Below are 72,089 nucleotides of genomic sequence, written 5' to 3' on the forward strand. Positions count from 1 at the left end.
ACTAAAACTTATCATTAAGTACTTCATCCTATGCATCCTATGCAGCCTCCCAAGCTTCTTCTGTACTCTGCTCCCTGAAATTCTTATGTAACATTTTAAGTTTCTGCTATTCCTCATACAAAACCTTATATTTATTCAACTCTTTTTAAACCAAAACATACAACTTATTCTACTTTTTTAACATTCTCCTTTTGTTTATAGTACTGTTTTGTCTGTCAACAATATACATGTATGTAGCTTACATATTTTAACTACCAAAACTCTCTATTGCTATTTTTATTGAAATGTACCTGTATTGCTATTTTTATTGCATTGTATATCTTTGGAGCTTTCCTCCCCAGGCCTCCACTGAAAAAGGGCAATAGTTCAGCCGGACACTCCCAGTCAACAAATGTAAAATAAAATAAAGTATTTTTATATGTGTAACAAAAACTTTTTTAAACAAAGTTTAAGTGTGATTATTTACCTCACCCGTGGATGAAGGTGGAGTTCTCAGGTGCCTGACATGAAAAATACTGACATCATCACATCTTAAAGTGGATTTTGCTGTTCTGGACCTGCATCCTTTAGACTGGGACATCATTTTGTGTAGCAACATTCTGTATTTCTCTGACAAATAACTGACTATAGGGAGTTTAAACTGCTAGCTGTTACAGTAAAAACAGATTTACAAACATTTGTCTGGGATGACAAGTAAGGACAAACAAGAACTCTGCCTCTTAAGAAATATGCCAAAATACAAACTCCTTCATTTACTAGTTGTTGATACATTATTGCCATTGTACCATTTCCTTCCGATTTTACAACAACCTACATGACACAAACAGATGCCTTGTTTTGGCATACAGAAGAAAAGGCTTCTTTTTTCACTGATTTGGTTTGTTTATAATTCAGTCTACACTGGTATGGACATCTGGGGTGTTGATTATGTAAACTGAATATGAGATCTTTCTTGTTCCCTACCCCTACTGTCTCTCTCTCTCTAATTTCCATAGGGTGAGACATCTTACATCATTTCATTTATGCGTACCTAGCAGCCTTTAGAGGCCAAGCTGACAGATTTGTAAGTATTTGTTTTACTTAAAGGTGTGGTTAAAACATGGAAAAAATTAATAAGGCAGTTGCCTTAGGAATTTGTTTTAGTATCACAGATACAGAGATATACTATGAAAAATTATGTAATATATCCTATTCCAGTCATTAGAGGAACTAGAGCCTGTCCTGGCACTCAGGACATAGACACACACACACACACACACACACACACACACACACACACACACACACACACACACACACACACACACACACACACACACACACACACACACACACACACACACGGGCACTTGCACTCATAAATGCTCACACATTGCATTCACACCAACAAACAATTTACAGAACTTCTACTTCCCATTTAAAATAATGACAATATGTTGCATCTTCTTGCTATACTGAAACCGTTCTTACCAATGCTAGCTTATTGATAACAGGTTCCTACCACTCCATAAGACTGTTATGTATAATACAAAATCATGTAACCAGATAGTATTGTTATTGGTAGCTCCAACCCCTATACCTTTGATTGGCTGCTTCTGCTCCTCCTATACCTTTGATTGAATGTTTTTGCTCTCTTATACCATTGATTGGATGTTTCTGCTCCTGATATACCTTTGATTGGAAGTTTCTGGTCCCACATCCACCTGCCTGTGCTCTTCAATTCAAGGCATGTACCCTCACACCTTTGAACTTTCAATAGGCTACAGACAAGCCTGCTCATCACAAAAAAGGGGTGATACATTCATTCCCTTTTCTCTGAGATGTTGTGACCCTAGAAGGAGTATATGTAGAAGCTGGTGGTACAGAGGCAAGGCCCCCACATATGAGGCTGATTGGGGACAGAGCCCTTCTGTTACCTAGAAAAGTATCCATGTTCTCTTGTGCCACATGTGCTGATCTGTATCACAACAATCTGTTGGATGGCAGTGAACGTATGCAGTTTACATGAGCTCAGACATGGAATTATGAGGAGATTATTATTCAATTACAGTATGTTATTAGTACAACAATCAAAATAAAATAGGTCACAAGGGTGGAATTAGTATATATCATATACTTATAACTTCAGATTGTATTCATTTTCCATCTATCCTTCTACAGTTACCAAATCAAATGTTGGGTAGACGACGGCTCGCATAAATCAAGTAGGAGGGTCAAGTTACTGAATAAGATTAGAACATGTTTATATATTATAGCTAAAACAAGATTGTACTTGTAGTTAAATACCAGTAATATCAAAAATCCATGAATTTTCAGTCTGTGAGTAAGATTTCTTTCTTTTCTGGTTCATTTATTATTTGCTTATATTGCTGTGTGTGTCTCTTTCTTTCTCAGGTAACATCCATCTTCCTGCATAGCATCTTAGGTCATTACTAGGCCAATGGCCACTACAGGCCTTACAAGCCTAGTCGTGCACCCAAAACCATTTGGTTTCTGAGTATCATAGACATCGGGGGGTGCATGTTAGTAGGGAGGTATTTAAGGATTTGTAGGGGTGTTAGTTAGAATAATAGTTTTGTTATTGACAGCCTGTATCCATAAGGGGACATGAGTGCCAGACCAGAGGTAAATTTATGATTTTCTGTCCAACTGTCAATGTTTAATTTGAATAGGGTCAGGGATAAAGTCTGTTTTACATGGACAGAGAGCATATTCCATTGTACAGGGATCCTTTAGGCACTTATCTGTTCTCCATGGTCTGTTTATCTCACAAGCCAAGACCAGATCTCTGGATCTAGTGTTTCTAATGATGTTTGTTTTGCATATATGCTGTTTAATTTGCACATTTGCAACTCATTCATCTGGGCTGTGTCTGAGGAAGTCCTGTAAGCCAGGCAAAAATCCCCTATCAGCAGCCTGTTGGAGGCTGAATACAAAGACACAGCCTTTAGGCTATCACTGCAGGACAGGGTATTTACGCCCTGAATTTTCTTGGTGATAAACCTTATAGGTTCATAGGTTGGTACTAGGCTATCAGCCCTAGGGCCTATACAAGCCTAGCCATAACAATTCCCTGGCTATTTCTTCCCACATTATTTACTTTCCTGGACCCCTTCATGAGCATTTCAACTGTTGCAAGTGTCTGATAGGTCTGATTGGACTGAGTAGAGTGGTACTATAACTTCCTTGGACCCGGATGCTATACTCTTACCTGTACGTTGGGTAACATCAAATGATTTTCTTATTATCTTAGCTATGTGTTGATCAAAGGCCAGTTTGCTGTCTACGTATGTTCCCAGTTCCCTTACTACTAGTTTGACTCTTACAGGGTCTTTTATCAGTGGCTTAATTAACTTCACAATCTTACAAAAAAATCCATCTATAAAGACAAAATAAACTTCTATAACAACCCGACATCCACTCATTAACCAACCCAAAAAAGTTCTGGCATACCATCAACCATATTCTTCACCCAGGCAGCACCTCTTCCCCTCAACCTTACTCTAATAGCTCCCCCCTAGAAACTGCTAACAACTTTAACTTCTATTTCACTGACACCATTAACAAATTAACTAGCCAAACTAACTCCTACTGAAACACCAACCTCCCCTCCAACCCTCCTGCACCCACCAACCCCTCTTGTGCCTTCTCCCTCAAAACCGTTTCTACCAACTACATCAAAACCTTGCTACTAAAGCTTAAACCTTGCTCCACCTCCAGGGATGGTCTACCCTCTAGCTTTCTCTAAGAATCAGTCAGCTCACTTGCCCGCTCCATCTCCATCTTCATCAACCGTTCCATTACTGAATCTAAAGTACCTGCAATCTGGAAAAAGGTTCTACACTTTACCCATCCACAAGGGAGGTAACTCCTCTGAAATTGCCAACCTCAGGCCAATTGATATCCTATCCCTTCTTTCCAAAATGCAGGGGAAATGCATACACAGTCAACTTCTTCACTTCCTCCTACAAAAGACTCTACTTACCCCTACTCAACATGGCTTCCACCCTAAACGTAGCACCTCCACTGCTCTCATTTCTTTTGTTAACACCATATCCCAGGCTAGAGACCAAAACAAACTGGTTTCATGCCTAGTTCTTGATCTCTCTAAAGCTTTTGACACTGTGTCCCATCCCCTACTTTTAAACAAACTCTCTGAACTTAACCTATCCACCTCCACTATTTCCTGGTTCTCTAGTTACCTCAGCAACCGACTTCAGCCTGTCAAATGGTCTTCTGCAAGCTCTCCTGCTTTTCCTGTAAAAATGGGTGTTCTTGAAGGATCTATCCATGGCCCATTACTGTTTAATATCTTTACAAACTTATTATCTACATCCTGCCCACCGTCATCATTCATCCAGTAGGCAGATGACTCTACAGTTATCACCATAGCAGATACCTTTAATGCCTTAAATACTAGGACACAGAACTCATTCTTAGCTATTAAAAACTGTCTCACCAACAACTAGCTAATACTCAACCCAAAAAAGACCGAACTCCAGCTTTTTATACTCAAATCTATGAATCACCTTAAATCCTCCTTTTCAATCTCATCTAACGATAACATACCTATCACTATGGAAGCACATACCAAGGTACTAGGAGTTATCACTGATGACTATCATAAATTCAACCAGCATGTCCTTAACAACATTAAGAAAACCCACCAAAAGCTTGGGGTCCTTCACAGGAATAAACAATTCCTATCTAATAATGCTACAATTACCCTATCCCATGCCTACCTTCTCCCCAGCCTACTTTATGTCTCACATATGCTCAAGAACATTCAAACCACTCTTCAACAAAACTAGACTCTACCTATAACAAAGTTGCCAAATTTGCCGCAGACCACTCCTACCAGTCACATCGCTGTCTAGCTCTGAAAAAGCTAAACTGGCTAGAGCTTCCTCACCAACTACTTCTGTCCCAGCTTCAAACAGTATACTCCATCTTGTATCTGCCCTACTTCTGTCCCAGCATTTCTAATCTGATCTCCCCTTACACACCACTAAGCACCCTCCGTAGCTCTGAACAAATCTTTCTTTCCATCTACAAGCCCAAAACCAAAATAGGACAGAACCTATACAGTTAGTCAAATCATGGAATACACTTTCACTTGATATCCATAACATTAATCACTGACATCAATTGAAATATCGCCACTAAAACCTGAACAATACATGGACCTGTGAGTGTAACCACTCACCTTGAAAGACCTACCACTACTATCCTCTTCTCACCCTCACCTCTAGCCCTCTTCTCTTTCTCCAATCCCTACTTCTTCAACGACACATTACCTTAGGCTTATCTAAATCAGGTTTAATACTACCCCTAAACAACAGCTACTTATCTAATCAGTGATTGATCTTGAGAACTATTGATGTAACCTATGTACTTACCACCTAAGATGGATGTATGGACTGAAAGATGCTGTTGTTAGAAAGTAGTTACTCACTTTGAGTCAATTGTTACCCATTATTATCTTTTTTACATTTCTTGTATTGACATTTGTAGTTAGTGTTATTATTATACACGTCATTCTTAACTGTGGAGCTTTTCTCCCTGGGCCTCCACTGAAAAAGGGCTCTTGCTCAGTCGGACTAACCAGGTCAACAAATGTCAAATAAATAAAATAAATTAATTAATTAACTAGGATTGACAGTTTCCCAAAAGGCATTAGAATGGATATTTTGGTGTTGAGTTTTAGGCCATGTCTTTGGCACCAGTCATTTGTCAGTGTTAAACCCTCTTACAAGATGTTGGTGTCTTGTGTCAAATCTATAATAGCTCCTAATTTACAGTCATTTCTGAACATGGCAAGCTAGAGGCCTTGATCTTTAGTCTTGATTTCTGAGAAGATGCAAAACAGGAGCAGGCCCATGCATTTCCCTGGGGGTACTCTGCTGGTTTCTGGTCTCATGGTGCAGGTGGTCTCACCAATCCTGACTTCCTTGGTCCTGTCTGTGAGCCAGCTGGCAATCCAGTGAGTTCTGTAGGAATCTATGCCTAACTCAGAGAACTTATCAACAATGCCTAACTGGGGTATTGTACTGAATTCCTTGGCTAGGTCAATATACAAAACAGTAGTTTTACCCTTGTCCATTGACTTGGTGACCCTCTCAAAGAAGTCTACCATGTTAAGTAGTCATAACCTTCCCTTAAAAAAGCCAAATTGGCTTGGGACCAGTGTTTGTAGATTGTAAATGTCCGTGTTTATCATTTCTATGATAATTCATTCCACGGCTTTGCATATTAGGCTTGTTAGACTGATGGGTCTGTAGTTCTTTGGGCTAATTGATAGTACACCCTTGTGGAGGGGAGTGACTGTTGCAGTCTTCCATTCACTATAAATGTAGCCTATTTCAAGGCTTTAGTTGAAGAGTGCCACAAGTGGTTCTGATAGATTGTGTTTTACACTGTGCAGGAGGCAACCGGGGATGTTGTCACTCACGACACATGGAGGCAGTGTTCTTGGCTTTAGCAAGTGCTGTCAGCACCTGGTCTTTGGTAATAGTTGGGGGAAGTATGCTGGAGGCTATTTCACCTGGTGGAGCTAGGAAGAATGTGGGGGGTAAAGTCTAAGCTGAATTTATCAGCCATTTCATTTACTATGTCACCCTGATTGGTGGTACTATTCACCATCAGTTCAGCACAACTTTTGTGTGTTACCTTTAAGGTAACAGACATATCTAAAGAAGGCCTTATAATTGTGATTAGCATGCAAAGTTATCCTGACATTATAGTTGGCCTTGTTGGAGTTAATTAGACCTCTTAGTTTCTTGTTTAGTTGTACAGGAGAGCACTTGTTTTTAAGGGAATTGAACTTCCTGATTTTAGCCATGTTTTCTTCTTTTATTATATACCCTATTTAGGTGAGTATAATACCAGGTAGGTTTGTTTTTAGTGTTTGTTTTAGGTTCACGTCTGGAAGGTACAGCAACCTCTGTGCAGCCATTCACATATTTGTATAGGGACCTTGTGAATAATTCTGCGAAGGTAGCTGTTGTCTCAGGGTTAGGTGCAGCCTTGAATTTTGACAAACTGCCACTTAATAGGATGTAGTGTAGTTCGACTTACAATAGTTCCTAAACTCATTTAGCTGTTTTTTTCAGGCTTAATTTTTACTTCAAAGGAGATAACTTTGTGATCTGACCTCACTGGTGAGGACGTAACATGGGGGTGATGAAATGCTCTCCCATGTTGGTGAATACCAAATTCAGTATGATCCATCCACTGGTTGGAGCATGCACTATCTGTTCCTGGGTGTTTGTGTTAATAAAATCCAAGAAGCATTGTATATGTGAGGTTGAGGCAGTGTAGGTTTCCCAGTCTATAGAGGTGTAGGTACAGTCATCCATGAATATGGTACTTGGATGAATGGTAAGCCCCTCAAGTAGGTTTAGGTAAGAGAGCTGAGACTCTGGGGGCATAACTTTACCTATGGTGACTTCCACAGAGCTCCATGGTATCATCTTGTGAACCCAACCTGGATGCATGGCTTACCATACATATACCTGTCCATACCAAATAACCTGCAAAAATGCTCTTCGAGGTGTGGGTGTGTGTACCAATAAAAGCACAATCCAAAAAAACACACTGAACTAAGTCATGCAGGATAAGTAGTTTATTACACCAGTTAAAGCACTCTCCTCCTCCTCACAGGAAGACTTCATCAAAAACATTCCAACATACAAAAATGCCCTGAATATACATCAGACTGACTTAAATCATTCTACATAAAAATCTTTATTAAAATCATAATAAAGATTTGTGTAAAAAAAAATACATGTATATATATATATATATATATATATATATATATATATATATATATGTATGTATGTATGGATCTATGTCAGTTGATTGATTTCTGAAAACTCAAACATTAAAAAACAAACAAAAAAAAAATCTGCACACACAAAAATCTATCTTTTTTATCTTTTTGCAGGGGGACAAGCCCCTCTGCATTCCCCATGTGTGTGTGTGTGGGGGGGCTGTGCCCACCATACCCACCACAAATTATATATACCAACTCTAAGATCACACTACGTTGAAGAAAACAGTAAATTTCCAGATTATCACTGTACCACAATCTCCATTCAAAAGCTTCAAGTTTTTGGGAATTCGATCATATCATCTCGCCGATATGAATTTTGAGTTTCTGAAAACTCGATCAACTAATTTTATATATATATATATATATATATATATATATATATATATATATATATATATATATATATATATATACATATGTTTAGAAATGATAATTTTAAAAACCATTAAACGTCAAATAATATTAATCCTCGGGAAAAAGAGTCAAAGTCTATCAGCTCTTTATTATAGTACACTATTGGATGACACCCTTATTTAAACTGAGTAACTGGGTGACATTTAAACACAATTACCACAACAATTCTGCTATTCTAATGTTGCTTTTCATGGTCCATCTCTAATATTGGGTTTTACCTTTTCCAATACAAAAAAAATAAAATATTTTTGAAATTAGGACACACTGTTGAGTGCCTAAACAAAACATTTTTGTAACTTTTTAATGCAATAAAAAAGGTATTGAATACTTTTGCTAAGATGTCTCTTAGTTTTTGCCTACGTAAAAGCTTCATGTGAGAAGCAACTAGTTAAACAGATGATACTAGATGTTTTGCTATCAAATTTACAGGGATATGGAATGTTTTATCAAAGGAACACACTAGTATGTAGAGACCATTGTGAATAAATGAACACCATCTACAACATTTGCATTTAAACATGTGCCCTTTATTAATGCTCAATACATCACTTCCAATTTTTTCCAACTGGTTTTTAATATTATTGCTTTTACTGTACAGCACTATAGTTGTATCCCCTAATATCTTGCAGTGTACCAGTACTTATTAATAATAGATCTAATTTGCTATCAGTTGGAAAGGGTGTGATCAAAGAAATAGTTTTATCTAGGGGTATTATGACCTTGAGATCTTACTCTTACCTCTATTACCAGGTATTGGAAAAAACTTTTTAGTATGGCTTCCAGGTAAAACTTCTTCAAAAATAAAATCTGCCATGTCCACTGGATATTATTATGCATATGAAATTTCTATTCATTTATTACTTTCCTCCAAATATATTTTATTCTCAGATGTTAAATGAGATAATCTGATGAATTAAGCCTTTACAATACCACATTTTTGTTTGTATGCATGCCAACTGTCGAAATGTAAATAACTATTGCAGAAGGGCTTCTAGTACACAGTGGAAGTGTAACACATAGTGCCACTTATTAGCCTGATGTATGCTGTAGAGAGGTGAAGCTCTGCTTGCAACACAGGTGATCTGAGAATGCTTAGTAATACAAGAGCTGGAGGAACCAGCAAGGGAGGGTAGAAGTTAGTGGAGAATATTGGCTCACCCCCCCCCCCGAGGAGGGATATATGACTGCTGGATATTGTAGGGAACACAGACCAATCAGAGGTTTGGTATCAAGGTGGTTGTAGTGAAAAAAAGACCAGTGATATGCTTACTCATCAAGTGTGGTGATGAACTGCAATATGAAACTGGCACATTTACATGTGCAGCAGCCTGTACATTTCAGCAAGACTGATATTGTGGAAAAAGGATGTTAAGTTACTGTAGGGACTCTGTTTTACCAGGGCTGAAGTCATAACCACACTCTGTGGCTGCCTCAGTTGTGGCTCTTATACTCGTGTCCCCCCTCTAGCCTTAGGTCAGCTACAGAAGTAATGTATTATTCTTATGCATCCAAAAGTTAGAATACTCTCTCCCACAAGACCTAAGCTAAATCATAAATCCAAAATACTTGAAAGCAAACCTTAAGACCCATGTCTTAAATTCTAAACTCTAGTCCTGCCACTTTTCTCCTGGCCAAATGTTGCTACAAGTCTATCCATTTGTCTTCCATCTCTAGTACCCGTTTTGTCTTCTTGCATGATCTAAGATTCTGGACTTTCATCAGAAGACCTAATAACTTATCATTGCTACAGGAAAACTAAAATGTAACTTTGTGGAATATAATGATTTCCAGAATCTATCTCGTGTTTTTTATTCTTTATATACTAATTTTTGCATTGTGTATGTAATAGTCAACATTTGCTGTTTTGCCTTGCATTGTATTGTATTTTATTGTACTGTATGACATTTTCTAATGTTTATTAACTGTGGAGTTTTTCTCTCCAGGCCTCCACTGAAAAGAAACATGTCATGGCCCATTCAGACTTTCACAGTAAACAAAGGTTAATAAATAATAACCAAATATGGGTATGCACTGGTAGGCTAATATCCAATGAACTCTGGGGGTCCCCCCCTGAGGTGATGAGAATGAAAGGATGATGTGGTAATAGATGAAGTCTGATTAACATTAGACACAGGGACAAAAAGCATGAAGGAAAAATAATGCAGAGTGTCCTAGGCAGATACAAAGTTCCAAGATGGCTGACAAGAAGTAAGCCCAGTTCTCTAATTTTTTAATAAAGAACTGGCTAAAATGCTTAATATTTTAACTTATTCAACTTCTTCTTGTTTGGTAAAGACAATTTACAATTATTTTTTACAATAGCTAAAAGCAAACATGATTCCTCTACAAATAAGAAAGAAAATCCTCTGAAAAACCCAGAGGGCTGTGTCTGAGAATCCAGAAAAGGATGCTTCAAAGAAAAATAGTAAGGAAGTTGTTTCCTGTAGAACTGTTACAGATAATCTGCAGAATACTGTTAACTAATTTTCTGATATTCCTATTGCCTAGCCAGTAAATATTAATAAATACACAAAGAAAATGTTGACTATAAACTTTAGTTTTAAGAAATTCCTTTTTTTTATTTGTCAGAAATCAAAAGAACACCTTATTCTGCTGGCTCAGTTGTTGTTGTCTTTTGACTTTTCACAGTTAGGGGTCGCCACAGCGAACTCCGGTCCACTAATGATTGGCAGTAGATTTTCACGAATGCCGAGGTGCCAGCTCGACATTCAACCTTCAACGAAGGCATGCCCATTTATGCATATCTTTCGAATGCCCACCCAACCGCGGGGACAACATGCATACTCCACACAGAAGGCACTCCCCGCACTCCAGCCAAGAATCGAACGGGAGAACCTCTTGCTGTGAGGCAACAACGCTACTGCTGCACCACTGCGGATGTAATGAGTGAAAATTATCTCTGAATTTCAGCTCAAAAGCATCAGTACTATTGTTGGCTCAAAACTTGTTTCTATTCTGCAATTCAAGACTTAAACACTAAAGCTACAGGGACACAGTTATTCTGATGTATGTTGCTAAATCTAAAATTAAAAGGATGTAGGTGGTATGGTACAAAGATTTACCACTGAAGGCTCTTGATATAAGGATTTATCACTGAGACAGTCTGGTGCTGTAGAATAAACAATAGCTAGCCACTCTGTTTTCTGTTCTATCTTCATCTGACCTTACTATCTCATCTTTATTGAACTGCATCAGTTTTAGGATAGAGATGATATTTAATTTTGTTAGTGGGATTAATGGATTCTGTTACTGGATTAGTTATTTATATTCAGCCAGGATCGTCCGTCTGAACTCAGACTGAACAGATAGTCTCTAGGAAGATACATATAACATTTAGTTATAAACAGTATATGTTTTCCCATGTGCTGTCCTGCCAGACAGAAGAATATATGATGCCTCTTTGGCTAAGGAGGGTATTTGGTTGTTTTAGTTTGGTAACACTGAACTTCTGAAGTGATGCATCAGTGAAGTATAAAGTTGTTTTTGTTTAAATAGAGTTTAGGTATAGTGCATCCACTTGTTTAAGTGTGCTGTCTAGAGCTCTGTATGTTGTTCAGACTGCTGAGATTGTTTTTAGAAATATTATTCCATCCTTTATTGTACCATTGCCGTGCTGTTACATCAGCATTGCACTGTGCACTGGGGCAGCTTATGGAATGTAATACCTTTTTCAGTTTACTTTTCAAGGTAAATCAAATGCTGCTGAACATTAGGCTTTTTGCTATTTTTAAATAACTGAAGTGCCCCCCTCTTGGTCTAAATGATTTACCCCTGGGTTACTTACATTTTAATGCGGTTATGCCTCGGGAGGCAGTTCAACCCATTTTCCTTATTGCAGTGATTGTAAGGCTTTTAAGTGGAGTTGTTTGCTTAGCAATTATTATTTTCTTTATTATGTTTGGCTTATTATGACATAGCTATGTGTGTGTGTGTGTGTGTGTGTGTGTGTGTGTGTGTGTGTGTGTGTGTGTGTGTGTGTGTGTGACCAAGAGAGAGGAGATGCAATCACATCTCTCATTTGCCTATTAGTTTTTTAGTGTGTTTTCTTTTCTCACTTTTTTAATCTTTCCTCATTTGGCATCTTACTGTTAACCAGTCTTAAGGTCATTCTTGGTTTTATTCTGTCCCCTTTTTTCTATAACAATGGCATCAGCATTAGGTACTGTGATACTGTAGCCATGTGCTGGAGCTATCTTCATTGCACTTCCTTTTTTGGGCACCGTCAACAGTAGTTGGCATGTCACCCAAGCTGAAGCTCCAGTTACAATTGGCTCTATTTATTTATCAGGTAGCTCTTTTATGACATTAATATGAATTGCTTTTGTCAGAGTACAATGGGATATACAAAGTTGGGTGGAAGGTTTGTGCTTGGGTTACTCCATGCCCGACACATTATTATAAAATATTCTACTTGCTAAATGTTTCTTAAATTTTATTTCACTGTTAATACAAAATTTTTCTTCAACTGGTACCTCTTAGCCATAAAAAATTTTAAAATGTTACGGTGACACCATACTCAGTAGGGGCTACTTCCATTTGTTCCTGCCATCAATAGATGTATTTTCCTGGGAGTCCTTCCTCATGAAAATGTAATATTTTCAAGATCCTGGCACAAACGTTATTATAGGTTGTCCCTGTTCAATTTTTCTTTTTAAGTTTCAGTATTATTTTTAAGTATACTACAAAAATCTTAATTAAATATGATGTTATAGAGTCATAGAATTAAAGCAATCAAAGAAAATGCAAGGCAGCTGGGCCATGTCGTCATATGCACCATGCTAATAACTGTCTCAGACTTTACCTCATTTAAAGAGAGATAAGGCAGACATGCTGTGAGTGAAATCCAATACCATAGAATGAAAGGTTTAAGCCATCCTTAACAAAGCAAGTAGGGCTGTGCAGATACTCATCCCAAGCTGACACATACTGGATTACCTGTTGAAATCAATCAGTCATCTTTTCTTTATAAAAAAAAAATTCCCAATAAGGGTAAAACTAATAACAAGTAAAAAATAAAAAAACAAAACCCGAACACAAACAGAAGACTCCACTTTAATGTCACAATAAGAAACGAACAACACGCCCCATCAACTAACCGCTTTCACCAACAACAAATGGCTTCATCGGAGTTGTATGGGAAATAAAGCACTAGTTTAAATAACATGACTTCATTAAATCTAACCAATCATGGGACTTGACATCATCCTTCACTAAATAAATCACAGGACTAAACTCGAGACCACAATAATACAAAAAACATATACACATTTTTAAATGTTGAATTACTAAATATTAACACTGAAATACTGTTATTCTGCATATAATATGTTCTAAAAACTTTGTATAAAAATTAACCATGGTATATAAAAACATGTGTTAATGACTAAACCATCGTAGCAATAAACATTTTTATAAAGCTATTGTGCTATATTTTAATATTGGTAAAACTGCTATATTGTCGTTCAAACCCAGGGGGATGTGGCATTTAGTCTAAATTTCCATTTGATGTCCATAATTTCAACCTTTAATTTATCATCACCACCTCTTTCATTTGGCAACACCCTATCAATCACAAAAAAAAATAAATTTATTGAAATTAGCACATAATGTACTGTGAGTGTATAAAGCATTAGGTGTATTTTTAGATTTTGTTGCCCTCACATGTTCAGCTATTCTGTCCTTCAATCGATGTGTGGTTTTACCCACATAGAAACTTTGGCAGCTGGTACATGTGGCAACATATACTAACATATTAGTGTTGCAACTGCACCTACCTGGGCAAGATAAAATATGATCATAACCAACGATAGAAACATAGGGTCCATCATTAATAAATCTGCAATATTTGCATGCTCCACACTTATACATGATGGACACCTGTTTATTTAATTTAGGGCCTTCAAGTATGTTTTTAATTTTTCTACTCCTACTAAAAACAATCCTTGGCCTAGATCCTAGAATAGCCTTACTTGCTTCATTAAGACCCATCTGCCATGCACTATTAATGGCTGTCATTAATGATGGAACCAAATGGTTGTACCTCAAGACCATTGCACCCACGTTGTCTGAATCACTCGCTGTGTGTGTTTTTAATACTTTGGAACATAATATAGGCTGGAACAACATGCGTATCTTGCTTATTACCTCATTTCTGACTTTCAATAGTAATTTTCAAAGGTAACCCCTTCCTAAAAACATCCCAACCAACTTGTATAACTCTTATTTGAAAATGTTATCATTACTCACAAGTCTGGACAGTCTAACCATCTGTCCCTTGATAACCCCCTTCTTTTGATGAGAAGGATGACAACTACCAAAATGTAACACAGAATTAGAAAAAGTTTTTTTTCCTGTAGATATTACTGTGTAACTCACTACCTTCCTTGGACAAGTGGATGTCAAGGAAATCTATTTCACTGGGATGCCAAGAGCTGGTAAATTTCAGAAATGAGGTATTATTTTTCAAATATTTCACAGAATTCATTGCTTCTTGTTCATTTCCACAGGATCAAAATATCATCCAAAAATCTATTGTATATAGAATGTTGGACATAAAATAGATGGAAAAAATAAACATCTCTTCCCAATAAAGAAGCACTAAATTGGCAAACATGGGAGCACACTTAGCTCCCATTGCCACTGCCAAAACCTGATGATACATTTCCCCTTCAAAACTAAGAAAAGTTTTCTGAAGTATAAGTTCCACAAGGTCAACCAAAATGTTTATACTGGATTTATCAACTCCACTATTCCTTAACAAACTCTCACGAAAAAAAAAACAACCCCTCATTATGGGGTATGATAGAAAATAATTTGATCACATCAATAGTGAGGAAAGAAAAAGTACCAGAAGTCCTAACAGCTCTAAGGCTCTCTAAACAGTGCCATGAATCCCTGAGAATGTGTTCTACCTCTCCTACAACCTTTTTAGTTCATTTCTGAAATTTACCAGCTCTTGGTAGGGATGCTTTTAGAAAGGGGTTACCCTTTAAACTGGATCTATATTACAACATCGAACTCACAGGAGTTCAAACATTGTAATATCGAACCCAAAAAACTGAAGTATGAAAACAGCGAAGCTACGGCATACCAATTTTTTTTCCCAGGGAAAAAAATCAGTGGGCCATTTTTGGGGTTTTGCTATTTCCTCCACTGTGGTGCGATCTCGGAATTGGTATATTTAAGTGGGGGGTGTGGTGGGGCAAAGCCCCCCACCTTATTTTAAGTTTAAAGTGCAAGTGTTTTCTTTTTTTTGTAACGGAGCGGCAATTTTTTTTTCTCTTGGAAAAAAAATCACTGTTCTGTGTTTTCTTAATTATAGGGTTTCGAATTTCACAGTTTGATATTACAACGTTGGAACTCCTGTGAGTTCGATGTTATAATATAGACCCCTTTAAAATTACTATTGAAAGTCAGAAATGAGGTAATGAGCAAGATACGCATGTTGTTCCAGCCTATATCATGTTCCAAAGTATTAAAAACACACACAACGAGTGATTCAGACAACGTGGGTGCAATGGTCTTGAGGTACAACCATTTGACTTCATCATTAATGACAACCATTAATAGTGCATGGCAGATGGGTCTTAATGAAGCAAGTAAGGCTATTCTAGGACCTAGGCCAAAGATTATTTTTCGTAGAGTTAGAAACATTAAAAACATACTTGAAGGCCCTAAATTAAATAAACAAGTGTTCATCATGTATGTGTGGAGCATGCAAATATTGCAGATTTGTTAATGATGGACCCTATGTTTGTATCGTTGGTTATGATCGTATTTTATCTTGCCCAGGTAGGTGCAGTTGCAACACTACTATGTTAGTATATGTTGCCACATGCACCAGCTGCCAAAGTTTCTACGTGGGTAAAACCACATGTAGATTTAAAGGACAGAATAGCTGAACATGTGAGGGCAATAAAATCTAAAAATATACATAATGCTTTATACACTCATAGTACATTATGTGCTAATTTCTAATTTCAATAAATTTATCTTTTTTGTGATTGATCGGGTGTTGCCAAATGAAAGGGGTGGTGATAAATTAAAGGTTGAAAATATGGACATAAAATGGCAATTTAGACTAAATGCCACAACACCCCTGGGGTTGAACGACAATATAGCAGTTTTACCAATATTAAAATATAGAGCAATGGCTTTATAAGAATGTGTATCATTATAATGGTTTGGTCGTTAACAAATGTTTTTATATACCATGGTTTTGGTTAATTTTTTATACAAAGTGTTTAGAACATATATGCAAAATAATAGTATTTCAGTGTTAATATTTAGTAACTCAACATTTAAATATGTGTATATGTTTTTTATATTATTGTGGTATCGAGTTTAGTCGTGTGATTTATTTAGTGAAGGATGATGTCAAGTCCCATGATTGGTTAGATTTAATGAAGTCATGTTATTTAAACTAGTGCTTTTTATTTCCCATACAACTCTGATGAAGCCATTTGTTGTTGGTGAAAGCGCTTAGTTGATGGGACGTGTTGTTCATTTCTTATTGTGACATTAAAGTGGAGTCTTCTGTCTGTGTTCAGGTTTTGTTTTTTATTTTTTACATCTTTTTTTTATACCTCAGCATCATTTTGGAGAATGATGAATCCCACTCAATACCAGGGTCATTCCTGAATTTCTGAAATTCATGGAGACACCAATAATGTCTCTCTGCACTTCTCTCAGGGTTTTGTGTGCCATGTTGTTTACACCTACATGCACTACCATCGTGTCATAGCCATACTCATTCAGCTTCATAGTTTTGAAGGTTCTTGCAATGTCAGAGATCTTGACACCTGAAAGACAACTCATCATCACTCTAGTTTTGTCCCGTCTTGTGAGAGTAGAGTCTATGTGCCTAGCTATGGAATTACCTATTGCCAGTTCACTTTTAGTAGTGGAGAACTTATGTGTACTAAGTTGGGGGGACATTTTTTTCTGCTAATCCTTAGTTATGGATGTGTTAGCATGCGTTGTGCTGTTTGATTTTCACTGAGTCCTTGTCTTGTTTGATTTAGCAGCTTATTCCGTGACTTTTTTACAGCCTCTGCAAACAATAATATTCTGTGTATGTATGTGGAGTGCTGTAATGATGTGTGGTGCTCAAAGATTGTGTTCATATGTGAGAGTGATACTTCCATCTTTGCTAACACTTATCTCTCACAGATAGTTTGTGACACAGTAAGTAATAGTTCATTATCTGTGAGCATCAGGCAATTGCTAAATTGACTGAGTAGACCAAGTTGCATCAGGTTGTCAGATGAGGGAAAACAAGCTGTCCAGGTGTTTAGAAATATGGGATATAAGACTTATATGAACAGTATTTGATTTGCCTGAATGATTTCTTATGAGAGTAGTACAATAAATATTAATTAGTGAAATAAGAATTTTGCAATTCAATAAATAAATATTGAGCTCTAAGGTAGAAACATCTAATGTAATTTAACTTGGTTCTGAAGCAAGGGATAATGCCTTAGCATAGTCTGCTATTGGGTACGGCTCAGTCTAGCCTTGCTAAAAGTCCAACTTTAATTAAAGGCTGTGTCTTTTGAGTACAGGTTTGCACTGTGCTGCGCAAAGTCCAGCTCAGTTTAGCTGAGCTAAGAAATTAAAGAAACCAATGAAAGTAACAGCTTTTACCTTCAAATTTATGTAAAAACAGCAAAAAAATGCAAAACAATGACAGATCCCACTCAAAACTGATTTAATTAGCTAGATAGGGGACAGACCCCAAAAATAAAATAAGACAATAATGGATAACTGCTCATGCCATATAAAATAACAGTGAAAATGAAACTATAACCTGCTAAAGCTCTACCCAATAATGCTTATCTTTCCCACTTTCATTAGGTTCGATGATCATAAACTCTAGATGACTCACATACCTGACCAAAACTGCCTAAAAAGTTACTATGATCACACTGAATGATGCCGCAAGTCTTAACCCACTTAAGAGCACACAAACCACTTGAAAAAACAACCTAAGCTGTAAAACCAATTCAATTAATGACTGTGACTTCAAATTCAGTGAGAGAAAAAAAAGTAAAAATGCAGAAAAATAATAAACCCGCACAAAACTGGTTTAAAATGCTAAGCACAACATAGAACCCAATTGAACAAGCAGTGCAAACAATACAATACCTTCAATTAATAGCTGTAACTTCAGACTCAGAGAAGACAGAAAAATACAGAAAAATGGCAGTGATTACTCATAACTGATTTAAATGGTTAGATGACTGTTCTTTCTTGCTTCCTTGATACAAAATTGGGTCAAAATGCTTCACTTGGTTTTATCTTTTACTTCAGCTTCAAAAAGTCTTAGAATAATATAATGGCTAACTGCTCATGCAATATAAATTAACAAGGAAAATTAACACAGTAAACAGCCAACGCTGTAGCCAATAGTGTTTACCTTTCCAGAACTGTGACAAGCACCTCAAAACATTCTGTTAACTGTTCTACATTTTTGCCTGACTATAACAAGTCTAAACATTTAGACAAACACATCATGAAATTAATATTCTTAACACAAGAATTTATTTCATTCTTACAGAATATATTTCCCTAACATAGATACGTCTAAAGTGTCCTGCTTTAGCACTGGCCTTTTACTGTTTTTCTTGACTACAGGATTAAACATGTTTAAGTGCTGTGAAGAGCCGCCAATGATTTGACTGATGAGACAATCAGAAACAAATAACCTTACAACCTGTATTTAATTTTCTACATCTTGGACATTCCACTTTCACTTTTAATTAATAGACATGCTTGTACATCACAAAACTATCTGGTTTTACTTCATTGTTGGCCCAGATGCAACTATTCAAATCTTTGAAAAAAATGTTATAACGCTGGCCCCTGATATTTGACTTGAACTGAGCAGTGTGTCAGTATAATAAAGCACTTACTTCAGAAAAATAAAAAAATATCAAGAATATTGGCTATGCCAGATAAATGCAGGTTAGCGGCCTCATCTGGCTATAAATGTAGAATAACTGTATCATCTGGATATAAAACTTGTGTTCTCAAACAGACGTAACCTAATGAAAATTCAAATTTCTTCTCAATACTGAAATTTATTTCTAAAAATAGACAGAAAAAGAGACAGGCAGACATGCTAATGTGCAGATACATAGATCAAGTGATGGATACATAATGCCACGCTGAATTGATAAATCTTATATTTTGGGATATACTTTCATACAGCAATTGGAATTTACATTAGTAGAGCTAGAAAACCACAACTGCCTCTTCCTTGCTTAGTTCCATCCATGTTGCACCTTCCTGCATGATTTATATTTGTTGTACTGTGACATAAGCAAAAACGTTTTGTTTATGTATAATTTGTTGGCTTTCTTTAGCATATCTTCAAGCTGACCATCTACGTTATTGCTCCAGTAGCTTCTGACTTTAATTGCCCTAGAACCATCCACTTCAGGACTGACAGCAATGTAGAAGAAAGTTAATTCATTGTCATTACATCCTTTCATAGAAACATCTGTCTTTTCAACTGATGTTGAGTTTTGAAATGTGGGTTAATTTGTTAATGGCCGACATGTTCAAGCTCAAATGACTGAGTTCAGAAGACATATAGGGTGAACCCTTTGAAGGCATTTTTTGTATTGAGCAAAGATTCTTAATCCTGCCTTATATGGGGCTGCGACGCTGCACTCCACCCCTGAACTAATTCGAATAGCTCTGACACCGCTAAACCTTGGAGAAAGCAGAACCATCCAAACACGCTGCAGGGTGTCAGATGCTGCCAAATGAAATGACACTCTGAGATGTGTGGGCCAATCAGTTCTATAGTCTAAAACAGGTAGATAGTGATGAATCAAGGAAATGTCACTAACGCAATTGTCATGTGCAGAGTTTATAGACTGGCGTTGTTCTCATTAACCTTTTCCATTGTGTAAACTGGAATGCAGACGTTGTGCAAGCCATCTGCATAATTTAAATATGCAGCTAAGTGAATTTGTCTTTAGCTGACAATTTTAAGCTACAAATGGCAGAAGCTGAAATGAAATGTAAAATGTTAAGCATATTTTTAGCACTCAGTTTCCTGTTCATGCTATGTACCATTCATTACCTACAGTCATGAGGGCCCAGAAGAGATATAGGATGTAGAAGCATGCTTCAGTGAGTCATGTTTCCAGAGAAAACATTTTCTATGAATTCATAAAGAAATAAAGTAAAAAATAAAAAAAAAGAATGACCTGTATAAACTGGCGAGAAGCCACCTAACTCACCATGTAGGTTTCAAATGCAACCCCATACCTAATACAGCCTATGCTGAGGTCTCAGATAAAGATAGGCTAACATGTTCTTCTGTGGTACCACAACTTGTTGAGCTAACTATTTACCAAGGATATTATATGACTGCATGATGTTATGACTGGTTACTCTGAGGAGATCACTCAGAAAAAAAAGAGACAGCACAAAACACAGGTCAGTGGTTTCATTTTTTGTTAGATTTGCAAAAGTATTTTCTCAGACAGAATGTGTTTAACCCATGAAATTTTCTTCTAGAGTAGGTGGAGAAGGAAAAATCCACAGAGACATTCAAGAAACGTTTAGATAGGTAGATCATGGAGCAGGGAGAAATGGAGAAAAAAGTTAGTTACTAAAGGGATTCAAAGGCAGACCAAGTATGATGATTGTCTCTATCTGTCATACAATAAATAAGATAAAATGAGAGTAAAATGAAATAATCTACAGAGGACAATGCTGTAAAATTTCAGAAGCCCAGGTAAAAGATGGGTCTGTTGCAAACAGTACTTGAACACCAATAGTGCAGGTATAGCAGAAATATGGATAACACAGAACAGGATCTTGGATTTTCTGATGCCTATATCCAGAGTACACAAAAGGGACAAGGAGATATAAGGAGGCAGTTCTAATAAGAATAAATATTTAGGACAGGATGGAATACAGTGATAGAGACTAATGATAAAGAAAATTAAGACTGATGTTAGATTTACTGCAGGAGGGAGGAGCATGGGTCTATTTCCCTGCAGTGGGTGGTTGTGGTATATGGACCATGAAAGGCAAGAAAGCAATCAATGACATGCTCTGGGCAGGATGAAAAGATGAACAAGACACAGCAAAAGCACAGTTATGAAAGATTTTAATGTTCTAGCAGTGAGATGGATGGTGCCTACAAATATGACCTAGTTGTTTGATAGTAGCCAGTTCAACATAACTAGTTCAGTGAGGTCTGGTCAACTAAACAGGTGATTCACAGTCAGGAATATAACTTTTCTTAAGGTATGGTGATGGTGAAGTTTGGCATATTAGAAGAAGAAACTGCTAGCAGGAATCTGACACTGCTTAAGATGTATGGGGTGGCAAAGCCCCACACAAAAAACATTTTGGCAAATTGTACCAACATAACTTGATGATATGAACTTTGATGAACTGGGCTGTGATTAAGCAGGCCATGTTCAGAGGGGACTACTAGATATCCTAATGGAAGCAGAACTTGGGGAAGACACTAACTGCCCAAATCACTTCTGCTGCTCTGCCTGGCTTGTTACTTCTACCTTTCAGAGTGGGGTTTCTTACTCCAGAATATATTGGCATATAAATGGGATTATGGTATTTCAATTCATCTGATCATTTTGTTCCTCCATTTGATTGTGCATATCCCTTTCCATTTCAGGAAGTTGGTTTATTATTACAGTACTTAAGTTAGGATAAATTCCAGAATGACTGGTTCTTTCTTGCTCCACTCTATCTTTTTGATCACTCAGCTTATATTTTCTTGTTTATAGTGATTTTCACCTAACCTTTCTGACTCGTATCATTCTTTTGTTATCATGGATTGTACTGTGAGGCAAACTACACTTTGGAAAACCTTGTCAACGTCCATTGTGGATGTTTCCTGTAGTATATTTGCTCTACCGTACATGTGCATCCATATGTTTTTCTGCATCATGCTAGGTCTGTCTTCTAAAATATTTCAGTATCAAGTAAGTAGCAGTGGTAATCTCTCTCTTTTCCCAACATATTTTTTATTTTAGAGTGTGAGTGTAGTTAATCTGGGCACAAATAATGGGCAATGAGTTCACTTCATAGTTGCAAGCAACTTTTCTTGTTTATAACAAAATCAAGATGGGGAAAATGAATTAAAATAAAAATAACACAATGGGTAAGATGAAGATATTGAACCATAAAATAAGCACCTGGGTGATATTTATCTCCAAATTTTATTTCATCAAGTTAGTTTAGCCTTTCATCAAATTAAATTGACTTCTTCAGAACAACAAACCACAATTTTCTTCCATTTAAATAAGTTGTTCGAGAAAATGGTTGGTGAAACCTTAACAAATAAAAAGAATTCAACAATTAATACATAAATATTCATCAGTTTGTTCATGAATTTTAAATCAATGCAAACCACCAACATGACAATCTAAATACTTATATTGCTTAAAAATTATTTGTTAAAACTCTAAAATCTGTGAGGACTATACTTGTTCAACTCTTTCTTTCAAAACTGGCATGATACTTAAATGGTCATTTAAACCTGGCAAAAAATGTGCAGGTAACCTTAGCTGCCATATAAATTCCTTTTCACATAGGATGTTTTGCCAGTCTCCCCCTCTAGGATCTATATCAACCGTATCAAGAATAGCAAACTTGTATCCAGAAAACCCTGAACAATTTATACTATGCCCGTACAAAACATTTGTTTCTTTTTTGTTTTTAACATTGTACAGGTGTTCATAAGTCCTAGTCTTAAACAATCTTTCAGTTTTCCCAACATAGAATGAAGTACAGGTATTACATTTTGCAAGATAAACAAGTTTGCTGGAAAAACAATTACCTTTCTTAAAAAATAGAGTTTTGGCATTTCTGTTAGATAAAGTAATAGATTCTATTTCCAAAATATATTGGCAATATGGACATCTCCCACAAGGTCTAGTTCCACCCTTCCCATCCACAATAAATGTTCTAGTTCCTTCCTTTCTAAAATTGTTTTCAAATTTAAACCAATCTTAGTAGAAAAGGTGGGCTGGTCACTCAAAATTTCAAATACTTCATGACTGGTCTTAAAAATACTCCAGTTTTTGTTAAGAATATTTTAACCCCTTTGTATAGGGGACTATACTGAATCACACAAGCTTGTTGAAAATCAAGATTGCCATCATAGTCTCCATCAGCCACTGTGCCAGAAGGGGTTAAACCCCTACCCAAAAGGGGTAAATACTTTTTACCCCACTCGTTTAGAACCTCCTGGAGTACATGATCGACAACCTCCCCTGGATAACTTCTATCCAAAAACATCTTTTTCAACATATCAAATTCCTGAATAACATCATCTCTCTGAGAGGTCATCCTGGTAATTCTAATAGCCTGACTTTTTATAATCCTATCTTCTGAAATGTAGGGTGATAACTATTATAGTGTAAATAATTATTACGAAAAGTTTTCCTCCGATAAATTTTGGATATAAAGCCACTATTGCCTTTTATAATTTTAGTGTCCAAATAAAGATGAAGATATTACATTGTTAATCTAGTAGGTAGTTTGTTGTGTACATTACAAAATGATAAATAAAGATGATTAAATAAGCAGGCAATAATGCCTACCAGGATAGCTGTTGGAGGAAAACAGACCAAATAGGGGTATTGTGAGTCCCAAACCTGCAGTGCCCATTTTATAGGGAATTATTGCGCTGTTTTTAAATGAAATAATATACAGTATATTGCTTTTGATTTATAAGTATTGTGGACTCTTAAACAGAGCCAGGGCACAAACTTTATCAAAAGCAGTGCAAGTTTTTTTATACTGATAACTGGAATTCAAAATTACAGAATTTTGGAAAACAATAAGATTTAAAGAGTGTTTCATAGCAACATTGCATTGAGTACCATCTTTCATACCAATGCTGTGCTCAGGACAATCAAACTGTATCTGTCCTTAAGAAAAAAGATACTTATGATCTTCCAAGTTATCTTCTTAATAGTTGGAGAAATCCAACTTCACAGTGAGTATTGGGGCTGAAGTCCTCTTTTTATACACCATGTAATTTAGGTTTAGAGACAAGTGCCACCCCTGGATTCAGCAAGCCCTGCATGGTGTGCAGGAACAGTGCAGGAGCTCTGGAGGCAATATGGTTGCCATGTGATCCAGGAATAAACTGCAGGGGCGTGTACGAGCACTCCTGCACTATTCCTGCACGACACAGCTCCTGTATGCAAATTACCCCATTTGCAGGTGAAAACAATGCAAATGAGGTGAATTTGTGATCCAGGACGCTGTCAGTCGGCCATGCAGGACTAGTGTATTCCGCAGAAATGTATTCGGTTAGTAACCGAGTACATTTCTGCAAACTACAAAACGGAGCCAAGACAGCTACAAATAAAGTGTGTATATTATGGGAAACCATGCCAATGGCCAAATATATGACCATTGGCATGGAAAACAGTTTAAAAAAAAAAAACATATTTTTTTAGCCGATTTTGGCTGTTTAAGCGTAGGGCAGCGGCGTGCAAACGGGATCAGGCCGAAAATATAAAAAATAACCTGAAATAAGCATTCTAACCAAAATCACTATTTTGTCATTATACTCAGTGGCAGGCAGAAGACAACATGGCTAGTGAATAGTGGTTGCTAAGGGGGGAGGCTCAGTGTGGGAGCTGTAACTATGCATTAGCAGGCAATCCTATGCAAATGAGGGCAATGATACTGAATCCCAGATTTCCCCTCAGTGCTAGTCAGCACCCAACATTCAAGCCTAAGAGTTAGTTGACATTATGGGGGGGGGGTGTCAGGCATGCTGTAAGCAGATTGGAGCCCTGTGGCTCGGTTTTCCCCTTAGCTTAGCAGAGCTAAGCAAGGGTGTGTGTCTGAGGCTGCCTAGCACTCTTTACATTGCCTAAGCGCGTGTGTGCTACACGCACTGAGTTTTAAAGGAAAAAAAGTAAACCAGGAAATAGCAGCTCTGTGAACATTTGAGCACTGTGTTTGTGTGGCACTCCCCTGGGCTTAAACAGGAAGGCAATGGGAAGAGAAAACAGCAGTAGGAAGGTGATCAAGGAAAAATAGCATAGCTGGCAGGTGAAATGTATCAGAATCAGCCAATTACACAGGCAGCAGCCCAGCCCAGCCCAGAACACTACTATAAACTATGCAAATACCTTTCCCTCTGGTTTTTCCCACATACTCTACACCACCGGTGTATACAAGTGGGGAAGTGTTAAACAAAAACAACAAAATGATAGGGGCTGCAGCAGCTATCATACATCAACATGTGGAAGAGGCTGAGGGTGGTGAGGATGAGAATGCTGTCGACCAACCCACAGTGAGGAGACGTAGAAGAGTGTACAGACCCAGGGTAACCTACCAAGGGCTACATGAGCTGGAGATAGTAGAGTGCTATAGGGTGGACAGGGTTCTTCTACAGTAAATTGTTGAGCTGTGCCGGCTACACCTGACACACAGAACTAACACAGGGGAACCCATCCCAGTGGATACCAAGGTATGTGTAGGTCTAAAAATACTAGCTACAGGTACCTTCCAAAGACCAACTGGGATATTATGGGGGTCTCATGGGCATCAGCATCCAGGGTACTTCACTAGTTCCTGGATGCCATATCAGCACATGCTGGTGAGCACGTATATTTCCCCAACACCCATGAGGCGTTGGCCAGCAATATGTGTCTCTTCTGCCAAATAACTAGTAAAAAGAACCACTGAAGCAGTTGTGAGAATCCAAAAATAGGTAAAGTTACTGTACAAACAGGTCAATGACCATTCGATAACCACCAGGCTGAAACGAACAATTAAAATTATAGGTTCATAGGTTCATACTAGGCTATCTGCCCAAGGGCATTTATAAGCCTAGCCCATAGTTATGTGGCTTTCGCCACCCCTTTAGTTTGAATAAAAACTATGCCTATCATTTTTCTGTGCCTCTGTCAAGCAGTGACACTGAAGTAATCCCTGGGGTATATCTGCGATCTCCCATCCATTGGTCAAGATTCCTCTTGAACAAGGCCAGCGAGGTGCTCTGCCTCACATGTACCGGGATTTTGTTCCACAGCATAGGGAGTCTCTGGGTGATGAATCTGTCCCTCCAGCACGTTCTATTTATAACCGTGTCAAGGTTTAAGTCTCCCGGCCTTGTGGTTCTGAGGGATCTAGATTTTTTGAGGTGAAGCATATTCATCAAATCTGGGTTTGACATGGCCTTATATGTCAGGCACAGGTCACCTCTGAGCAAGCGGTATGAGACTGAATAAAGCTGGAGTTCTTTCAGTCGGGCAGCATAAGACATATTTTTGAGACCCTTTATCCTTTTGGTGAGGAACTTTTGGGGCCTTTCAAGCTGCATCAGGTGTCTGGTCAGATACATTCGAACGGGCATTGTACTCAATCATAGGTCTAATGAGTGATGAGTACAGGGGACGATGACCTCCCTTGATCTAGATGTGAATCCCTTCATGATCAGGTGGGCGATATAGAAGGTTTTCCTAACTACTTTAGCAACATGAGTGTCAAACGAAAGACTACTGTCAACTTGGGTCCCCAGATCCCTGATGACTTTTCTGTGCTCAGTGGATTGTCACCTATATGGTAGCTAGGGGTAACCTTGTTTTTCCCGAAGGGTATGACTATGCATTTTTGGCGTTTAACTTCAGGCCATGGCTCTGGCACCAGTTATCCGCTTCTGTGAGGCCCTTCTGGAGGATATCTGTGTCAGATGTGTTTTCGACTATGGCCCAGTTTGCAGTCATCTGCAAACTTTGTCAGCCATAACCTCCTGTGTTTGCTTGTACTTCAGAAAAGTAGATGCCGAACAAGAGTGGACCCAGGACTGAGCCCTGTGGGACACCACTTGTGACAGGCTTTGAGTCTGACATGGCTCCAGCAACTCTGACCCTGTGGGTTCTGTCGCTTAGCCAGTTTGCAACCCATCTTGTGATGTATGGGTTTACATTCAAGCTGATGAGTTTTTCGATGATACCTGAGTGGGGTATTGTGTCAAGGCCTTTGCCAGGTCGAGGTAGGCTGTATGGACTGCCTTTCCTCATCAATGGCCTTGGTGACTGTCTCGAAAAAGTCAACCAAGTTTAAGAGGCAGGATCTGCCTTTGACAAAGCCAAACTGGGTTGGATCCAAAGTCTGCAAGTTCCTATGTCTTTATTTATGAGTTCCATTATGATCCTCTCCATGGCTTTGCAGATAAGGCTTGTCAAGCTAATGGGCGGTAATTTCCAGGGTCTGTGGAGGCACCGCCCTTATGAAGTGGGACCACAGTCGCCGTGCGCCACTCCTTGGTGTATCCTGAGGTGAGGCTAAGATTAAACAGCTGTCCTAACTGTGGGTTTAATTCCTCATTGAGTTCATGAAGCACACAGCCGGGGACACCATCCGTCCCATGGATGCTGTGTTTTTGCCTTAGTGAGGGCAGTTCTCACCTGGGCGTTGGAGATGTTTGGGGCTACAATCCTCTGGAATAGATATCTCTCCTTTTTGGGGGAGGGGAGAAGTTTGCACTGAACCTGTCAGCCAGTATGTTAGCAATGTGTGTAGGTTCAGTAATTTTCACATCATTTTGAACTAATTCTGAGCATATCTGGGAGTTTCCTCCTAGGTTTCTAACATAGCTGAAGAAGGCCTTATGATTGTCTTTAGAGTCCTTGGCGATTTTTCTCTCAAAATTTGCCTTTGATGATTTTATGAGAGCTCTTAGTTTTTACTTATAATGATCAAAGGTGTCTTACCTTTCAAGGATTTTGCTCTATCTTGTAGTAGCTTCCTCCTTTTGTTGTAGAGCTTGTTTATGGCTGGGGTCCACCAGACTGGACGCTTGCCTTTGGTACAGAGAGTCTTAGTTTTGTTTGGGATTGCCTGATCCATGCAGTCCTGTAGGTGCTGGTAGAAGGCATTTGTAAGTGATTCAGCGGTTTGAGTAATGTTTACCACTGGCTCAGGGGCCTTAAAGGAGACCACACTAGTTTTTAGAAGTGTGAAATCGGCTTTTGAGAAGTTTTTCACTGTGGTCTTTTTGTTTCAGGTGGGCGGGATGAGGACCTCCAGCGAGATTAGTTTATGATCTGATCTCACCAGTGAGGGGTATACTTCCGGTGTTGAACATTTTGATCCCATGTTCGTGATGATGAGATCAAGTATGTTTTCACCTCTTGTGGGGATGGTGACTAGTTGTTCCATGGCATTTGAGTTTATGAACTCCAGGAATCTTTGGGTTAGAGTGTTCGGGCTTGAGTAGTGTTCCCAGTCTATATTACTATATTAGGGTAGTTGAAGTCACCTAGTATGATGGTGTTTGGAGATACATTTATCCCCTCCAATGTTTTCAGGAAGGCCATGTGAGGTTCCTGAGTTTGAGAGGGTGGCCTGTAACATGCTACAAATTGCAGAGCAGTCTTGCCTATGGTTAATTGCACCTGGATGGTCTCCGATGCATCGTGCGTTGCCACCAACCTTGAGGTGTGGGTGTCCTTTATGAATATGGACACCCCCCCTCCTTTCTTGGTGTTGTCCGGATTTTGGGGCCGGAACGTATGATATGAGGTGAAACCCGTTAGTGCTGGGGTGCTCTCAGGAGCCTTGAACCAGGTTTCTGTCACAGCACAGACATCGATGTTCTCCATATTGAGAAGGGCCTCGAGTGCGTGCATCTTGAGATTGAGACTTCTGGCATTGAGCAGCATTACCCTTAGTTTTTTTCCTTTTTGGTGTTCTAGGGTGGTAGGTTTAGAATTTGAGCCTTGCCTAAAAAGGCACTATGGGGGTGGCAAGAGCCTTTGCCAATATCCGAAGCCCAGGGGTGACAGGTGCAAGCCGTCCCTTGCGAAGCAGCGTGGCTTGTCCAGCATGTCATCCCAGGCAGACAGACATTGGATCCCCTTTGAATGACACCAGAATTTAAGCCAATTATTAAAGCTGATCATCTTATCACTGTATTGTGGCATCATTCTAGGTGAAGGTAGGATACTGCTCAAGGTCAGGGTCATACCTGCCTGGGCTACATAATCAGAGAGCTCCTTGACGTCCCTTTTCATGTAGTCTATTGAGATGAACCACAAATGTATTTATTTATTTCCCTTGAAGCGCTTTTCGTCTGCTTCATAAGCAGACTTCTTCAGAATACATTAGTAATCCAACCTCCTACTTTTAAAAAACCTAAATTGGTCATCAGCTGTGTAGCTGATTGTTAATTAAAATTCTTAAAGGCACAAAATACTCACTAAATACAAATAAATCAATTGTTAATAAATTTGACAATACACATATACTGTACTCAAGGTTGACGTATTATTTGTCACATATTTAAATACTTGAGTTATATATAAACATAAAGAAAAAACACTGAATTGTGTGTTAAAATCAGTGTTAAGGTGCATACTAGCAAACCAAAAGTAAAAAATGTGAATAATTAAAAAACCTCATGAAAAAATGTGTACATACAAATAGACAGATCTAAACTGATACACTGAGATACAAATAACAATTGTCCAACCAGAAATTCTGAAAAGTGGAAACCCAATTCATAATACGTTCTCAGATGGTTACATAAAGAGCATGCATGAATCCAGATGCATTAAAGAACACAAAAAAAGGCATAAATGTAACTATAAAAGTGAAAGTGACTACACATAATGCCCTTACATGCCACAAGTTGTCTGGGCTAAGGAAACGCAAATGCCTGCATCTACCTTTTGAGACTATTAAGACTCAACAAGCATGAAATGGAACATGCTTCATTGAGACCGGGGAAATGGTAGGCCATTTATATATAATATAATATTTATTTATATATTTATATATAAATGATTAACTGTTCCTACACTGGTCATCTGATGAAGTCTTTTCTATTGAGATGAAAATGCAAGTGAATGTGTAAAGGCGTTTATGTTTGCTTCGGCTGCTTTGTGTGTAATTTAATAAATGGCTTGGATATACCTCGTTGGCTTCAGCATTGCCTCAAGCACTCTTTTTTGGTTTTCTTGGTTTATTTATTGAGTGCTTTTACCACTTTTCAGTTTTGAATCTTTGTACATATGTCATGCAGTAAGAGGTGCATATGTTCTGTACACCATTATTTATTTACATCATACCCGAAAACAAGCCAGTCAGATATCAGACTGCTAGACATGTTATGCATAGTAGGGGTTATTTCTGAGGACATAACCTGGGCATTCTGTGATTGTATGTACAGTACTGGGGACTGTGTACTTATGGTGATTGTCGACAGTATGTATATTGTGCATACATTCCTTGGGCTGTGCACAGACTGTGGTAGATGCCATTGTTCTTGGTCCTGTTCTATCTGATGTGACATGCTGCTCCAGTGTATGGTACCCTATCAGCTCACATGTCGGTAAGGCCAAACACACACGTGTCCCATACCACAGACAGGCATTGGACCACACTGTGTCGTGACCCAGTTTATGTAGGGTTAGTGTGTGAGTGGCACATATGAGGATGGTATTTATCAGATAGTCCATATAGTGTCATATTAAGCTTGAGTACCATATGTGGCTGTGTTCTCATTGGTTGTGGATATGCACTTTCTCACAGGTGTCTGTTACTCTGCGCTGTGACATGCATGTACAGCCTGCTATATTTGCAGGTACATGTGTATTCCCCCATACAAAATGTAGTCCAGTGTTGTGGCAGTCTGCCTGTAGTTTGCACAGTGCTTTGTGACATGCCTAACAGCTTAGTGTAATTACCCAGTGTGCTGTTATGTCCAGTTATTTGCAAGACATACTGCTGCCAGGCCACCATAACTGTTGTGTATTTCTGACAAAGCAGTGGGATTCTGTACAGATGTATGTCACCAACTACTCGGTAGTTTGTGGCCATGTGACCTCTACACCACCAGGTATTATGTGTCAGGACAGACTGGTGTGTGTGAATGCATAACCTGTATGGGCATATGGAGTCCAGTATTTACATGATATACCCATGTACATGGCTGTTATCCACATTGTGAGGAGTGGTCCACATGTCTCGCATGAAGGGTGTACACCTCTGGAATGATCACAGAGTACTAGACTGTCCACATATATTGGTCATATCTGTGCTGTAGTCCACAGGATCCTTACTGTGCTAGCAGTGATCCTGTACTATGATGTCCTTAGGATGTCTGTCAGTAGCCAATGGTGTACATGTGAAAAGAAGATGTGACTTCCCACACACAACATGTCTGTTATGACAGCCCCTGTTACAGTAGCAGCAGCCTATATATATACCTGCAATACATACATGACATCCCCTTGCACTAAGTGGCTGGGACTATTGATGCTGAAGTAGGACTCCACTCCATGTTCTGGACATATGGTAAACATATATGTATATATGTGTGTGTGTGTGTGTGTGTGTGTGTGTGTATAAGTATATATATATATATATATATATATATATATATATATATATATATATATATATATATATATATATATCCATATATCTATATATGTATATATATATATATATATATATATATATATATATATATATATATATATCCATATATATAGCTACACATATACATATCTATATACATATATGGATGTATATATATATATATATATATATATATATATATATATATATATATATATATATATATATATATATATATATATATATATATATATATATATATATACACACACACACACACACACACACACACACACACACACACACACACACACACACACACACACACATATATACAAACTCAAATATATATATATATCTATCTCTCTCTCTACATATATATATATATATATATATATATGCAGAAAGATCTAAAAATGGCCATATATATGATGTGCTATACAGATGTGTAGAAATACATATGTATGAATATATATGTGTATGTACATGTAGACATATATCTACATATGTATATGTATATATCCATACTCCTGTCATGTGTAAACATTACGGTTGTGTATACCTTCCCAGATGTATTGCTCCATATGTATCTGATATGTGTATATTTAGATATAACAACATATGTGATGCAACAATAATATCAATGACAAGTACTACACAATTGTGGAAGTCAAAGCAATTGTTCAATACTATTCAATATGTGTACTGACAGATATATTGGAAAAACAACAATTGTCTTCACAGCTGTCATGGTGTGGTTAACTGTTGTGACTATAGTGTACAGGGTCCTGGGTGCAAGGGCTGTGTATTTTGTTGCTGGGCAGAACAAAGGCTGTTGGATACAGAGTGGTTAAGGCAGTTTTGAGCAGCTTTAGTCTTGTTTGCATGGGTTTGCACAAAGCTATGCGCTGCTAAGGTACGGTTAAATGTACAGGCACTTACACTGTGTAGGCTTCACTTACCAGTTCACAAATGTGCATAGCATTTATATTGCAGCAATGCTGACACCTGCTAAGCATGGCTCAGCCCTGGCAACCAGTGCTCACATCCCAGTGTGATAACATAGCAGGGTAATGACATCTGTAATAGGTGTATGTAATGCCATGTACATAGCATGCATCTATGTGCTGTCAGTACAGTAGCAAGGAGTGTGTGTGTCATGTCTGGGACACTCAAGTATATAAGACCTGTACAGCACTGTTATCCATATGAATGTGTTACATACAAGGGTAGTAAGCCAGATTAAGTGCTGTCACACTGGCATGTAGTGTATCATGGCACTACTACTGTTGAAAGTGCTTTCCCAGGCAAGAGTAGATTGCTAAATGTAGTATTGACAACAAGCACCCTGCAGGCATAGCTGGACTCTAAGGCCTCACTGTCATGTTCCTGGTATTTGAGCTGTGTCACAGTATATATCCCCTACTGGACAATTATCTGACATGTGGGAGGTAACTGTAGACTACTGTCTGTACAGCACATGTCAATGAGGGCTTCCAACATGTAGTAATGGCATACATATTGGTGTCAGACGTCAATCTGTTGACACATTCATCCTACTGCAGAGCTACTTACCAAGATTATGTCTGTCAGTCACTGTACAGATGTGCAGATGGCAGGTATTCAGCTTGGATATGTACAGGCAACCTATGCTTGACTGATACTAACATGTCTGCCCAGCTGTGTTATAACTGTCACATATAGGAGACAACATCCTGTATGCACCACATGCCATGGGTACCTCCACTACACTGCCAGAGTCAACAGAACATGCTTGGGTACAGGTCTCCATCACAAATACTAACCATGTGTTGTAATACATGTTGCATACATGTCAACTGGGTCACCTCAATGGCCATTTGCAGGAGGCACCCAGAGGATTGGCTGATGTATGTCACTCTCATCCTGAGGATCACCACAGTAGTGTCTGTCGATAGATTGCTTGCTGGCACATGGCAGGTGGCATGATACCACTGTACATACATCCCCTACACTACCCATCTCTCCGTGGACAATAGCCAGGTACACACCTATGACCACCTGCAGTGATGCACCCCAGTACTGACAAATGTGTATGTGTGCATTACTGAGGATAGCAGTGTCTGTGTGTTAGTACACCTGTAGTTGAGAATACCATGAGGGCCTTCACAACCAATGCAACACCCATTGCTATAGTAAGATGTGGCTGCTGCTGTACCAGACATTACATATACCCTGTTACACTCCTCTCTCTAATGGCAACATGAGCCTTGCAGTACAAGCACAACAGTGTTGTACAAATGGGTTGATAGGCATGGGATACTAATTGAGTTCTGGCAAGTGTGTTAATGTGTGCATGCCTGTATAGCTGTAGGGTAGAGCATTCCAAGGCCACATATTCCTAATACAATATGCATTGCCACATAGTAGTATGGATAGTGTTGCTGCTGCCCATAGGTGAGACATGTTAATGCAACACCCTACTATGCCTGTGGCATGTACATTAGATGCATATCCTTGTAGTACCACTGTTGGGATGTACAATGAGGTGTATCGCAATCGTGGGCAATGTGTGATGGTGGGTATGTCAGAGTGTCAACATGAGTTCCAGTGAGTACAATATCCAGTGTAGGATATGAGTGCTGTGTACACTGTCATTACACCATGGTACACCCAGTATATGTCCCATGTACCACTGTATGGTGACAACTTTGAACATCAACCATACAGGTAACTGATACCACAATCCAGCCCAGTTATGCATGCACTGTGTGCAGCCTACTTGTAACACATTGGACACACTGACAAGTTAGCACCAATAGGCCCAGGTCTCTTGGATGTGTGTCTGCCTGTTATGTATCTGTTAATATGTATATGATGGTATGTCACACTATGTGTTGTCCATATACAACCATTACATCCCCCATTACCATACTGTACATGTCTGGGAATGTTCTGCATGTAAAATATAACCTGAAACACACTTCACCTTAAACACTGTGTGATGTGCGCAATGAAAGACACAGACTTCAGTAGCACTACATACCTAGGTAGGGGTCTAGTCCCAGTGTTGCCAAGTAAGAGTGTGTGTGTATGTGGATGGATCTACATCAGGTTGCTGATTATACTTGTCCCAGCGGGTCACCTGTCCATGTGGCAAAGGCAATAACTGTTATACAAACCTGTGACATGTGTTCAACTGTACCCAGGATATGTCACAGCCATGTTGTCACCACAGTGCCATACCCCTTGTGGAATATGACTGCAGACCATCATCCTGCTGACACATGTACACCTACAACACAAATGAATAACATTATGGAGACCACAATCACTCAGTGTTACTAACAGCTATAATGCATCATGGCTGGACAGCTACACTACCTGACATGTAGGCATTAAACATTACTCCTGACAACATGTTACACAGCAGTACATTGGTACACTGTAGTACAGTCACCGTGTGCATCAGAACCATATCGGCCTGTCCCTGCATTGATGTTATGGATAACAGGGATGTAGCACAGGTATCATCATATGCATAGGGTGTGTTATTGGTTTGCCAGAGACCGAGGGTGGGCCATACATTTAACACCATGTGTGTGGGTGAGGGGTGTAATTAGTTGAAATGGGTGTGGTGATGTGGTGTGTGTAGGTATGGGGTTGCCCTAGGTGTGTTCGTATAGTGTGTGGGTATGCATGCACACAGTTCTGCCATGTGGCTGCCCTATACAGATGTTTGTTGGACAGCTGCAGACCATATCTGGCAGGGTGTGCAGTTCACTGCCTCCAGCCATGGACACACGGGCTTTGCCTGCCAGTGGTTCCATGGGCACATCCAGGTACAAGCCTGGATGTGCTACTCTGCCCTGATGATGACAGATGTCCACTGGAACCAGTTCCCTCCTAGGACTGGCCAGGGCTATGTGCATGTGGCCTGCTGTGGCGTGGTGTGGACAGTGCTCCCCCTGCAGTGCTGGGGCTCATACTGTCACTACCGGAGCGCTTTGGTGTCCTAGCACATCCACGTCAACTACCAGCTGTTGATGTTGCTGGCCTACATCCACACGGCCATTGCCACACTCCCACCACATGTTTGAGCATGGACAAACCACAGTCGATGAGGCCTACCATCTCACCAAACTTTCTATCCATGACCTCGGTATAATCATGGTGGGCACCAGAAAGTTCATGGAAGTTGTCATTTGCAGATGAGAGAGCAACCCTCTGCAGTGTCAGGCCCTATATCATGTACAGATCCATAAGTGCCTGCGCCCCCATGACAGTCTGAAACATGCTCCTGGTGGTACCAGTTGTGGTGCTTCTGCCAGGGGCATGATGACCAGTGGCCCTGCCATGAGCACCCCAGTACATCTGCCTATGTGGTGCCCTGCTAGACATCTGGCAATGCCTGCTGTGACCAGACACAGTAGGCATAGATACCACACTCTGCTGTGCACTGTCACCAACCGCCAACTGTCTTCTGCTATGGCCACTGGTGATGGGATATGTATAGGCACTGTAACTATGTGCAGGGTTGGGATGGCTAAGAAGAGGATGTGAAATGATAGTGCAGCTTCAGCCTCTGACAACCCCTCCTGTGTCTCAACAGTATTATCATCATCTTCGGTGTCTGTATGGACACCAACATCAGATTGCTTGCAGGAGGAACCCTGACCCACCTCGCCGCCTGTGGGGGAAAACAAGAACTGCACTTTAAAACTTGTACTGCATTGCATAACAGTGCACACATACACACACACACACACACACACACACACACACACACACACACACACACACACACACACACACACACACACACTGACATTCCACCTTAATACCTACCTGTCCCTGAGTTTACAGACAGTCCCACATTTATTCACATAAGTTCCCCATCCTGCATCACACTTGGTAACATACACTCATTAATACCACTCATTAACATATCATTCCACTAAATGCCTAGACGAGTGATCTCAACACAAGACCTGTTACTCCATTACCTCCTTGACTTGAGTGGAGTAGGTTTTACATGGCCTCACTGCTGTCATCCAGTATTCACCCTGGGTATGTCCAGACATCATGAGCATGATCCCTGTATGTTAGGGGCTACTACGTTCACTTCATAATGTCACACACAGGAGTGTCATATGTAACTATTGCTCAGTACATGCGAGATCTGCTGCTCAATCAACTTATCATGTGGACAACAGTAATATATGGATACACTCCCTGGTGTTTTCTAGTAATTCCCCAATGCATCTGTAGTGCTGCATACATGGGTAGTCATTCACCTTTCTGCTGATTGCAATATTAAGGCTACACCTGGTGTCTACCTTCCCTCCCAATGCATTTTCCATGCTACAGACCTTATTATACTATAAGCTGTCCTGTGATTACATATCAGACAAGTATTCCTCATGTCTCATGTGTCAGTCCATGTCCGTGTACTGCACAATCCCAAAGGGAAGTACTGCCATATGAACAACCCCACAATCACATGTGTGCATACATGGACATCCACACAAACACATACACATGCTCTCACACACATCCTACATGTATCAACCCCCCCTCCACTCCACCAGATTGCACTTACAGATGAAATAACCCCCCCACACACCTATAGGTGAGGTTGCACAAAGATAGTACACACAGAACTCCCATTATCCATCTGTTAACATGCATAACATATGTTACTGAACAGCATGCAGTGCAGCTATAGTCAATCCATGCTAGCAACAGTATACATGTGTGTGATGCATGGGCTGTGTTAGTAGGTGATGCCCCTTCCCCTGGAAAACACTGCTCTCATGTACACAGTATTGCTGTGCACCTGTTATGCACTCTGCCATGTACTGTGCAGCAAACCTCACAGGTGTACAAACCATTGCTGAATGTGTATTACTGTGTCAGTTATGTCTGCTCTAATGGTCACAGCCACTATGTGTTTGAGCAACACATACCTGGGATGATATGTGGGCAGATGTCCTTTGTGAATGCCTGATGTGTGGTTTACAGATCTCAACATCAGCGGTGCATGTAAAACCAATACTATACTATTACACTGACAACTGCCAGACCTTACTGTGGCTATGGGGAGTGTAGACACCATTATTGATATGACACACTCTTCCTTGCTATGCCATGGGACCACATCATGGCATATAGTAACCTTCCATGAGCCTGATATGTGACATCTGTCCTGTATATTCACATGCAGTGTCTAAGAAATGTGTTAGGTGTGCAGATGCTGAACAAGATGCATGCACTCTGTGGGTGCATGTGTGTGCACAGCCTTATCATGATGGTTTGTTGCATCTATTGTTATGTGTACTACAGCAGTCACTATTCCTGGCAGGGGTATACTAGCATGGGCCATCTACATTTGCCAGTATATATCAGTCTGCCCTACACATGTCCCCCAACTCTGCATGATTGCAAGGTCTACTCATGTGCACATCCCTTGGAGTTCACACACTGCCGTCACTATTTCTGTGATGTTAGACCTTACTGTGGCTATGGGGAGTGTAGACTCTGCAGCAACAGACTCTCTCTCTCTCTCTCTCTCTCTATATATATATATATATATAAAAAACATCTCACATATGCATGATCTACCTGTACAGATGTGGATGCGTATGCAACAGTGGTCTACTGATGTGTCTTGTGGCCTTACCTGCACGCTCCTCAGCCGGTGTGTGGGTAGCACCCACCTTTACAATGGTTTCTGCCAGTTGTTGGGTGTGCGGGCAGCAGTTGCCATGAGGCTGGAGAGGAGTTTCTCAATACAGGTCAGGGGGGAATGGATGGCATGACCCCCGTGTTGCAAGGTGATTCTCCCCAGACTGCAGCAGCATGTCGAGCATTGCGAAGCAGGTCAGTACAATGATGCTGGACCAGCTCATAACTGCGGTTATGTAGGCCAACATCATTGACCCTGTGGACTAGATCATTCCACAGGGCGGTCCGCTCCTGCTGCTCATGAGCTGTCATGCTGAATAGGACCGGGTAGTGCTGTATCAGATGGTTCAGTATGACCTCATTTTAAGCCACTGAATACCCTGGTAAATGGCCATAGGGCATCTTGCCTGAAAGACATAAAGATGGAAACAGGTCTGAGCAACTCATACAGCAAGGTTACCATAGTTCTTAATACACATATCTGTCTCCCCCACCATATCAGTGACAACAAACTGTTCACACAACTCAATAGGTATGGCTACAGCTTACCTACCATTGGGACATATACTGTATTGTCCCATGCTTTGTGCTAAGTGTTTGTAGCCATGTTCCCTGTGGGAACTCTATCATTGCTGGCCTTTTACAGACTATTCACCTGCATGCCATTGTTAGGGCCACTACAGTTCCATATATGCATGTGGTATGCTTGCTATGTGATTGCTGCACATCTGTCATTTGGTGTTATTGGGAATATCTATGCATGCTGTTGGACATGATCTGGGATTGTGTGGACTATTACTACCCACATATGCCCTATAACAGTGACACAATAGCATGTTTATGGAATAGTTGCCAGCAGAACCACCTCTCCCACCTCATCTGGCCATGTTACCAGGCCACATCACATGTGGAACCCACCCTGGGGCCTCTTCATCTACTGATCCAGCTCTACCTTCAGGTGGAATGACCTCAGGGGATGGTGTCCACCCCCAAGGGACACACACAGACATGATCCTGTCACCCGAGGTCAGGTCCAGGGTCTGTTCCATAGGCGGCTCCACAGAAACTTGTGGAATGTGCTACAGCAACTTGAGGCCCCCAGTACACAATCACAGGGTCCATGTGCTCCTCCTGCTCAGCCTCCAGGCCAGGCACCTTCAGGGCCTTGGAACTGCTGTTGTGACTAGCAATGGGTGGGGGCCTTGTTCCCATTGCTTTCATAAGGGGGCTCATGGGGCTTCTACATCACAGACCACACACACCATCCAGGGTGTTTACCTACCACATGTGTCATATACCACCCCTGTAGGCTGTTCTCTATATCTACCAACCCGAACCACCTCCACAAATATACCTGCTATCCTTCCCCATATTCCCATTCCCTACTTCACAGACAAGGGCAATGTGGTTCTAACAAGGGGTTCACTTGTGACCTAACCATCCATGTTGCACACACTTACAGTTCTATATATCTGTGTGTATTGCTATGTGTGATGTTCCCTCACACATAGCATGCAGCACTGTGGTGGTAATATAGGGGACATGTATTTACATACACATGTGTGTGTGTTTGTATATATGTAGACATACACACATATAGATATATATATATCTATATATGTGTAGATATAGTTTATGTTATATATATGTGTTTTATATATATATCCTTAAAATGGAGAACATTGACATCTGTGCAGTGACAGAGACCTGGTTCAAAGCTCCAGAGAGCACCCCTGCATTACCAGGCTTTAATTCATACCACACCTTTCGGCCACCTAACCCAGAAAGAAGCACTAAAGGCTGAGGCGTGTCCATATTCATTAAGGATATCCACACCTCCAGGCTAGTTGCACAGCATAATGCATCCGAGATTATCCAAGTGCAACTAACTCTGGGCAAGACCGCAATCCAAATTGTAGCTTGCTACAGACCTTCCATCATGCCCCAGGATTCACACTCCTCATTTCTTGATATACTGGAAAGTGTTTGGGTACAACCCAACACCCTAATAATGGGCGATTTCAACCACCCCACCATTAACTGGGAAAATTACTCATGTACCAACTCTTTTGCTCAACGTTTTCTAGAATTCATAAATTCCAACACCTTGGATCAACTTATTCACACCCCCACCAGGGGCAGCAATAACCTAGACCTGGTCATTGCCAACATGGGAAACCAGTGTTCCACAACAGAGGTCAATTCTTCATTGGTCAGATCCGACCACAAGCTAATCAGCCTAGACATCCACATCCCACCCCCAATTAGGGAAACCATTGTAAAAAACTTCTCCAAAGCCAACTTCACACTTCTTAAGACAGAAATGGCAAATTTCATGACACCCATGCAGATGGACAATAGAGGTATGACTGCCGAATCCTACACAAATGCACTTTATAAGCACTTACACGAGTGCATGGATCATGCTATCCCTAATAGAACCAAGATGTTATCCTCCAAAAAAGGAAGCCAATCTGATGGTCCTCTGCCATAAATAAACTCTACAACAGAAGAAAGAAACTGTTGCAAAAAAGAGTAAAATCCCATGACTGGAGGAACGCCCTGGTCAACCTCAATAAGAAGCTGAGATCCCTCATAAAATCCTCCAAAGCTAGTTACGAAAACAAAATTACCACTGACTCTAAAGACAACCACAAAGCATTCTATAGCTATGTCAAGAATCTAAATGGGAACACTCAGATCTGCTCTGAGTTACAGCACACACTAAATATACAGAACCAACTGATATTGCCAACATCCTAGCAGATAGGTTCAGTGCTAACTTTTCCCCCCTCTCACCCCCTAGAGGGCCCATCTCTATACCGGAAGAATGCAAAGTTCCTATAATCACAGCTGCACAGGTAAAAAACACACTCTCCAAAGCCAAGAACACAGCATCCATGGGACCTGACAGTATCCCAGGCTGCGTTCTACACAAACTACAGAATGAACTGGCACCCTACCTAAGTACCATGTTCAGTCATAGCCTTACCTCAGGCTTTGCACCCACTGAATGGTGCACCACAACGGTTATCCCACTCCACAAAGGGGGAGCCATGACGGACCCCGGGAACTACCGCCCCATTAGCCTGCTGAGGCTGGTCTGCAAGGCCATGGAATGTATCATCGTGGAACTTATAAACAAAGACATTGGTAATCTTCAAACTCTGGACCCTACCCAGTTTGGATTTGTAAAAGGCAGATCATGTCTCCTAAACCTGATTGACTTCTTTGAAGCAGTCACCAAAGCCATAGATGAGGGTAAAATGGTTCACACAGCTTATCTAGATCTCGCCAAGGCTTTCGACACCATCCCCCACTCTGGAATTGTAGACAAACTCACTAAACTAGGTATAAATCCCTATGTCACAAGATGGGTTGCAAACTGGCTCATGTACAGAACCCACACTGTGAAAGTGGCAGATTCCAAATCCGACATCAGACCAGTGACAAGTGGAGTACCACAGGGTTTAGTCCTGGGTCCTCTCTTGTTTGGTATCTACTTCTCTGAAGTGCAAGCCAACACAGAAGATCTTTGGCTAACAAAGTTTGCAGATGACTGCAAACTAGGAGCCATAATCAAAACTCCTAAAGATGTGGACAAACTACAAAAGGGCCTCACTGAGACAGATACCTGGTGTCAAAGCCATGGCCTGAAGCCCAATGCCAAAAAGTGTATTGTCATCCCCTTTGGTAAAAACTCTGTACCCATGAACTACCACATAGCTGGTAGTCTACTTAATGCTGAAAATGTGATAAGAGACCTTGGGACACAGGTGGACAGTACTGTCTCCTTTGATAATCACATCGCCACAGTGGTCAGGAAATCCTTCTATTTGGCTCATCTCACCACAAAAGGATTCTCATCCAGAAAAAAAGAGGTCATTGTTCCCCTCTACTCATCACTCATTAGACCCATTATAGAGTACAACACCCCTTTTGGTATGTACCTTACAAGACATCTACAACAACTGGAAAGACCACAGAAATACCTCACAAAGAGGATTACTGGCGTCAAACAGATGCCCTATGCAGACCATCTCAAAAAACTATAGCTTTACTCCATCGCATATCGCCTACTCAGGGACAATCTCTGCCTAACATACAAAGCTATGTCAAACTCAGAGCTGTTGGACATGCTCCACTTAAAGAAATCGCAATCCCTCTGAGCTACACGCTCTAGGGACCTAAATCTTGTCACCACAATAAACAGAACATGTTGGAGGGATAGATTCCTGTCCCAGAGGCTTTCCACACTCTGGAACAGACTACCTATCTATGTTAAACAGAGCTTCTCATTAGCACTCTTCAAGAAAAATCTTGATGATTGGATGGGAAATGGGAAATTCACCCCGGGGATCACTTCTGTGGCTCTGCTCGACAGGGGCACAGGAAAATAATTTTTGTGGGTGGTGAAAGCCAGGGTACATTTTTTGGCTAGGCTTGTATGGGCCCTAGGGCTGATAGCCTAGTACCTACATATGAACCTATATATATATATATATTTTTTATATATATAATTGTGGTGGTGGTGCTGCGGTAGCATTGTCGCCTCACAGTAAGATGTTGTCCTGTTTCATTCTCAGCTAGAGGGTCTTCTGTGTGGAGACATATGTGAATGGATGTACCTTGGCACAGGGACATACTCTATTGTCCATAGCAGTTGTTTGGCTGAACATCATTACAACAACAACAACAACAACACCTGATGGCACATATATATCATTCCACTTCATCTATCCCAGTATTATGGACCAAGTACTACAGTCAGTTACATGCATGTATACTTCACATACCTGTTGTAGGAATGAGGTCTGTTGTGGATGGTTTCCTTGTAGGCGTTTTTTATCTCCTTGGCTATAGCCTTAACCTGCTTTCTTTGTTTCTGTTTTGGTTTTGGTTTAGGTTTAGGTTTAGGTTGTGGTTCTGGTTTCTCTTTCTCTTTCTCTCTCTCTCTCTCTCTCTCCTCTCTCTCTCTCTCTCCAGTAAATTGATTGAGCTGATTGGAATAGATTGCAGCATGGCTTTTGAAGATGATGCATATGATCAGGTGATTGCATCTGCACCAATCAGTGTCCTCCACTTGCTACCTGTGTGCAGCATGCTATGTAGTACTTCCAATTACCACTGTCATGGCAACCCACTACTATAAATCCCTACATCATGTGGGCATGGTCCCTTTACCTTTCTTGTATGGTGGACATCCTTCCTGTGTGTGGGCAGCAGTGTTACAGACAGCAGGTAGCAATACCTTTTACAAGAGAACTTGCACATTCAGGCCAGCTACATATTTGTGTGAGGTTCCAGAACTATAGTCAGTGTAAGTAGTGTTGTTGTATGCATTGCATAGCACAAGTGTTACAGGGTTTGTTTGTACATACTAGTTTAACATGGAATGCAGTCTGTCTGCATAGCTCTCAACTGTGGGCCTATCCACTTGATGGCCAGAGGTGTCCCTGTTATGTTTTGTCTGTCCACCACACAGGTCTTGTGTCAGATATATCACTGGCAGTGTGTGTATTGAGTGCTATCAGTACATTGCTACATCCGTTTGTGTTTCTGACTTCATATTCCTGACAAAGGGTATGTTGCAGACTATCCTGTAACACCAGCAACTTGCTTAGTGTATGACAACACTATTTCACATATGGGCCTGTGTTCTGGCCTCTGTCCTCCACCTACACACCAGGCTTTGTCCATATGACATGCAGTAAGGGGTTGTTATGTAATGGCCTGTGAGTATGTCCTGCTGCCATTCCTGCCATCATTCCACTGCTGCTGTGGCCCCCCCACACATATTGTGGCATTGAGACCATATATGTGTGGACCTCATCTCCCCACTACACGTGTACCCTTCTGCAGTCCAGAGGTCAGTGTATGTAACAGTGGTATATGCCCCTGTATGTCAGTGTATGGGGGGGGATGCACCATAACTAACTTAGGCTGTTACAACATGTGAGGGATATCAGGGGTGAGCTGCCTTAAGGTATCTGGATGTACATTACCATACAATTCACCTTGGGAAAATACTGGCCTACTGCTTCCTGCCATACAGACAATTCTGTTTGTCAATGTGATTGTGATGGTTTCAGTTATGCCTTGTTATGTAACAGATACATCCCATTGTGTCAACTGAAGTCTTTTCCCCCTGGGGATTGCATAGAGAGTGACACGAGAGGCTGCTGGACTATACATCTGCATTACTTACTGTTGATTGATTGTTATGCAGTGGCCCAGTCTGTCTTTACTGTTGTACTACTTGAAGGCCTTGGCCTGGACAGCAACATATGTTATGCTTTCCGGAATTCTGTATTGATTGATCTGTTTGATAGTTGCATTAGTCTGTTTATATGTATTTCAAAGTCTAAACAGCTATATGACATGGCATATACAACTGTAATATTACACAAATAAAGCTTGCTCATGTATGCAAACCTCTGTGTGGTGTTATATCCTTTGACCTCTCTGTGGGTATATGTTTCAGGCAACAATTGTCTTTTGTATGGGTAACTCATACAGTGTCCATTTGGTAAGGTGGCAACTGTAGGAATATTGGCTGTTCAGTATGGTGTGCACCCTCTAAATATGTATCTTCTTATACATATCTGTGTGTGTATGTGTGTGTATGTGTAGTTTTATATATATATATATATATATATATATATATATATATATATATATATATATATATATAGGGTTCCTATGTGTGTGTGTGTGTGTGTGTGTGTGTGTGTGTGTGTCTATATATATATATATATATATATATATATATATATAGAGAGAGAGCTATAGATATTTATATATCTTGTTAGATAGAATATATATACACACACACGTGCTATTGTAATCTGATAGTAACATTTTTGCTGACTGTAATGGGACTTTGTTACATTTTATTCACTGAGAAGCTTTTCTCCCTGGGTCTCTGCTGAAAATGAGCCAAAAACTCAGTCAAACTAACACTGTTAACACATGTAAAATAAACAACTACATACATAAATATATACATCTACATGTTTAAATACATTTCCTGTACTGTTGAATGACTGTACCGGATGATATGTTTGTGAAAACCTTAGGGCTATGTATATCTGACATGGCTTAGTGGTAAATGACTTTGGCTGTGGTGTGCAGGGTCCTGGGTTCGAAACTTACAGAGGCTATTTATTTTGTTGCTGGGCAGAACAAGGGCCATTGGATACAGAGTGATTAAGGCACTTTTAAGTAGTTGTAAGCAGGTTTGCATTGAGGTAAGCACTGCTAACTTCTGGTTACAGTTTCTTATACTGATTTAGCTTCTCAATTGCTTAACCTGTGTAGGCATTGCTTACCCCCGTGCAAACAGTCTTAAACCCGCTTACTGCAGCTTAAAAGTGCTTACTCCCTTGCTAATTTCTTTAAAAGAAATGAAAAAGTGTTGATAGGAAAGTGTTGAAAAAAGTGGCTCAAAGAGGGAAAGACAGCAGGGAAAATAGCTAGGGATGTGCAGGAAGGGTGTAGGAAAGGTCCATAGCTGCCCATTTCTTCTACAGTAACAGCTGTGCATATACACTTAATTTGGAGGTAAATTTGGACACTCGTACCCCTGAGAGAGGGGTGAGGACAACAATAATATGTTGTTAAGCCAATTAGACCAGATTACATGTGTCCAGTGGACACATGTGCGAAATGGACCACTGTGTATAGGGCAAGATTTTTTTTTTGGGAACAGATTGCCCTTTTTTTTCAGGTGAGAGTGGGATGTTGAGGTGGGATAGTAGGTATATTTGGGGAGGTAGGTTGGGTAGGTTAACAGACAAGACAAACAAGATACATACAGGGGCGGTATATGATACATGTGTGGGGTAAATACCTTGATGGGGAGGGGTGTTGGGAAATCGGAAACCCATGAGCCCCCTAGTGGAAACAGTGGGACTGAGGTCCCCACCCATGGGCAGTGACCACTGCACCTTCACAGCTCCGAAGGTGGCTGTACTGGGGGCTGAGTAGGAGGGCCAGACTGACCCTCTAGTTGTGACACACAGCCCTCAAGCTGGCGTAGCAGATCTCCAACTTCCCTGCTGAGCTCGCTACACACCACGACCTGGACCTGGCAACAGGTGACAGGTTCCTGTCCACGCCCTCTCCTGGGGGGGTGAGCCCTATCCCCTGAGGTGGTTCCACCCTAAGGTGGTGCAGGACCAATGGACGAGGAGTTCCCAGGTTGGGCTCCAGACATGCTGGTGCCCAGTGCCATGGCCAGCTGAGGTGGGACAGGTGGGTCCACTTGGACCGGCCTTCCCAAACGTGCTATGATGTTTATATTTTATCAACATATGTGGGTTAGTAATAGTCAGCACATTTCAGGATTAGGTATATCAGCATGCATAGGTATTCCCATTAACCCAAACACCAGATATGGAACAGTTGCATGGCTAACAAATCACATGCATATATGAGACCACAGTGGTCATTACAACAGCATGCAGGTACATTGATAGCAGCATGCACCAATGTGGGAGTATTTCAACATAGCACATGCATAGAAACAAATTTAAATAATTATCAAACAATAGGACATATGTCCCAATAGTAGAGATAATTCGGCACATACCAATTGAGTTGTGTATTTAGTTTATTCTTGCAGTTATGGTGGGGGGAGAGAAAGATGTCAATTAACAACTAGTATATTCCTGTAGTTCACATTACTTTCCTAGTCAGGGCTATGATCTGTACCTTACAGGTATTAGTACACTACACTATTGCCTTAGTTTGGACAGTGGTATGGCTGTCGACAACTATATACATGAACTGGTTTTACCTGCAGTATACACCTCTTACCTGGTATACCTGTGGAGGTATTGTTTGTTAACACTACCTAACTGTTTCTACACATACTCCCAGATTCCAGGTTAATGTTATGCACATAGCTGTCCATCTCGTTTTGCACAGACTCTGGGCATGTCTTCACCACATGCAAGTGAACCGGGAAATATTCTGACTATTGCTCTCTTAAACCTTTAGTGACTTGTACAATGACAGGTTTGTTTTATTTGACATTTTCCAAATATGCACTGGTATGACAGTCAGCTATATGACATGAAATGCTGCCCACATGTCAGAAAACAGCACACTGATATGGCAGGGGGACAGGGTAACAGCTAGCAGATATGGGCCGAATAACTGGACATTCTGGACATTTCTGTACACTTGCGGGGTATGATTCTGCATACATCTTCCACTCCCAGGATTCGAACCATGGCTGTGTCTGCTAAAAATAAAGCACTGTCCATCACAGTTGAGTGTGCTTTATAGATATTGCTGTGTATCTCTTGTCTGATTTCTTTCTGTGATTCTCCTGTGGTTTTACATTCTGACCTTGCAATTACAATACCCTTATACAGGATTTCTTAGACAGTTGTATTATGTAGTACAGTGTGGTTGACAGTGATGAGTAATACCTTATTATTCTGAGCAACTGCAACACTAACAATGCCATACAATACCAGAGTAAACAGTACCAGTACAGGATATCAATCTTTTATTTATAGACATATAGGCACAGTGTTCGTATCTGACAGACCTGTGGGAGCAATGTTTGTTAGCACTACCTACATGTTGCCACACAAATTACCAGTTTCCACATTAGTATTATGCACATAGGTTTCCCTCTGTTACTTTGCACACTCTGGTCACAGCTTGACAACATGGGGGTGGAGATGGGACATACATGGCTACTTACTCTCATAACATTTTGGGGGGTTGCTAGGGCGACAGGTTTGTTGTTATAGATGTCTGACAATCAGTTGTATGTCTTGTTTGCTGCCTAAATGTCTGAGATCATCCCACTGATTTGCCAGGGGGACAGGATGATAGGCAGCAGCTATGGGCCGATTTACTGGGCATTCTGGATATTTCTGTACACTTGTGGGTTATGATTCTGCATACAACCTACTATCATTCCTAGGATTCAAACGATGGCTGTGTGTGCAAAAAAATACAACAGTTCACGTTGCAGTTGAGTGTGTTATTTGGATTTTGTTGTCTGTCTTTTCAGTGTTTTATATCTAAGTCTCTCTCATTTGCACTATTTGACCTCTTTGGATTACAACAGTCATAGACAGACATTCCAACACATTTTATTTATGTAGTACAGTGTGGGTAATACAACAGAACTATTAAGTGATTGCAACTCTACATTACCATATGATACCAGAGTGAACACATGCAGTCCAATAGTTAGAACTTACTTGTCAGGCTATTATGCTTTTATTTACATACAACCTATATGAGACTCATCCTGTCCTATTCTCTGGTGTATGCAGTACATGCCTTAAACAATATAGGTTTTATACAGGCAATTAACTTACTACTACTTTTAGATTTATTTCCTATGACAGTACATGCAAGAGTATTACTAACCTGCCTCGCGTCACAACTGCTGCAGTCTACAGCCATGGGCTTCCTGGTTCATAGCCCACTCACCTGCCGCTGTGAAAGACATAAGAGGAATATTTAGCCATACCTATCTATAATATGCATGAGCTGGCAATTATTAAACAGGTAGTGGACTGATACTTACACACGACTGGGACATCCCCTGTCTTCCTAGCATCTTGGATACACTGATCCAAGAGATCCCTCTTTCTCCACTTCAGGTCGGCATAGTGATGCCTGACCTGCTCACCAGTTCGGGGTATGCCAGTGGCACTGGTGACGTCATGGGCGAGACAGTCCCAGGCTTCCGCTTTGTATTGGGAACGCTGGTACTGGCCCTGCAGCAGTTTCTGGTCATGGTCTTTCACAAGGAGTCCTGCCATGACTCTGGACTCCTGGATGCCCCAGCGCTGTGCCCCAGAGCACACACTCTCTCCCATTCCAGACATAGTGCCTACAAGGGGAAGCCACAACCAGTTATGAGATGTATTCCTGCCTGTTTTGTTTAAATAGGGCCAGTTTCCCACACTTTGCCGTGATTGGATGGTTTTGAAAATGCTAAGCTATGGGCAAACCTGCTTACCTAAGATTGGCATTGCATAAAGGGGTATATCAATGGGCAGACTGAGTTAGCTGGCCTACACATTGCTTGCACCTACTAAGCTGGGCTGTGCAATGCTTAGCATTGCCTAATATTAAATTTACATTATATTTGCATTTTGGTATTGAGTTATTTATTCATTACATGTTATATATGTGTTTGGTATCCATGATTCATGTGTATGTACACTGTATGGGGTCCTTGTGTTTATTAGGGGATTTCAACACTTTATTACAATGACACTTCACATCTGGGCTTAATGCAGTACTCCAGTTCACATATTTAGTAGGTTATACAATATAAAACTGTATATAGATTCCTTTCACATGTTCAGTTTGTATTTCCTGTAGTGAGGATCTGTTTGGTGACACCTCAGTTTTATGTACTGCTTGATGGCTTATTGGTTAACTACTGTGCTTATAGTGTAAAGGGTCCTGGGTTCAAGACCTACAAAGACTGTTTATTTTGTTTCTGGCCAGAACAGCGGATGATGCATACAGAGTGATTAAGGCACTTTTAAGTAATTGTAAGAGGGCCTGTGCAAAGGTAAGCAATGCTAACCTCTGGTTAAATATGCTTATAGAGTGTTAGCTTCACTATTGCTTAACCTATGTGCGCATTGCTTACCCCCACGCAAACGGGCTTAAACCCACTTACTACTGCTTAAATATGCTTACTCTTGCTTACTACTGTGTATTCCTGCTTACCACAAGACTAATTTAGACAATAATATCTAGTGGTTCTTGGGAAGGTGGTGGATTTGATTTGGAAACTTTATGGATTTATCATTCATTACACATTTACCTTCCATTTGTATCCCTGATTCCTGTGTACATATACTGCATGGGGCACTTGTGATTATCTGTGGACTTTACAACATTATGACAATGACAACTCACAACTGCATTTAATGCAGTACTCCAGTTCACAAATCTATGTTATGTCATAGGTTATGCAACAAAATAAATTGATCATAAAGTGATTTGACATGGAAAATGGATTGTACTGGAGTGGGACTCAAACTAGGAATGACTACTCGTAAGGCGAATGCTCTGCTCACTACACTATAGCTGTACTGCTTCATTTGCATATATCTTGATTTTTTTCCTCTTATGCCATTTAAGCTGCATTAACTGTAGCTAAGCTGTGGCCAAACCCGTGCACCTACGGTTAAATTTAACCTGTTTTATAAAAAAAAAAAACAGTTCTTTATATTTAATGTCTTAACTATTGCTCTTGTAAACTTGGTGGGATGTTGCTGGGGGTATGCGAACACCTATGAGTGGTCTCGCTCATTCTTATTCATACACTGCTGTTTTTTATTGCAGGGACGTGTATATTCTGAGAGCTCTGCTCTCAGACATACCCCCTGTACTTGTACATGCTCCGTGTCCATTTAGGAGCTCAGGCAGTGCACCTTCATTGATATGCATGGTGCGCTGCCGTCCTGCTCCTAAATGGGCACTTCCGTGCAGGACTAAGGTAGTCCTGCATGGAAGCATACTGAATCCGGGGGCTAATCTAGTTACTCTTGTGAACCATTTTAAATTTGGCCAATTACTTTTAGTGAGGCTCACTCCCTGTATTTCCTTTAACCATTAGGCTGACCCCTTCCCAAAGGAAATACTAGGCAATCAGTCTGTAGGCTACTACACATCTATCCAGCAACCAGACAGTGATCAAAGGTGAGAATCAAACCTTGCAACTTGTGTTTTTCTGAGGTACACACCTTAACTATTATGCCAACACAGTGCATAGCAAGCAATTGTATGAGATCATATCTCATTAATATATCAACCTTAAAGGAACGCTCACAGTTTCAGTCATGTCCTTAAACAAAGGAAACATTTCAGCACTTTCTTTGTTAGTAACATAACAGGTGACATTGCTCGTGGCAGTGTTATTAATCTGGTCACCACTGTCATTCCTTTTACAGCAGTGGCAATTATTTGCAGGAGATATTCCATGGTATTGTATATCACAGCATCACAGGAATGCATTTCATATAACAATACAGGTACAACTCTCAGCTGGGTAAAAGTTTTAGTCAGACTTTAGGCAGTGCTAGGCAGGGGTGGTTCATGGTACTAGCAGGTGGACAGAAGGCCCCCTACCACCACTGAAAATAAAGCCATGAAAGTAAAAATATATATATATATATATATATATATATATATATATATATATATATATACACATATATATATGTATATATATATTATTTTATTTTTATGATTAAAAAATATTTGACTTTCCTGTTTCTGGGTCTTAGAATGCTGCATATGCTACTGCATATACATGGAGTTAGGACTTTGTTTAAGAAAAAAAAAAAGGAAAAACAAAAGAGCAAATCAGCTTGCTCAGCTATGCTGTTTTCTAAAGCAGCCCAATAGATCAGTGTTAGACTTACTTCAGATAGAGAATATGATGATTAAACCTTATTACAGGTCTTGTCTTCATGCAATTTTGAGTGTGGCAGAAGTGGAGTTTCAGCAGAGGCTGACTGAGTTGCAGTAAAAAGCCATTAAGAGACATTTTCTACTGGCAAAAGGAGAATGACGTAGGGTTACCACCTGTCCCACTTTGAGAGGGACAGTCCCTCTTTGGGCAGTTGTGTCCTGACAAAAAATATTAAAAAGGGCAAATGTCCTGAGATTGTAGGACATAATGATGTCCCATATTTTATGTAATAGTTGTATAAAATAGTTATTATCTAAAATAACTAAATGTTACAAGAAACATAATAAGCAACTAAACTGCTACAAGAATAAGCTTTTATTTAGGAAAAAAAGTTAAGTTCTATCCTTTGTACTGACCGTGGGTATGTGTCGGCCTGTAAAATCTGATGTGTGTCCCGAAAATGTCCCACTTTGGTCATTTGAAAAGGTGGCAACCCTAAGCACATGCTTAAATGAAAATAAAAGAAGAAATGGATGGTCATAGAGGAAGCAGGCAGCAAGAGTGTTTTTTAACAAATTTTTTTTAATAGCACAGTGTATGCCATGGATAGCCAGTATGTCAGATGATATTTTTTTTATTTTAGTTAAGTGTGTATGTGTGTGTGTGTGTGTGTGTGTGTGTGTGTGTGTGTGTGTGTGTCTATATTACAATGTCAAACTCACAAACTATTTTCATGTTTTGAACATTTGGGTTCGATATTACAATGTTTGAACTCCTGTGAGTTTGATGTTGTAATATAGAACATTGCAATATCGAACTGTAAACTTCGAAATCCAATGGTAACAAAAACACAACAGCGATTTTTTCCCAGGAGAAAAAAAATCACTGTTCCATGAAAAAAAATATTACACTTTAAACTTAAACTAAAGTGGGGGGCTACGCCCCCACACCCCCCCAATGTGGAGAGCTGTGCCCCCCCACACCCCCTTACTTAAATATGCCAACTCAGATCGCACCACAGTGGAGGAAATAGCAAAGTCCTGAAAATGGGCCACCAATTTTTTTCCCTGGGAAAGAAATCGGTGTGCCGTGGCTTTGCTATTTTCATATTTAGAACATTTGGGTTCGATATTACAATGTTTGAACTCCTGTGAGGTTTGATGTTGTAATATAGACCCTGTGTGTCTGTGTGTGTGCGTGTGTGTGTGTGTGTGTGTGTGTGTGTGTGTGTGTGTGTGTGTGTGTGTGTGTGTGTGTGTGTGTGTGTGTGTGTGTACTCATGCATGCATGTACACTTCATTCACATTTCCTTACATAAAAGATAGTTGTATGTATTATAAGTATTTACGAGCATGAAGCAAATACTAACATTAACTTTTATGGTTTTAAGTTATATAATAATTTCTATGCTCTTTCTTAGATGTTTTATTTTAAGATTTGTGTTCATGATGACTACTGCATGATTATCACATGCTCAGGTTTATTTATTTTCTGTTTTGCAGTATGTTATCTGTACATTGAAAAGGCATGCTATAGTATTGAATTAGGTCATTCAGCACTTTTTGTTCTGTGTTTTTCAGTTGCTTTTTGTTGAGACTGTTGTTGATGCCATTTCTTTTGTTGCTAGACTTGTTTCTGCAAGTATTTGAACTTCTGTAGCTGTCGTGCTGTGGTTTGGATGTCTTGAGGACAGTTTTGCTAGCTTAACACTGGATAGCATAACTCTAGAGAGTTTTTCCTCCATTAATTCTCTTTTATACTGGCATGATTCAAATTGCTGGTATGATTCAGATATTTTCCTAGGTATAAAAATAGTATAAACGGAGATGGAAGATTTTGTAGTAGGTTTCATATCTATTTTTGGTATAATGCTTCTGGATATAGTAGGTTGCCTTTTTTTCAAACATTTGCCTTATTTTCCTTTTTTTGTTGGTTTCAGTTTGTTGTGGTTCTTTTTCCTTCATGTATTCATATATTGATAAATTGGTAGATTGTTGCAGGCTAACACCCAGGGAGGCCTTTCTGAGCCTAGCTAATTTTTCCAAAAGAATAATAATGTTCTGTATCCAACTAGGACATTGAGGGTAAGGCATTTACAAGCTACCTCTGTCCATAAGGAACAAGGGTGCCAGGACCAGTGCAAATTTCCTATTTCCCATCCACTGGTCAAGGTTGTGCTTAAACTAGGTAATAGATGAACTCAGCTTCACATGGATGGGAAGCCTTTTCCATAGGAGGGACAGTTTCTGATATATCTATCTTTCCAGCATGTTCTGTTTAAGTCATAGACAAAATTCAGGTCTTTGGGCTTGTAATTCTGGTACTGTTTGATTTACAAATATGCAGGAGATTCATAAGTGTTGGGTTTATGGATGCCTTATAAGCCAGTTATAGAGCACCCCTCAGCAATCTACAGGAAACTGAGTAGCAGGAAAGGGCTTTAAGGCACTCTGTATAGGACAGGTTTGTTACACCATGTATTATTTTTGTAAGGAACCGCTGAGGTCACTCTAGCTAGGTCACTCTAGTTGTTGCATATGCCTGGTCAGGTACATACCGAAAGGAGAAATGCACTCTATGATTGGTTCGATAAGGACAGACTACAGTGGGATAGTGACCTCTTTGGAAGTAGATGCCATGCCCTAACTTATAAGTTACACAGATTTCCTCATCACTGTGGCCACATGGTGGTAAAGGTTAAGGCTATTGTGTGCATGCATACCCAGATCACTGACCACTGGGTCACTTCTTAGGGGCATATTATGAACATGGTAATTAGCCAGGCCACTCGACTTCCCAAGGGTACAATTATGCATTTCTTGGCATTGATTTCAAGACAATGGCTTTGGCACCAATTGTTCATTAGAGATAGGCTTTCTTCAAGAATTCTAGTTCCTGCAGGGGAGTCAATGATAACCCCCAACTTGCAGATGATTATCTGTAAATTTAGTCAGCCATAAACCTTCAGCATTTACTTCCACTTCAGAAAAATAGATGCTAAAAATGACCTGGCCCAGTACAGAGCCCTGGGGAACTCCACTAGTTACTGGACTCTTGGTGGAGGCGGCATCACTTATTTTGACTGCCTAGGTCCTATCAGTTAGCCATTTGGCTATCCATCAGGTGATAAAAGGGTTTATATCTAATTTAGTGAGCTTGAATATAATGCCTGAGTACAATGCAAAGCTATGGAATGCATCATCATGGACGTAATAAACATGATATAGGGAATTTCCAAACTCTGGCTTCTATACAGTTTGGTTTTGTGAAGGGTAGATAATGCCTGCTCAACTTGGTCAACATCTTTGAGTCAGTCACCAGAGCTGTGGATAAAGGCAAGGTGGTTCATGCTGCTACCTTGATCTGGCCAAGGCCTTTGATACCATTCCCCACTCAAGAATCATAGAAAAACTCACTAAGCTAGGCATCAACCCCTATATCACTAGGTGGGTTGCAAACTGGCTCACAGATAGAATCCACAGTGTAAAAGTAACTGACTCCAAGTCAGACTGTCAACCAGTCACGAGTGGAGTCCCACAGGGTTTGGTCTTGGGTCCTCTCCTGTTTGGTATCTACTTCTCTGAAGTCAAGCCAACACGAAGGGACACTAGCTGACAAAGTTTGCAGATGATTGCAAGTTGGGAGCTATTATTAACTCCCCAAGTGATGTTGACATCCTACAGCATTAAAATGTCTCTGCCCTTGAAGCTCACATTCATTGAAGCAGCATTGAAACCCACATTCAAAGAAAATGCATCTGGCCAGTGGTGGATAAAGTTTACCATTGGTCTGTTTTCAAATCATAGGCCCTTTGCACACATGTTTAGGACTATGCAAACATACATGTGTTCTTTGTTTCACCTTCCTGATTGTATTAAATTATATTCCTTGTATAATACAGCACACTTGTTAGAAAGTGTTTTAAATTTATTGTTTTGAACATTTTTATAGTAAGCAATGAAATAACATTTGTGAGTCAATAATGACAAAACTGCCCAGTTCAGAACATTTGCATCATAAAAGTCTACTCAAACGTCTGTCATTACAATCCAGCAATAACAGTAAATATGCACAATCTCTGCAGAAGTAGAAGTCATCCAAACAATTCCACATTAAATAGATCTATAACTAATGAAGAGGTTGCTGCCAGCAAACAACTTTATATTTCATTGTTTTATCTACAAATAAAGTGCCTGTTGCCCTTGAAGAATACATTTCTGATGTTACATTAAAAAAAATGATAAGCTAGTAATATTGCAATAGGAAATGGATGGCAAACTGATAGCAGATACATAGTTCCTTGGTATGTCCTCCAAAGGAGTACATTCTCAGGACTGCAGCATCCACGCCCTTTAAAGTACAACATAGTACAGTATCAGCATTCCTTCTACATACTGTGGGAGTAGAACTCACAGCCTTCTGCATCAAAAGCAAGCATACTACCTGTTGTACTGGTAACAATGAATGCAAGCAGACTTGGCATAAGCAGACAAAACTTCTCTTCCCCTGAAGCTCTCAGCTCCTCGTAAAATCCACTTGACACTCAACTATATCTCTCATCTTTTCAGCACAAGAAATCTGGAAAAAGCTGAAAATTATTGGGAGGGGGGCAAAGGCACAAAACCAGGGGCACATTTTAAACATTGCTTGTATAATCATAGAAAGTTGCTAGAATAAAATGTTTGTGTTACCATGCATTTCCTGAAAGATAGGAGGATTGAAACTTAAATGTCTATCATTATTTAGTGAATTAATTTCTCACTGATTTGCCAGAAAAGCACAAATTGTAAGAGGAACAGACAAAAAGTATGAGCCAAACATTCCAGGTATTCTGTGAAAATCTGAGCAGGACAAATAGTGGTTTGGGGAGAGGATTCAGGCTCTTGTTTCTTGTACCTAAGGCATAGGGTTTGAGCCTGAGTAATAGCAACCACCAGGTATACCTAACTGGGGCATTTTACACCCCCCCTCCATGAAGCAACAGTGAAAAGTTCCATGAACACCTTTGCTTGTACTTGTGAAGCAGCAGCAAAATTCTGTTATGTGAACACCTTTACTTGTGAAGCAGCAAAATTCTGTGAACACTTGCTGGCAGCAATTCCACATACGCACACCCTTACTTGTGAAGCAGCAAAATTCTGTGAACACTTGGCAGCAATTCCACATATGCACACCCTTACTTGTGAAACAGAAAAATTCCCAAAATATTCCACATACGCAAACCCTTACTTGTGAAGCAGGAAAATTCCTAAAACATTCTGCATACACACACCCTTACTTGTGAAGCAGGAAAATTCCCAAAACATTCCGCATATACACACCCTTACTTGCGAAGTAACAAAATTCCCAAAACTTAAAATTGCGCTGGTGGACAGGAAGACCAAGATGTCTGTGCAACAATGCAAGCACAGATGTGATATGAATGGACCAGAAGAACCGGATGTTAATTAAAGTAGCAGTCCCAACAGTGCAGCCCAGGTTGGACTGCCCCTCTCATTCCCCCTAGCTACACCTCTAGCCAGATGTGCAACTATTTCCAATTCTGTTTTACAAAACCTACATTTGTCTGTTTTTCCCACATGTTCAATGGACTTTGTAAACAAACGTGTACATAGTCCACTATCTTGGGCTGCCATTATTAATCTTTCATCATTTGGTTTAAATTCACTTCTTCTTAACCATTCCTGTGTTCAATCCTGATTATCATGAGGTTGTTTCAATAGTTTTCTATACTTACATCTATATTTATGCATTTCCACATTTCTTGCCTTCTCATCTGATCCTTCACCTTATGTTCTTTATTTTTTTTTGATACATTCAGTTGCTGCTTGATTTTTATCTACTTCTGGTTTGGTTTCCATTCCTACTTGACAACAATATGGTTCTGCTAATCTAAACAGGGAAGTCATCTTAGACATGTTCTCCTCATAGGTTCATAGGTTCATAGGTTCATACTAGGCTATCTGCCCTAGGGCATTTATAAGCCGAGCCAGAGTGTGTCTGGCTTTCGCCACCAATTTTAAATTTATTTTGCTATGCCCTTTTTCGAGGTTAGTATACTGTGCCTCTGTCTAACAGTGACACAGAAGTGATACCTGGGGTAAACCTATGATCTCCCATCCACTCATCAAGATTCCTCTTGAAGAGAGTCAATGAGGGACTCTGCCTAACCTGGACTGGGATTTTATTCCAGAGTGAAGGGAGCCTCTGGGTTATGAATCTGTCCCTCCAGCATGTCCTAGTTATTTCAGTGCTGAGGTTCAAGTCTCGAGCGTAGCTCAATGGGATTTGGATTTCCTGAGGTGCAGCATGTCCATTAATTCCGGGTTGGACATGGCTTTATACGTCAGGCACAGATCGCCTCTGAGCAGACGGTATGCCACTGAGTAGAGCTGGAGTTTCTTTAACCGGGCAGCATATGGCATCTGTTTGAGCCCTTTGATTCTCTTGGTGAGGTACTTTTGGGGTCTTTCCAGTTGCTGCAGGTGTCTGGTAAGGTACATCCCAAAAGGGGCATTGTACTCAATTATGGGCCTGATGAGGGATGAGTAAAGAGGTATGATGACCTCCCCTGATCTAGATGTGAATCCCTTCATGATTAGCTGGGCTATATAAAATGTTTTTCTAACCACTTTGGCCACGTGGTTGTCAAATGAGAGATTGCTATCAACTTGGGTCCCCAGGTCCCTAATTACTTCTTCTGTACTTAATGGATTACCACCTATGTGGTAATTTGTGGGCACTTTGTTTTTGCCAAAAGGGATGACTATACACCTTTTGGCATTTAGCTTGAGGCCATGGCTCTGGCACCAGTTGTCTGTTTCTATGAGGCCCTTTTGGAGGATGCTTGTGTCAGCTGGAGAGTCGATTATGGCGCCCAGTTTGCAGTCATCTGCGAACTTGGTCAGCCACAGTCCTTCCGTGTTGGCCTGTACCTCCGAGAAATATATGCCGAACAAGAGAGGTCCCAGGACTGAGCCTTGTGGGATGCCACTTGTAACTGGTTTGAAGTCTGACATGGCTCCAGCAATTCTAACCATGTGGGTTCTGTCCTTGAGCCAGTTTGCAACCCATCTAGTGACATAGGGGTTTATATTTAAGCTGGTGAGCTTATCTATAATGCCAGAGTGGGGTATTGTATCAAAGGCTTTTGCAAGGTCCAGGTAGGCTGTGTGGACCACCTTCCCCTCGTCAATGGCCTTGGTGACTGTCTCAAAGAAATCAACCAGGTTTAAGAGGCAGGATCTGCCCTTAACAAAGCTGAACTGGGTAGGATCCAGTGTGTGTAGGTCCCCAATATCTTTATTTATGAGGTCCATGATGATCCTTTCCATAGCTTTACAGACCAAACTAGTCAGGCTTATGGGGCGATAGTTTCCAGGATCCATTGAGGCACCACCTTTGTGGAGAGGGACCACTGTTGCTGTATGCCACTCTTTGGGTACATATCCTGTAGTAAGGCTGAGATTGAACAGTAGTTTTATGTTTGGGTTTAGCTCTTCTTGGAGTTCATGTAGGATGCAGCCCGGGACACCGTCTGGTCCTATTGATGCTGTGTTTTTTTGCTTTGGAGATGGCAGCTCTTACCTGAGCATCTGAGATGTCAGGGGGGCAGCATTCTGCTGGGATAGATAGTTGCCCTTTTGGTAGGGAGGGGGGGGGAGTTTGCGCTGAACCTGTCAGCTAGGATGTTGGCAATGTCTGTGGGTTCGGTGTATTTTTTGTCATTTTGGACTAATTCTGAGCATATCTGGGAATTCCCACCCAGGTTCCTAACATAACTAAAGAAAGCCTTGTGATTATCCTTAGTGTCCTGTGCAATTTTTTTCTCGAAGCTGGCCTTAGGCAATTTTATGAGTGCCCGTAGTTTTTTGCTAATACTGATCAGAGATGCCTTCCCTTTTTGGGATTTTGCTCTATCATGTAGTAGCTTCCTCCTTCTATTGTATAGTTTGTTTATGGCTGGGGTCCACCAGACAGGACGTCTGCCTTTGGAGGATTGGGTCTTGGTTTTATTTAGGATTGCATGATCCATGCATTCCTGAAGGTGTTCATAGAATGTGTTTATAAAGGATTCTGTGGTCTGGGCCATATTTTCCAAAGGCCAGGGGGCTTTGAAGTATTCCACCTCAGTTTTGAGGAGTGTGACATTTGCTTTAGAGAAGTTTTTCACTGTGGTTTTAAGGGCAGGGGGTGGAGTCAGGATGTGAATATCCAGTGAGATTAGTTTATGGTCTGATCTTACCAGTGAGGGATACACTTCTGGTCTGGAGCATAGATTCCCCATGTTGGTGATGATCAGGTCCAGTATGTTTTCCCCTCTTGTGTGAGTGGTAACAAGTTGTTCCATAGCATTTGAGTTTATAAATTCTAGGAACCTTTGGGCTAGGGTGTTGTAATGCTCCCAGTCTATATTTGGGTAGTTGAAGTCGCCCAATATAATGGTGTTTGGAGAGATCTTCATATTTTCCAGTGTTCTCAGGAAGGCCGAGTGGGGTTCCTGGGTTTGGGAGGGTGGTCTGTAGCAGGCTATAAACTGGAAGGCAGTTTTACCCACTGTTAGTTGCACATGGATAGTCTCTGATGCTTCGTGCTGTGCCACCAACCTGGAAGTGTGGATATCTTTGATGAATATTGATACTCCCCCTCCTTTTGTGGTTCGGTCCAAGTTTTGGGGCCGAAAAGCATGGTATGAGGTATAACCTGGTAGTGCTGGTGTGCTCTCAGGAGCCTTGAACCTGGTTTCTGTTACTGCACAAATATCGATGTTCTCCATGCTAAGGAGAGTTTCAAGTGCGTGCATCTTGAGGTTTAGACTTCTGGCGTTGAGTAGCATTACCCCTCGTGATACTTATGGAGGTGGGTTTGTCTTTTGAGCCTTGCCTAAAAAAGGCACTATGGGGGTAGCAAGAGCCTTTGTCAATATCCAAAATCCCAGGGGTGACAGGTGCAAGCCATCCCTAGCGAAGCATCGTGGCTTGTCGAGCATGTCATCCCAGGCTGACAGGCATTGGATCCCCTTTGAATGACACCAATACTTAAGCCAATTGTTGAAATTGATCATCTTGTCTTCATATTGTGGCATCATTCTTGGTGAGGCTAAGATGCTACTCAAGGTCAGGGTCATACCAGCCTGGGCTACATGCTCAGAGAGCTCCTCTATGTCTCTTTTCATGTAGTCCAGGGAGGTATGTCTCAGGTCATTCACACCAGCATGGACAATGACTGAGTCATATTTGTGCTTGCCTTGGAGTGACCTGAGTGCTTGTGTTATGTGGCGGATCCTAGCGCCCGACAGGCAGCTCACCATGACCTTCTCCTTGTTCAGCCTGGTGAGCGGGACGTCAGTGTGCCTGACGATAGAGTCACCTATTACAAGTGTATCAGGTGTATTGTTTAGCCTTAAGGGCTGTGACTGTTCGGCACACTGGCTTTGTGAGCTATGTGTTGCACGTGTTCTGTTTTGGGGTAGCGGTTGCTTGGTTGTCTGCTTTGGAGGTCTCTGCTGCTTAGGCAGATTTTTATTTAGAGCCTCCGAGTATGTTTTTGTGTGTTTATGTGTTTGGTTTGCTGTCGTGGTAGGTCTATGTGAGACTGGAATTGTAGTGAGTGTGGTTTCCTTCTCCTCCTGACTGGTTTAGCCAGTACTGAGTTGAGAGAGCTTAGCCTCCAGTATGGCTATATGGTTGCATCTCTCACATGTGTTGGAGGTTGTTGGGAGGAGGAGAGGGTTGTCTGTGTACATGAGGCAGTTGTAACATTGCCTCAAGATTCCCAGATTCACCAGCTGGACCAGAGAGGAGATTGACAACTGACCTTTGGACATGCTAGAATAGTATTGGGAATTCCTTTATAATTGAAAAAAGGGCCAGTGGGGAACAAGATACTCAAGGGGAGTTTGTGAGGGTGTAGTGCTTTTAATTTGTTAGTGCTGACTTATATAATTGCTTTAGTGAGCAAGTGCCAGGTAACTTAAATGCAATGTGTTACAGGTAACTTAAATGCAAAAATGACAAACAGTAACTTTCTTTCAAGTGAAACAAGGAAATAAGTACAGTAAGCAATGCAGATATCACTAGGGATCCACAGAAGCTCTGAAAAGCCGCGTTAGCGTTTCAGGGAAATAACAAGCAAACAAACAACAAGCATACAAACAAAGCTAGATTCAGCAGGCCTGGATCTAGTCTATGCTACAGCAAACAAGGTGTACCAATTTCAGTAAGAAACAGTTAAAATATGCAGGCACTATAAGCCTTTAACCAGAAATTCCCAGCTCAGAAGGGCAGAGTCCAGCCTCTCCTCCTACAAGAGTGCAGACCACGAACCCTTTTAATGTAAAATAACTGGCCTGAAGCCCAAGTGCTTAAACCAGAATTAATACACTTTTAGAATAACAGACACTGAGCCCTCAATCAGCAGTTCCCAACTTAGAAGGATGTAAGCTACCTGTTCTGCCACTACAGTGCAGACCACTAACCTTCTTAATGTAAAACAACTGGCCTGAAGCCCAAGTGCTTAAACCAGAATTAATACACTTTTAGAATAACAGACACTGAGCCCTCAATCAGCAGTTCCCAACTTAGAAGGATGTAAGCTACCTGTCCTGCCACCACAGTGCAGGCCACAAACCTTACTAATGTAAAACAACTGGTCTGAAGCCCAAGTGCTTAATCCAAAAGACTTAGAATGATAGCTACACTTTAATCAAGTTACTGCCAAGCAGTAATAAATACAATTTAATACTTTAAAGAATGCCTGGATTAGTGCTCAAGTTATACAAACAAAGCTAGATTCAGCAGGCCTGGATCTAGTCTATGCTACAGCAAACATCATGTATATATATGCAGTCCTATGAATGCAGATCTATACATGTAATCAATTCTGAGGAGGCCCATGCCTCCTTCAGAACAGGCAATATATAATCTTGGTACGTACTGATTTTTATAAATCATTTGATGAGCTTGAAGCATCCTTCTTGTTTTCCTTTCCAATTGATGCAACATCTTTTGGGGAAAGTCAGTCACTCCAAAACTGTAAGTTAGGACAGGAAGAGGAAATTGGTTTACAACTTAGACTTTGTTCGTAGATGTCAATGCTGTTTTCAGTATTAACTTTAGTCTTCTAAAATATTTCTTACTATGTTTTATTCATAATCCTTCATCAATTCCCAAATATTTATACACTCCCTCTTGCTCAAGTTCTTTTATATCACATTCCTGTCCCAGACTGATGTTTTCTTGGTGCTGCAGCTTTCCTGCTTTAAAGGTTGCTTTTGCACGTTTATCAAGACCAAATGACATTCTTATATCATCTGAAAAAGGTGTGTGTATGTATGTGTGTGTGTGTGTATGTGTGTGTGTGTGTGTGTGTGTGTGTGTGTGTGTGTGTGTGTGTGTGTGTGTGTGTGAGTGCATGTACGCCACATGCACAATGAAACACTGGCTTGCTTAGTTCAAAAATATAAATAAACAAATGTATAAATGTCCTGAGGCACCCCTATGCAGCCACAGTGTGTTGGGCAACCTTGGGGAATGTGTTGCAGCTGACATGACCATTCAAATCAAGATTTGAATGTTGTGAGATTTCTGCAACATAAGTGGAACAGATAAAACAGAAACCTTGCAGGATGTAAACATAGGCACGATGTGCAGAGAGAAACAGGTTTATATCATTATCCATAGTGAGGATTTTTTTTTCTTAATTAAAAAGCACTCTGATCAAGCAGATATTCTGAACATCAGAGTATAAAGGACAACTATGGGCTTCCCTGCATGATTGCTGTTCCTTACATTTTCCCCCATTTGCTGAACCAAACAATTAAAACTGAGTGTCATGCTTGTTTTTAACACTGCTTACTTGCTTTTTCTGATTTCTCCATACTTGAATAATTAGGGTAAAGCAAAACATAAGGGGGTATAGGGCAGGAAGGGAGATAAGCAAAGAGTCAGATTTCATATGTTATTTTGATTTACTTAAGTTAATAGAACAACAGGATTTGTGCAAAACACACATTTTACAAATAAAGAAGTATAAAATTATCTCTGTTATTAGTAATTCTCAGTAGTTTACCAGAAAATCAAAAATGTTATGGTGGCCATGGCAAATATGGAGTGAGTTGAGACATATAGTGAATGGACTGCAGATTAAAATAGCACAGAATATATAAAATAATCTGTGATTATCTGAAAAATGCACAAAGTAGATGTGATTGCAAGGGCTGTCTGTGGTGGAATATTACTTGCCCTGTTTGCACATATTTCATGGCTATCCTGTGTTATATCTAAATTGTATACACATGATGGCAGTTGGGATTTTCAGGATGAAAGTAATAGACCCTCTCGCCATTTGCCCAGTTTAAACAATCAGCATCTGGCTTTGCAAATTAGTTTCCATTTGTATGATGTAAAATGGACTACTTAAATGGGCACCTCATATGCACAGATAAAGTAGGTCCTATTGGAGGGTCTGTCTGTGAAGGAAATGACAAGCTGTTGTTTGTTGTTTGCTCATTATTCTGAGTTTGCAATACTAATGTGAATTTATTTATTTATTTTATTTATTGTCATTTGTTAACCGGGTTGGTCCAAATGAGCCAATGGCCTGTTTTTAGTGGGGACCCAAGGAGAAAAACTCCAATTACAGTTACGATCATTCTAAAAAGGAATTTATACAACAAAAGATGTTAACACAATTAAAGTGTTTTGCACAAGTTTTTATATAAATGTATTTATGTACAGTACCAACATGATGGTGTGAATTGTGTGAAGCCATTTTGAACATGACAGACAATTGGTATTTCGATACTTGTTCACTATTCAACAGAAACCTGAGCACTATGAAGTGCAAAGAGGTTGCTCATCCCTGGATTAATTAATTTGTGGCAGCTGTTTATTTGGAGAAAAGGTGAAATACATTATACAAACATTCTCTTTTATCACTATCAGATGCCTGAATTATAAAGAGAATTAGCTATAGCTGCTTGGAGGGGTGGGGATTACATGAAACTAAGCAACCCTCTTGCCATCTGCTCAGTTTATACAGCAATCTCTCAAAACAATATAAAACATAAAATGCATCACAGTACATCCAGACCTTCAAGCTTGTGGGCACTTGGTGGCCCCCACATCCCCATGCTGTATAAGTTAATTTCGACATGGGCTTAGTAGTTGCCTCTGCCTTGAATCTCTCCTAGTCTAAAACTATCCTTGCGGAGGTATACACATAAGGTCCCTGTAGCTTGTGTGGGGGTCTGTGGATGATGTTATCTTTTTAATTTTCCTACCAAACCTCAGTGGTGTGCACAGGTGTCTATATCTTCTGTTGAGCTGTGGACAGTTTGGTCATTATTTCTTTAACATTTCTCTTAAACTATAGAGGTTGGCACAGAAGGTCACTGTACCTTGTATAGGAATAGTGTTCTGTTTAGGAGTAAGAAGTTGAAAACATTACTGAATCTTTATTTTTTCATTTTCCTCACAATGACACATCAGATGCATTTACTTGTGGCTATCTTTTGGTGGAGAGTAAATAATTATGCATTTTATATATGTCTGCCAGCAACAAGCTGAAATATATTATGCTCTGTTTTTTCAGTTTCATCCCACTGAACATTGGAGATGTACAAGCACAGTGTTTATCTTTGGTTGGTATGAGTGAGGAGGCTTGCTGCATATTCACATGATAACAGCAAGTTGGAATATATACCTGTAGTCATTTTTGCCTTAATTGTCACTCCAATCCAACATTAGAGGTGGATATGCATGAGGTAACTATTTATTTAATTTTTTTCTATTTTTTGAGAGGCTATGACAGCAAGTGATATTTCCAAATATGATTTATGTAGTCTAAAAGCATTTGTTTTCTTGGTTTATTGTGAACTGCTATTTTGTCAGATTTGAGCATTAAGCTTGAGCACGTTATTCCTTATATGCGCATTTATTCCTTGCAATAAAACGTAAAATGACAGGATTTCTTTCCATGCTTATCCATTTCATTCTCGCCATCATTAGATTAAAAGGTTGGCAAAGGGATCCAAAATACACCTCAGAGCATCTATAATGCCATGGAGTTTTTGTGTCTAGTGGCTTCCTGACTCCCCCCCCCAGCTTAATTTAGCTATTTATTCCATAGTTAGTATGGTGCAGTCTTGGTCAGTTTTGGTATAATGAAAAGATGCAAGAAAAAACAAAGGTGAAGACAAAGACTGCATTTCTGTCATCAATCATGATTTTTGTAAAGGCCATTGTTAGAAAAATCTCTAAAATTAATATTAGAGCTTCTGGAGCACCCTTCCATAGATTCTAGGGGTCCAGGGGGTCCCAAACATCCACCTGAATGTAATTGTTTCCTCCAATCTAATATGTAGTTCTGGTCAGTTAGGGTTTGTTAAAATGATACAGGAAAAAGTAAAGCTGGAGAGTAAGACTTGAATTTCTTTCCTTAATCATAATTTTTGTTCAGTCCATCATTGGAAGAAAAGGTCATTTAAAACTCTAAAATGTACATCAGAGCATCTAGAATCTCCCTTGGCTTCTGACGGCCTTGTGGGCCCTTAGACCATGGCTTAACATAATTATTTCTTGCACAGTTATCACAGTGTATCCTTACCTAGTTAGGATATGTTGAATGAATGAATGCAATTAAAAACAATGAAGAGTAAGACAAACTTTTTAAAAATGTAAAAAAAGATAATCTGGATGGTGTAGGTAAGCCAGGATGGGGGAGATGGGGAGGGTCAAGGGGAGCAGCGGGTGATGACCATGGAGAGCAGTGGGCACCAGAGGGGAGGAGAATGTCATGTGTGCATGTGGGATGCTTGGGAGTATGTGTGAGAGTGTGCATGGGTGTCAGAATGTGTATATAAGTGCAGGGATGCCATTAGTAACATGATATATGTAACACTAGCACCAAGAAGTCCAACAGTGCAGTGTTCAATTCTGAAAAAAGGTAATTGAAGCACTACCTGTCTCTAAGTCACATTTTCTTGCTGTCAAGCTAGTTGACCAAACTATGCAGGGCAATAAGTGAGTGCACTCAGGATATTAATGAATCCTAGTCCTTGTCCTTCTCTTACATGACATACCATGTAGAGTTGTACATTAAACAATATTTATTTTAGACATTTAACCAATTTGCCTGCAAATAGTGTTTTACAGTTCTTATTTATTTATTTTTGTAGGTTGTATTTAAATATAGGTGCATGGTGAAATGAGTGTCATTTTGTTTTCCTTTTGTATTTTTTTTTTGTTTATTTTCTGGTCCTCTTTGGGATCACTTGTAACCAGATTAGTTCTCCAGTGCCCCACATCCACTCTGGGACTACCAGCTTATTTTCTAGACCCCAGACTTACTCCAATATTTATGGGGCTGATTGTGGATCCTAAAGGTGATTGGGAGCTCAGCCATCTTTGCATTCATCCTGGCCTGGGAAGAATTTTTATATGCCCTACCAATTCCCTTCCCTGCCTCCTATGCTCATTTATTATATCTGAGAGCAACTCACCTATTTGAACCATGCCTCCCCTAAAGGATTTTCATTGACAAATGTCCTCTCACCCAGCACGGGCATGCCCAGCTCTAACTGCTGCTCCATCAGGTGTCTGAGCTACTATCAAACCCAGGCTGACTGAGGCTTAGTTAGGGCTTTATCTATGCCACCAGTGTCTTTTTTATAGTTTCTTTTAACATGTGTATAGTATGTTGTTTATTTAGATACTAGGTCAATTATAATGTTTACTTTTCTGTTATTGTTACTGTCAATTAGTGCTCAGTCTAGTCCAGCTGTTATGTGATATGTAGCTCTACAATGAGTGCCATTCTTCTTTGTTGCTTGTATTTTTGCATAGAAGGTTTTCAGTATTATTGTTGACTGTTTCAGTGTTAGTTTTGAATCCATGTTTTAAACAGACGTGCATTTTATGTTTTCTTGGGTCCTTTCTCTTTGCTGTAATATTCTGTTAGCTTTAGTTCTTCTTTTGTTACTGTTCTGAAGAAGCTTAGGTTTTTGTGTTGGTTGGTGTTCTTGAAGTTGATGGCTGTACTCTGTGGAGTCTCTTTTTATTTAGTTTGTGTTTTTAGCTTTGGTGGTTTAGTGGTCTGTGTTTTGCTGTTGAGTGACTTTTCTAATTTTGATTGCTGGTTGTTGTTTTTTATTTGCTTTGTTTCTTTTTTATTTCTTTTTCTTTCTGTGATATACCATTTGATGTGACGTAAGTGTTATTCGTGTTTTGTTATAGTCACTGAAGTTGGTGGTTGCTAGATTTCTTCACTTTGTCGGCCTACTTCTTTGTATTCTATATATACTCTTGTCCCCCTCTTTATAGATATCTTCTAGCATTTTTCTAAGAAGGTTGTGTCTATGAGTTGACATAATATATTTAACAGCCATAAGGTAAGTAGCTCATCTGGTACTCCAGGCAGTGCCTGCAGTCTGAGAACCAAAAACAGCCTTCTGTGTTTCTATAATTGCAGCATCTTGCTACAGCTACTAGCATATACTGAGCTTCACTACAAGACAGAATGCTGGTACATTGGCTTCACCGCCTCACCACTTGACAACTGTGCCCCTTACAGCTTGTGCCAGCCACTCCCTTCACCTTGCCCTAGTCATGCCTCTAATGAATAGGTGTGCCATGTTTCTTTCTTGTTTTTTTATTTTGTTTTCTAGCTTTTACTTTTTTATTTATTCTTCTTCTGTGCTAAACAGTTTCCATTGTCTGCTTCTATGGTTTCTGTTGCCTGGTTGTCAGGTCATGTGATATAATATAAGTCTTTTATCTGATTGGATGTTGTTGTTTATTTTTATATAAACAAATCCTGAATATTTCAAGTATGAGTTAAAACATGGCAGGAAGCTAAAATTACTATATTGAAACAGGTAAGCTCCTACTTGCAATAGTAACAGTGTTGATATTTTATAACAAAACAGTTCGTCTTTTAGTTTCTGTCTATTACAAAAGTGTACAATGTTACCCCTTCTGCTTTATTTGCACTGTCATGTTGGGCCTGTAGATACCTTAGGCTCTTTCTTTGCACTTACATGTTACTCATGAATTTTCAGAAGTTTAATTCCTGAGATGGAATGATAATGTTCTTATCTTTAACTAAAAGACCTTGTATGCAGGATAATTCCCCTCTGATGGTGCAGTATGATTTAATCACAGGAGAGGTCACTCATTGTCCAGTCATCCTAATGTTATAGTTTCTGCCAACGACTGCAGTCCTGTGTTGTCTCTTGTAGCTACTTCTAGATGTTTATCATAAGATCACTACTGCAGTAGCTTTAAGCTAAATTGGATACCTTGCCAAGTAACAGATGACTAGTTTCCAAAGCTTTAGGGTGCTTTCCATGCACCCTAGCAACTGGTGTGGGCTAGAGATGGAGAGAAAACAAGTAGCTAGGCTTCCAACTGCTTCAGTTTGTTGCTGAAGAGTGCACTCCTCCACAAGTTTTGGGACATCGAAGGTCAGTTAGTGCTTGTTCCAAGCTGGACAGATTACTTCCCCACTGGGTTTAACCTTCCACTTTTAAAATGTGTTTTATTTGAGGCATTTCTGCCTTTGTACTTATGGTCTCATGAACTTTTTATCTCAGAGTTTTAGTTTTAGGTTGAGAAGTCTCTGAGGAAATTCCTGTGTAAACTTTTATTTTACTGGCAATGTTTACTTTGGTATTTTTCTGTAAAGCTTATATTCAAGCTGACAGGGACATACCCTTTGATTATTTTATTCAAAAAAAGTTTTTTTTTATTTCTGTCATAAAATTACATCAGTCCTTCTCAGCTTCTCTATCTGCTTATCAGGCACTACTTTTGACTGTCCTGATTCACTGTGGGGATTCTATAACTTTCTGGTAATGTTTGCCTACTTTGTGAGGAAAAGTGTACTGGAAATGCATTACTGAGTTGAGTGAATAAGTCAAATGTGTTGGTGCTTGTGACTAAAATATTATACCTCAGTTACCTATTTTTTGTGACAGAGGTTTCACTGACTTTTCTTTTCTTTGTTATGCAGCTGTTAAACTCTTTTCCTGGCCAAGACATTGCTCAGAGTCCTGTTAAACCTACTGCTTCTTCCCAAGCTGTAAGAAGAAAAAAACATTTTTTAACAAGCTTTGATCTTAAAGTCAGCTTCTGTCTTACCTCATCCTCTGATGAATGACTATCTTGTGGCTATTTTTTCTTCCTCAGACTACTTATTTTTGTCTTCTTGTTCTTTTTCTGTTGCTCTGAGATGCTACTATGGACCAGGAGTCAGGCATATCCTGTGTGGCTGTATAGTTGCCTTTGTCTGAGAAGGGAAATCCACCTTTCTGGCTTCAGGTGAAGTACTAGGATATGCTACTTGGCTAAGCCACATTGAAGACCCTCTACCCCAGGTTAGGGATCTTCTGTCCAGTCACATTTTTACTGGGGTGTCTCCTAGAAAAAAAAATCCATCCAGACATTTTTTCTTATCTAGAGAAAATGACTAACTGGGTTTGGCAAAAGACTTGTTGTCAGCATTTTAGTCAAGTGATGACTTTCCTCTTCAAAAGAGGAGGAAAACTATTTCTTCCATGTCAAATTCTAATTCTCTGATGGACAGGATTTGGACTGGGACTGTGTTGCTCATTTACTCTCATTTTAGGAGGGGGATTCTGATTCTTAAAGGTTTGCTCTCAGATTTGCTGCCTGAAGAATATTCTTTTTCAAATACTGTTGCTAATACGAGGGACTTTTTTTCTCTGGGAACAAAAAGGCATATCTGAATTTCATCAGCAATATTATGATTTATTACATATGGTTTTCCCTCAACATGCACCTGACCCACCTGTTTTGCCAGCTTTACAGGATTCCTTTTTGGTAATCTGCACTTTTTCTGACAGTCCACCATCTACTCCTAAAAAGTCTGATAAGTTGTATAAGGTGTCCCATTCCCAAAATTTTTGTTTTTTTGAAATCTTAGGAAAGATCCTGCAGTTAATTTCTTGTCTAAGTCTACTTCTACAAAACTTCTTTCAGCTTCCAACCTTAATCCTTCTGACAAGTTGGGAAAGCTTTTGAATAAATTAGGTAAGAAAGTTTTTTCTTCTTCTATATTTACCTTCAGAATTGTCAGGTGCACGTCTAAGTTTTTGCTGGCTTTCTATGATACTTTAAAGGATTTAATTGCTGATCTCCCTTCATCAGATACACAATTTTCTATGCCTTTAATAGGATGTGCTATTTCTCAGGTAATCACGCATTCCTTGAAATATGATGTTGTTTATTGGGCCGCTGCAACAGACTCTCTTCAACCAAAGCCCCTAAGGCAAAACAACATGCCCATTGTTGCCCAGCACACTAGTCATAGGTGACTCGATAGTGAGGCACACTGATGTCCCACTCACTAGGGTGAATAAGGGGAAAGTAACAGTCAGCTGCCTGTCAGGTGCCAGGATCCACCACATAACACACACAATCAGGTCCCTCAACAAAAGGTATAAATATGACTCTGTCATTGTACATGTGGGTGTGAAAGACCTGAGATGTACCTCCCTTGACTACATGAAAAGAGACATGGAGGAGCTCTTGGATTATGTAGCCCAGACGGGTATGACCCTAGCCCTGAGCAGCATCCTACCATCACCCAGAATGATACCACAGTACAAGCAGAAAATGATTGATTTCAACAATTGGCTAAGTTTCTGGTGTCATTCTAAGGGGATCCAGTATCTGTCTGCCTGGGATGACATGATTGACAGACCTCGATACTTTGCCAGAGATGGCCTGCATCTGTCACCCCTGGGCTTCCGAATACTGGCCAAGGCTCTTGCCATACCTATAGTGCCTTTTTTAGGTGGTGTTCTAAAGACCAAATTACTACAGTAACAGCTACAAACAAATGCAATCTGAGAGTCATGCTGCTCAACACTAGAAGTCTAAATCTCAAAATGCACTCGCTCGAAGCACTCCTTAAAATGGAGAACATCGACATTTGTGCTGTAACAGAGACCTGGTTCAAGTCAGCAGAAAGCACCCCTGCACTACCAGGCTATAACTCATTCCACGCCTTTCGGCCCCAGAACTTGGACCAAAGTTCCAAAGGCGTTGGTGTTTCCATATTCATAAAGGATGCGCACACCTCCAGACTGGTAGCCCAACATAACACACCTGAGATACTTCAGGTGCAGCTAACAATGGGTAAGACAGCGATTCAGGTTGTAGCCTGCTATAGGTCCCGAACCATATCCCAAGACTCACACTCCACATTCCTAAGCACCCTGGAGAATATTAGGGTCCAACCTAACACTTAAATACTGGGCGACTTCACCTACCCCTCCATTAACTGAGAAAACTACTCATGTACCAATACACGTGCCTA

Source organism: Protopterus annectens, chromosome 9.part0 (assembly GCF_019279795.1).
Source record: "Protopterus annectens isolate FY-2018-M chromosome 9.part0, PAN1.0, whole genome shotgun sequence".
Lineage (NCBI taxonomy): Eukaryota > Metazoa > Chordata > Ceratodontiformes > Protopteridae > Protopterus > Protopterus annectens.